The sequence below is a fragment of the Camellia sinensis genome, chromosome 5, assembly GCF_055761805.1.
Source record: "Camellia sinensis isolate YWXY chromosome 5, ASM5576180v1, whole genome shotgun sequence".
Lineage (NCBI taxonomy): Eukaryota > Viridiplantae > Streptophyta > Magnoliopsida > Ericales > Theaceae > Camellia > Camellia sinensis.
The window spans coordinates 143,154,376-143,226,464 of NC_138965.1; the positions used below are offsets into that span (position 1 = coordinate 143,154,376).

Consider the following 72,089-nt stretch of genomic DNA (forward strand, 5'->3'; position numbering starts at 1 on the left):
GGAGCTCCTGGTGGGGGAGGAGCCTGATGCGAAGCAGATGCTCCATTTTGTTGTTGCAGCCTGGTGATTAACTCAGCCTGCTGGGTCAAGATTGCAGCTTGTTGTTTGGCAAATTTCGTTTGGCGGGCAGCGTCTTGCTGCATGAGTTTCATACTTTCTTGGAGTTGACACATCATTTTCTCCATCCCTGCTATGTTCTGCTGTTCCGGCTGACTGACTGGTGGGGTGACTAAAAATTGATAAAAACTGAGGCCTCAGCCTGACTATTCACTGGTGGGGTAGATATAGGCTACTGATCTGGTAACTGCTGAACTGGTGATCTGTGCTTGACTGGCCCTTTTACCCTGCCTCTGGCGGAGGAACACTGATTTGCCCTTAAACTGAATCTCTGACCTGACAAAGTCTATCAACACAAGTCCGATGAACCTCGGGGGATATTGGAGCCTTCTGAAGCTATGGTTCCAAGACTACCTAGCAAAAGAGAAAACATGCAGCATCTCTGCCTGATTTCACCAAAACAGATATGAGCAGCCGAATAACTTTGTTCTCTACTGAATTCTGCCCAAAAGTCCACCTGTGAATTGATACCCTCAGGTAAAACTGATTCCCCAAGTGCTGATGCCCGCGGGCCTGATACCCAGACTTGCAAACTGATACATGCATTCGTATAGAGACGCACTCTAAAAGCACATAACAGACAAGTGAGAGCCAAAACACCCATATGTTGGGGTAAGGTTTCCCTGTCTTATTTTGTCAGGAGCTAGGGTTTCACTATGCACGCAGCGGTTTCAAACAACCTATAAACGGGTAAGCAACCTGTCCTAGTTTGGAATGGTCACTATGGATTCCGAATATGCACTAGGTCGAATGGTCAAAAAGGGTGCCCCGGTAAAACCGGGGTTTGTGCTCCCATACTGGCAGAGCCCGTAACCAGTCAGCCTTATGGCATGCTTTGACAAAGCAAGCCTCCAGCAAACCGTTCAGGAATAGCAGATGGCAAACACGGTGTCCTAGGCGCACCAATGCACATGCAATGCAAAGAAACACATAAGTGTAATCAAAACAAGATATCATGAGTTCGAGTTAAGTTCTCTAATTCCCCAGCAAAGTCGCTAGAAACTGTAGACGTCCCCGAATGTCCCGGGAGGAAATCCCCCCCGTTTTGTTCATTGGGCTTACTACAGTTCAGGACTCAATGTCACGGTCCTGTATCTAATCTCGCAGAGTGCAATGCAAGACCGATGAAATAATCAAAGGTCCAAATCCGGCAAATCGTTTTTGAAAACAGATTTTTTTGAAAGAAGTGCCAAACATGGACTGCTTTGCCAGATACAGAGTCACCACCTAAATATTTTATTTTGAGAAAATTTAGGAAACCCTGACTCATTGCCTAAGGCCACGTGTCCGTCATCACCAAAGTTGCCTCGGCTCGGGAACTTGGGTACGATTGGGGAAGGTCACTTCGTGAGCACCCCCGCTCGCCCGTCCAAAGATCGGCCTCTACTAACCATGATATCGAGTTTTGAAAACATTATGCGTTTTTATTTCGATTATTAGCCTAGATTTACTATGTCATGCACACAGCATACAAGTATAGACCGGGTCGCCTGAATTGGAACAAAACATTTCATGTTTGTTTATTTTGAAAATGGTTTGATGGTGCTACCCGCAAGTAGGCTAAGACGTGGATTTGCCACCCTCAGGTGGGCTTAGAAAATATGATGATTTGCCACTCTCAAGTGGGCTTAAAACTCACAATTGATGAATTGTTCCAATCCAAATAACCCAACCTTCACCCATAGGCATTCAGGCAGGTATATCATATAAGCAAATAGCCTCATGGGAAGCATGCTATCATGGCAGTCACTCACACGCATGCAAGGATGCTAAAGCATAAAACTTACCGAGTACTTCAAGCCAAAACAGAAGCTATGTTGGAAATCCATGCATGATCCTAACTATACAGAAATGCCTAATGCAACACATGCAAAATGCAATTAAGATAGGCTCGGCTATTCTAAAGATGGCATGTGAAATGCTACAACTAACAAGTATTCAACTCGGAATTGAAATACAAATGCAGTTAGTATGATGTGCCGAGCCCGGTGCATGCAAGACAGATGAATGATGCAAACGTGCAAGCATAAGTATGCTAATTGAAACATGCCCTAATCTAACCATCATAAGCTGGTAAATAAAATGGAGAAAGACGTGGGGTTGGAAGACATACATCACACACACACACACTTATTACAATATTGCCCTCGCGCAGAAGGTCCGAATAAATAATATACAGTCCGAATGAGTATAAAATCCTAATTAATTAACAAGTTAATCTAGGAAAGCAGTAAATGACACGCAAATCCATGGACCGCCTCAGCTCTGTTCCGAATGATGGATGATGCATGCTCGAGTCGCCTTTGCGCGGAAATCCCTTACAATGCCCCATTTAGCCTCTGTTTACAATTAAGCCCAGAATATTGCACGAAGCTCCAAAAGACTACCGGTTTCTGATTTGCTGCAACAGAGAGCAAGAAAGGGGCATGGCAAAGTATTTTCACATATGTATGCATACCTCGATCCTCGTGCCACCAATCACTCATCTCGATGCATGATGGCCGAGAAGTCGAATTGCATGACTCAATATGAAATGAATGCACATGTAAACATAACAAGACCGAGACTCCATCATGGTTAATCCGGAGTGTCGGCGACTGGGAATTGAGACACGTTCCGTCACTCAGAGTACGAAACGTCCCTCGTTTCCCGTGCTTGGGCTAACTCCTATCCCAAACACAATGCAATATGCATGACATGCATGAATGCAATCCTAACATGCAACCTAGCATACACAATGCTATGAAATGGCATACGCAATGCTCGATGTAACATGGCATACACAATGCTCTAACATACAACCCAGCATACATAATGCTATAGACTAAGATGGCATACACAATGCAATATGGGCTTACACCAATATGAGTTGACCTCAGCCACACTCACATCTGTGGCCATAAAATGAAAATGAGACCACCAAAATGCGTGCACACATGCAAGCAAACTGAGGACCGAACCTAAGGCACAACGTGCAACTCTAACAAGGCATGGCAAGGCATGTAACATGGCATTCAAACATGTAAATTTTAGCACTGAAATATGATGCAAAACGATCCTGAATCATGGATATATGGCATCCGATGCATGAGATGAGCCCCGAAACTTCAAAACTAGGCACATGTATTGACTTGTAGCTATACAAAGCATGCATTATTTGACCATGAAGCACAAAGACAGAGCTAAGGCAGTCCCAAAACATGAACATTTCTAGTTCAAAGCATGACCAAAAGATGCTAGCATGATGGACTAAAATAGCATGCAACTTTGACTAGCAAACATGGTTTACATGGCATGCATATGAAGCATATGAAATCTCACCAAAACAGTAAAAATTAGTTAATAAAACATGCCAAATATGTCCAAATAATCACTGAAATGCAGCCAACATGTGCAAAAATGAGGGGTTTCTTTGGAAGGGCATACAAGGGGTAATTAAGCACATGCATCAAGGACACTTAGCATGGCACAAACAACTCTGGAAATCAAATATGACAGCCCTAAAACTCACTAAATTGACCCTGAAATTGGTCTAGGGAACATGCAAAGAAAGGCCTCTTTGAAGGGCCTTGAATGAGATTGGTTTACACATGCAACATAGACCTAAAATATGGCAAAATGGGCCTTGGACAGAGCCAAGGCAGACCTCAAAACCCTCAGAATGAGGCCTAGAAAGTGACTTCGATGCATGCAAAATAGGGTCCCTTTGGAAGGCCTAAAAGATCCCCAAACAAGACAAGGAGAGAGGGGGTCACCCCCCTCTAATTTTGGCCCTCTAAAATATGTCAAAGCCACTGAAAATCCACTGGATTTCAGTGGCTAAGAGGCCAAACCATGGCCAATGCAAGTGCTCTAATGCATAGCCTTAATCATGAAGGAATGAAGCATGCATAGGGGAAGATGACCCCAAACAGAGAATAGACCTTAATCAAACATAAAGATGATATCAAAACAAGATTTTTTTCAGTTTAGGTTGAGGTCTAAAATGGCTCACAAATAAGGCTAATGTATAATGCAAAAACAGCCCTAAAAGAGAGATTGAACAAACAGGGTAGCAAAAGGCCTCAAAAACCAAAGAGTCCTTCAACAAAGTTGAAGAGGGGCTCAAAACAAGATATTTTAAAGTTTATGAAAAATCTCGAATATGCTCACAAGTAAGGCTAAAATATGATGCAAAAATAGCCCTAAAAGAGAGATAAAGGGAAAAGGGCAGTAGATGGCCTCAAACAGTAAACAGTACTTCAACAAAGTTGAAGAGGGGCTCAAAATAAGGTACTTCAAAGTTTGGCTCGAAGCCCAAAAATGCTCAAAAATAGGGCTAATATATCATGCAAAATAAGCTCCAAAAGAGAGATAAAGCACAAAGGGGGAGTAGAAGACTTCAAACAGAGAAAAGTCCTGAATCAAACATGAAGATGAGCTCAAAATAAGACTGTTTTTAGTTCATTATGATGCCCAAAAATGTAAGCAAAAGGGGCTAAGATATAGAACAAAATAGTACAAAAATGGGGAGAATATGAGCTTACCCTTGTAGCCCAACTTTCCAGTAGCTTTTGGATCAAGTTGATGAGCTTTCAACCTCTGGAAATGGCTTCCAAGGTGCTGGAATGGATGATGGAGGTGTGGTGCTAAGGGTTGTAGTGTAAATGGACCAAGAAAGTTAGGGTTTTGGAGCTTGGAATAGTAGTAATGGAGGTGGAAGGTGATGAGCCTTAAGCAAAAGTGTCTAACCCTTGCAAAATGAGGTGGGGGGTTGGTTATATAGAGGGAGAGAGGTAAGGCTTCTTGGAGAAGCCAAGAGAGGGGGTCAAAGCTTCTCAAAGAAGCTTTAACCAAAAAGGTCAAGCTTCTTGAGGAAGCTAGACCAAAATAGTCAAGCTTCCTCAAGAAGCTTGACAAAAGAGTCAAGCTTCTCCAAGAAGTTAAGCAAGGGGGGGCAAAACCAATTAAAAAGGATCAAAAAGAGGCTCAAAATCTCGGACAGTGGGTCAAGTGCCTCACAGCTGGCACAGCTGTGTTGCACTTGAGAAGAGCAAAAAGCAGAAAGCTGGCCGACCAGCTAAGGTGGCCGGCCGGCCACTCTCTATGGTCGGTCAACCAGGGGTCAAAAGGGTCAAGAAAAATTACTGGTCAGCCTACCTAGAAAGGTGGCCTCCCAGATGAGTAGAACACAACCCTGTGATGAAAAACCAGAAAATGTGGCTCAGAAGTGGGAAAAACGAGCTTTCGGTTAGAAAAATCGGCTTATGGAGAGAGAAAATGAGAAAATTGGCTTTTCAGGGGAAAAGGTGGCTGGCCACCATCCTACTCTCTTCCTAACAATGAAAATAGGGTCTCTACCAAAAATGGACCAAAACGGATGCAAAACAAAGGTTCGGGGGCCAAAACGCGTGGTTCGGGGCCCCGAAAATAGGCTGTTAGGCACCGGAAGTGGCGTATGACCATGAAGGTGGTCTCCCGGGCCACAGTGTCCCTCTAAAGGGAGGAAATAAGGTGTGTGCCAAAAACCGGAGCAAACGGAGGTAGTTAAGCGGTCCCGAACCGAGGCACGCGGCCGACGGCTCCGAAAATCGAAAACCGGGCTCCAAATGGGAAAAATGGCCTACGACCACGAAACGTAGCCCACGGCTACTGAGAGATGGTCTACAAGACCTCTCCCTCCCTTCGGGAAGAGAAAACGGAGAAAACAAGACCCGGTTCGCAAACCGAGGCAAAGCACAAAAGAGCCCCGAAGTCTGGAGGCAAGGCTCACAGCCGAGACTCTGAAATCTCAGAACGAGCACAAAATGCAACATCATCGAACGCTCAACTGGCGACGTCTGAGTCTTAAGGTCGGTCAAAAATGGGGTGTCCACAGTTAAACGTCATATCGGTTTAACCAACTTGTAAATTGCTACAAATTTCAACAAGTGGTAAACATCATATCGGTTTAACCAACTTGTAAATTCACACAGAATTTCAACAAGTGTTAAACAATAATTTCGGTTTAACCTCAACTTGTAAATTGTCCACAAATTTCAACAAGTGTTAAACAATGATTTCGGTTTAACTTCAACTTGTAAATTGTCCACAAATTTCATCAAGTGTTAAACAATAATTTCGGTTTAACTTCAACTTGTAAATTGTCTACAAATTTTAACAAGTGTTAAACAATAATTTCGGTTTAACTTCAACTTGTAAATTGTCCACAAATTTCAACAAGTGTTAAACATAATCTCTCTTCTCTTTGCCCCTTGCATGGCTTTCACATGCTCTTTTGTGGACCTTATAAAAGGTCTTCAACTTGGCTAACTGCAGTCCAACCTTGTGTGTTTTCTTTTTTTATCTTCTAGGATCTGAGATCTGGTCACTGAGCTCTTCTCTTCTTGGACTTAAGTGCTGAGATCTTGTCTGCTAGAATCTTGGATCTGCTCACTCAGGTTGAACTCTTCTCTTCTCGGACCTACTCATATAGGCCGAGATCATGTCTTCTAGGATCTGGGATCCAGGGTCTGGAATCCGGGATCTGCTCACTTAGGATAAGTTCTTCTATACTTGAATGTTATCTCCTTGGGAGCGCTCATGCCCCCTGTCTTTGCATCCCTTCTGGAAGGGTCTTCGTTCCTCCGCAGGTATCTATCCTTCCATACCTGGAGGTCATCTTCGTTGTAGTATCCGTTTCGATCTGTTGTCTTTGGTGCATCACCTTTCTGGCCGGCGTCTTTCACTCCTTGTCTCTGGTCACGAGTTTCTGTGTTACGGTCGTCCTTTTCAACGTCGAGGTTGATAGGTCTCTCACTCACAGTAGAAGCGTTGTCTCCAATCTGATCTTTCTATCCGTCATTGGCTATCTATTCTTCTTTCTTTCATTGGCCATCTATTCTTCTTTCTTTCCCACAGACGGCGCCAAATTATGTAAGTGATTTTCTGACCACACTGCCCGCTTAGTAACCAGCTGGAGAGCACCGACAGAATAAATGGCACCTGGCTGACCTGCAATTGAAAAAGAAAATTTCGGCGGTGGTTCGTTCACCCAGGGGCACTCCGACGATCAAGTCAATATATCTCTCAAAGATAAATCAAGTGTTAAACTCACAAGCTTGAGTATCAAAAGCATATTTTAAACCCATGGGGGTGCCTCTCTTTTATAGTCAACATAAATCTAGTCCCAATAGAAGCCTAACTTCTATGAACTCAGGATTACTGCTAATCTTGGACTCCCAGTAAGATTAGGATAAACTCTCTAAGAGTCTTATCTTAACACAAACTGAAGTTTTCTCTTATTCTAGGACTCTTGCCCCTCATCCGCTTATCTCGGATTCCGATATCTTCGGAGGTAACCTCGGCCTATCTGAGATGACCTCTGCATAACAACCAGGACACGTGGCACATCGGCTGACACATCGGCTGACACGTCGGCATCACCTTGGCCACGTGTTGGTACTCAGAAAATATATCCCCACACTTATACGATTGTGATTGATTTTGATAACAGGGTCCACTACATTTATGTTGGGTGCTTGGAAAATAGTAGATGTCCTATACTTTTGTGATTGATACAAGATAGTACAACGTGGTATCCTATTGACATACATAAAAGAGTCTCCAATGCAACTGCTATAGCTTTGAAGAAGAAAAAAAAAAAACAATGCTAAGGACTAAAAATTGAGATCAAGAAAAATATAATATATGATTCAGATTCAACTCTCGTATAGATTTATATTTAAAATGAATCTAAACAACACTATTTTTTTTGGTATTTTGTTGTATCTCTAACATTTACTATGGTAGAAAAGGGCATTTCAAGGTTTGAGAGAGTGTCAATTTTGACAAGAGTTTTCTCTTTATGCATCTCTCTTGATGGGGCTCATAAATATCATTTGTATGTGATTTTTGCAAAGAAAAGTGACTTGGGGTGGCTGTTGTGCAATCTACACAGTAGCTACTGTTGTGCGGGATTTTGGACTTATTTTGGGTCATGTTTTGATTATCTGAGTCATTTATTTTTTAAGGTATATCAAATGTAACATACTTACAAAAAAAATTAAATTGACTGAATGTCAATAATATTTATATCAAATCACAATTGTATTCAGTTTTATTTTTAAAATTATACTTACTATTCATTTTTTTTAGATACAAATGTAATTTGATGAAAAAACTACCGATTACAATTAATTTGATTTTTTACAAATATACTATAGTCAATGTACTCTAAAAAGAAAAAAGTTTAAATTATAAAAATAGAACCTAAAGTAAGTCTGAAATTCTACACAACAGTGACTGTTGTATCCCACGCACAGCAGCTCCTTAATTCTAGATAGAAGATAGAAAAACAACTCTCTCCATTGACGTAGGATTGTTAAAGTTTGACATTTAAGTATGGTAACCTGCCAAAAATTGATTTTGACATATCAAAATTTGATTTTGGTGTAGTTTCTGTTTAGAATTTATCAAACAAAATTAGTTTAAATAAATTTTAAAAATTGATTATTAAAAAACTAAAAAAATGTTTTAATTTTTAATAATTAATTTTCAATTTATAAGAAGCTGCACAAAATATGATGTTTTAAAAGGGATTATGTTGGAACATTTACTCCAATGTTTAGAAGCAACTTTAGTTTGTTAAGTGATGTTAACATTTGAATTTTTAAATGGGAGATAGGGTACCATTTGTTGAAAGCTTGCAACTTCTGATTGGTTCCAGTCATACATAGGAGGCAATTATCAAAGACATTACTATGGATTAGGTAACATTTGGAGCATTAGTCTGTGAAGTGCTCCATCTGACTTGGGCAATAAAGAAAATTGAATTTTTTAAAATTTTATTTTATTTTATAAAGAGTTGCTTTGAATTAATTGATTTGGTGAACTTTCTGTTTCCTTTCATTTTAATATTCTTCTTTAATTTGGTTGCATAAATGCATACATGTGAGCACCCGTCGGTGTGGATACAATTACCACTGCACCCCTTACTCCCACTCCAATAATATTGTTGGGGTAATGTTTTAAAACATTTATCTGTAATTATTGGTTAGTTTCTAAACGAATCAATAATTAACGTTAGGTCAGTGTGAAAAAATTAAGAGTAATGTTTTAAAGAATAAACATTTTTCATAATGTGTTGTCAAGATATCGAAGTCGACAAAACTTAGTCACATGATTTTATGTTATAAAATCTATTAAATCATGTCTTTTAGCCTTCCAAACATCCTTTGGCACTAATTCATTAAATCATGTCTTTTGGTTTCTCTAATGTCATTTGTAACAGAGGTGACAAATGGGAGTGTTTGGAGCCCAAGAATCCCATGTCTCCAAATATTTCTATCCATCTGTTCCAAATCACTCACAACCATTAGATATGTCTTGAGATTATCAAATCTTAGAATTCTTATATAATCCAATGATTGTGAGTAATTTGAGACAGGGGATATGAATATTTGGAGATAAGGGATTCTTGCTCGTGTTTGGACAGGTTTAATAATCCAAACCCGCCCATTTAATAAATCAGTTAAAATGGGTTGGGTTGAATTGGATGTGAATTGGACAAATCAATCCAACTAACTCATTTATTTTATTGGACTCATTTTTTCAAAGAATGCAAAATAAAATAAAAAATAATAATTTTTAAACAATTCATACACATATTTAGTCATGCATTTCAAATATATATATGCATAATCAATGATGTTCAAGAGTCATGCCTCTTTTTTTTTGTGTGTGAGAATCCTGTCCTATTAGACACCATTTTTTTAATGCAAGAAAATATACAGCTTACTGAGAGGGTAATTTTTGGGAAAAATTGGGCCGAGCTTCGGGTTGGGTTTTGAGGCCCAAAACGCAGAGGACTAGGTAAAAAGGCCGTATTGAATACTCCGGCCAAGAGGGCAAGGTTACTCCGGCCTTGGGGAGACAAAGTTACTTCGGCCCAAGGAGGAGTAAAGCTGCTCCGGTCCAGAGACAACTCGGAGTTACGCCGGTCTCAGAGATTAGTCCGGTCGCAATATGTTCTGGGAAGACCGGCTTCGAAGTTAGTCCGGTCGTGACATACTCTGACTAGGTCAGTCAGAACTTGCTACTTGAAAGTTTGATCTAAGCACACCAAGGTTGAACAAGGGCAGCCGAAGTAATGAGTTAGAGGAGAAGACCGAGCTAAGGATAGTTCGGCCTTCTATGTGGCTCAGCATAGCCAGTGTTATTTCGGTCATGTTGTAGTTCGGCCATGAAGAAAACCATCCCACTTGGTTTAAGCAGTGGGGGAGGGTGTAAAAGGATAAGCATTATCCTTAGGAGAATGAATCCTAGGAGGACTCTGCATGGAGAAGTACAAGTCCTACTAGGATTGTGCCACGGGAAACTTATAAAAGCTCACAAACATCACCTTGGAGGAGGTAATTGAACACAATCTTTCTGAGAATCTAGAGCTTTGTCTATTCATCAAGTTTTCTGACTTAGGCATCGGAGAGGTTTCCGGCACACACCCGCCGGCTAGCTCACGTTTGTGTTTTCAGGTGACAAAGCGACGTCGTACGGAGGAGCGTGGACTTGGTCAACAGGATTATACGAGGAGAATTATTTCCTCCCCGTACACTTACTAAAAAATAGATATAGTTTAAAAATTAAGGTTTAGTTTATCTCAAATTGTTATCTCATTTTGAAAAACCGTTAGAGATTGGTAGGTCCATTTTGGAACTTATTTCAGTGATTCAAATCATGTATTTGTTTTAGAACTTATTGAGTAGAATATTCATGTAAAAAAAAATGATTGGATTCGACGGTAGCTATATATTTGAATCATATTTATTTTTTAAAAAATGGATGATAATATAATTTCAAGAACAATTATTTATTTTTTGTAATACAAATTTGATTTAAATATATAGCTATCGATATCCGACCATCTTGATTTTTTGCATGAATATTTCACTCAATGAGTCTTAAAAACTAAATGATTGAGACCACCAAAATTGCCCTCAAAATTTGCATACAAAGCCCAAATATTCTCTCAAGTTTATATGGTTAATTTAAAAGAAACCAAACCCCAAAAATTATTAATGATGTGCGAGAATCATGTCTTTTGTTTTGTTTTTTATTTGTTTGGGTAAGAATCATGTCCTATATATTTTATAAAGTAAAATAAGAAATAAATTAAATTAAATATAGATCAAAACAATTTTTTTGTTTATTGTTTTTTATGGATAAATTACACTTTGCCCCTTTATGTTTGGCTACTTTCTCACATTGGCCCTTGAAATTTACTTTTTCCCACTTTGGCCCTTCATATTTCAAAATTTTCCTACTTAAGTCCTAAAGTTAGTTTTTGATCAAAATTTAACAAAAAATGCCACAATAACTACCACATGATATAAAAAATATATTATTATATTAGAGTTTAAATTTATCTGAGAAGTATAAGTTATATATAATAAAATATTTTAATGTCACGTGACTATCAATTTGTCATTTTCGTGTCTAATTTTTAATAAAAATTAACTTTAGAAGTAAAGTGTGAAAAACTTGACACATGAAGTGCTAAAATGAAAAAACAAACAAACTTTGATGGTCAAAATGGAAAAGTGGCCAAACATAAAGGAGACATAGTGTAATTTATTCATTTTTTAAAAGTAATTAATAATCATTAAATGATATCAGGTTGTGGCTTTATTATTTATTATTTTTTTAGACAAATCATTATTGATATAAATTTGTTTTATGCAAATATAATAAATATTAGGCGCGTTAGCTAAATTGTTAAATTCTCACATATGATTGCAGTTTTTTTTATCAATAGTAATTTTCATTAAAGTAAGATTAATTAGTCAAACGGCACTTATAAGGAGATCAATAAAATACTTACAATGGAAAAATCTTCAAATGAAGCATCAGGGAGAAGTTATACATTTATCAAGATATAAAATTTATAGCGATCCCGGGTTTACCCTTGTTGTACAGTGATCCGGACATGTGTCCGCGAATGTTAGTAGTTGTTTATTTTCTAGTTTGCATCCTCTTTACTTTGTATATTGGGTTATGGGATGTGTTGGGCAGGTTTGTTACAGGTTGGTTGTGCTTGGGAGCCTAGTGTTGCTGCCCAGATTTTTGGTCCTTCGCTCGAGCGAGGAGTTTGTCGCTCGAGCGAGAGTAGTGTTGCCCCGGTTCTGGACCTGAGAGTTGTAGTTTCTGGCTCGAGCGAGCTTTTCGTGGCTCGAGCGGTCTGGGTTTTTCTTCGCTCGATCGAGAACTTCTTGGCTCGAGCGAGAGTTTTCTGTGTCTGGTCGCTCGAGCGACCAATCCTTCGCTCGAGCGAGCGTGTTTTATATCAGCGGACAGCAGCGTCTAAAACATCACTTTTTCAGTCCTTTTCTTTGATTAAACCCTAAATCCGACACCCTCTCACTCTAAACTTGCACTCTCTCTAAGATTTCATCTCCCTAGGGTGTGAATCTAGCCTAGGGCCTTTGTTAAAAAGATAGAGGGTGTTGAGAGCTTCAATTTAATCTGAAAAAGTTTGGATTTGGAGCAAGTTGATCTTGGAGTCTTCATCTCCTTTTTGGCTTAAACTTCGAGGTAGGGATAACCTACTCCTCTCTATGGGTTTTGTCTTTAAATTTTGGTATTTTGAGATGTTGGGCTTGGTTTGGTAATTTTGTAAAAGTTTGGGGCTTTTGTGCAATTTTACAAAAGTTGGGGTTTTACTCATAATAAACCTAGATGCATGTTTGGCATAGAAAAATGGAATGATTGTTGAATCATTGATGAAAATGGGACCTAAGGGTTGAAATGGTAATTATGGAAAATGGCCTAATTACACTGTTTAATTAATTGGGATAATTAATTGGTGAGAAATGAGGAAATGAAATGTTGATTGAATATCCATTTGTGCATTTATTTTCTGTTTAGAAATAACTGCTTTGGGCTATCGGTGGAGGATAGTCGTGATTGTTGTAGACAATGTATGTTGATTAGGCAAACTGAAACTAATCAATGAAATGTGTCATGGAACTTGACGGTTAATTGAATACATTAATTGTATGTATTGTGTGATTGTATATAGAACCAATGTGTTTATATACGTTATGTGTAGAGGAGGAGATAGGGGATGTACTCCGCGGTTTAGGGGAAGATAGGGGATGTACCTCTAAACCGGATAGGTATTTGGAGGAGATAGGGGATGTACTCCGTAGACAGAGCTCATATGCTTGTCTAGAGAAGTGAAGATAGAGCTCATATGCTTATCTTTGTGAAGTGTGGATACAGCTTGTATGCTTATCTGTGGATATTGTTGATATACATATCTGTTGTAGAATGTGGATACAGCTTGTATGCTTATCTGTGGATACTGTTGATATACATATCTGTTGAGATTGTGGATATAGCTTTTATGCTTATCTGAATGTGAGATATAGTTTTTATACATATCTGTGGAAATGATGATTGAGCTAGCATGCTTATCTGTTGAAAAAGGGAAAATGAAAAGTAAATGGGACTTGTAAGTCGTTGACATAAATATGTAATTTATGTGATTGTATCAGTGTTGACCAACTATCAATTGCTAATGTTTTAGTCATTGTCCATGGTTGGTTTAGTGTATTTCTACTGGGCTGTGGCTCACCCTATATGGGAACATCATTTTCAGGTGCAGGAAGCATGCCACCTCCAAGGACATAGCTGGGAGGCTAGTGGCGGGCATAGTTTTGTCGTTTTACTTTTGATGTATTACATGTAATTTCAAGCCAAGGGCTTAATGTGTAAACGAGTTAGACCTCTTTGTTGTAACCAAGTGTTAACTTGGAAAGCTGTAAGCCCGTAGGGCATTTTGTTATGAGATTAACATGTAATACTTATGTAATGGAATTCTAATGAATGATAGAAGGTGGTTAGTTTATCTATCAACGCTTGTCTTATTTGTTGGGTTTAATGTTATTATTTTGAGGGCGTTACAAAATTCGTGCTGCGAAATAAAAATCGATCATAAAAATTCTACAATAAAATAAATTTAAAATAAATACATAAGTTACATCCATTTCTGTGGATAAGTCACAAATATATGATTGCAGTTTCCTCAAGTTCGAAACTTCCATTCTAGTTGGAGACCCATCAAGACTTCATAAACAGACCCAATAAGACTTCAGATGCGGGACCCGATTATTAGATTACTCATATTTAACATTGTTTTGCGGATTCGGACTTGTACGGATTGACGGGTTTGAATTGATGTGGTTATTCCGGTCAATTTTTAAGGTAAACTATCAATAGGTTTTAATAATTGAATTTAATTTCTGTTAAGTTTTATTGAAAATAAAACCTAATAAAATCATAGTTAAAAATAATTTTTTGTGATGTTTTTTTACATATGTCGTTAAAAATTAACGGTTAATGACTCTTTTTATCACAGTTTTTATAAATTGTCTTTAAAACTTACAATTAGTGACGTTTGTCTATGACAAGTTTTTCAAATTATCGTTGAAAGTTAAAAATTAGTGATTTTTTTTTTGTGATGATTTTTTTAAGGGCAAATTACATATACACCCCTCCAGGTTTGGTTAAATTACAGATACCCCTGAGGTTTCGGAAATTACATCCCGCCCCCTGAGGTTTGTATTTTCATAACAATTTACCCCCTGAGGTTTATATTTCATAACAAATTACCCCCTAATTTCTTATGCAAATATAGCATTCAGGGGGGAATTCGTAATTTCTCAAACCTCAGGGGGTATCTGTAATTTTGCCAAACCTGGAGGGGTGTATATGTAATTTGCCCTTTTTTTAAACTGTCGGTAAAACTTATAATTAGTGACATTTTTGTGACAATTTTTAAACTGTCGCAGAAAATTAACAATTAGTAACCTTTTTTTAAATATGTTTGATGAAAAATGTAATTAATTATCATAAGATTTATCAGACAATAAATCTATTTATTAGAATTTATACATAAGTCCCCCTAACCTTTACACAATACAAATTGGTACGTGTGTCACACATAACATTTTTGAGAGTATATATGTAAAACCAATCATCTTTTTGCCTTGTTAGGATTGTTGTACTTTAATTAAAATTTGATTTTAATCTTTTTTATTTTTACTTAAATTTCATTTTAGTCCATCTATTATGTCAATTTTATTAACACTAAATCAACGAAAATTTGGGATTATAACCTGATTTATAATGTAAAAGATTGGTAGTCATAATTTAAAACATACGACTAAAATAAGATTTTGATGACAGCGAGATTGCTAAGCGTAACTAACCCAAGAAAAGAAAACAAAATTAAAAATTGTTGTTTTTAACCTATTGGGAGAGGGTTGCAATTCAACCATCCATTTGACCAAACAGGGGCTGATGAAAGGCAGCCAGAGTTGAACAGTAGTTAAAGACTAGCATATATATACCATTCTATTCACACTTATTTATTTATTGTTCATCGTTTTCTCATAGAGCAATACTATAATTCCAGAAGTAAACATTCAGAAAATACCCAAAATTCAAAATCAATGGTCTAGAGATTTACTGAAGATATGGACCCACAACAACAACATCAAATATGAACCATAGATATTATATTCTGTTTATTTTCTGGTTTTATATTCTGGGACCATAGAGTTTTTGTTTCTCATAATATAAATTTTTTCCTCCTGAAAAGTTAAAATATTGCTTCATTATATATATATATATATATATAAATAATAATGAAAATGTGTATTTAGTGATTACTCATTGACCAAAAAGAGGGGGGAAATCTGCATTATTGATGCATATTTCATCACTACAATGTTGTTGAATACTCGAGAATCATTATCATCATTCATTATAATAGTCTTGATAGTATATTTTAATTATTAGAGGAATTGCAAAAACCTAAAAATAACTCAAAATAATTGAATTTTTATAAATGTAAGTGAGAGTTATGTCTCATGTCACAATTTTTACTTGTGCCATATAAAAATCCACTTGCATTCCACCTTCATAAAAATTACAATTATTTTAAATTGTTTTCTGATTTGCAATCCCCCTTTAATTATTGAAGTAATGCATATATATATATATATATATATAGCCACCATAAATGGAACCACACCCTTGTACAAGGGGCATATAGATTTGCTACAAAGATTGTACACATGCTTTCATTTTCCTCACTTCAGGATATATATATATATATATATATATATATATAAGATAATGGAATATAATACTCTAATACTGTGTTTGGTTGGAGGATTTAGTGAGGAATTTAGAAAGAGAAAGAGAAAAAGTGTGTGAAACTAGGTGAAATGTAAGTATATTTTATTCACATTTCACCAAACTTTTCCCTTTCCCTTTCCCTTTCCAAATCTCTCCTCAAATCTCTTAACCAAACACAGCATAAGTGGTTCCCAACATGGTTATCAGAATCCTGATCCGGATCTTACGATCCTACGATCTTACGATCCATTTAAGTACAATCGATCCGGATCGTGTAAAAATCTCCTTATAGGTAGGATCTTTCGATCCTGTTAGTGGGATCTTATAGGATCATGGAATCCCGATCCGAATCCGATCCTATCCGATCCAATTTACAAGCCTTATTTTGTATTGTATGACATATTTTATTGCAAATGTTATGTTTATTGTCTAAATATCAATTTATGTGGTCAAAATAAATGATAAAAATTAAGTCGTATTGAATCAAATAGACTAAGAAAAACAAACTAGGAAACAAACATTTAAATATTACGGTAATTTAAGAAAATTAAATAGTCGGAAAAACAAACTTAGCTTTAGCGGAGTCTAACGAGGGTAAGATGATTGCAACTTTATCCCAATTTTTGGAGAGATTATTTTTGTGACTTGAATCCGCTTCACCAGGGATGCTAACGACAAATCTTATCATTCGATTAAGCTACTCTTTTGAGTTCTTAATCTATTTTCATATCCAACTTTATTAAATATTTTTTCTTCACTTTTTATGCATTATTGTAGATTGTGAATTATTTTGTTATAGAATTCTTCTTCTTCTTCACCTTCTTTTTTGCTAAAATACAAAATTTTTACCATCGAGTTTTCTATTGTATATTATTATATGTACATTTTACATGGAGTATTATATTTTTCACAATATTTTCACTTCTTTTTAATAAAATATAGGCTCATTTTGTGTATACTTTATAAGAAATATTTATTTAAAATAAATTATTATGTAATTTGTCTTTTTCGGTAGGATCTTACGATTCTCGATCCGATTCTACGATCCGATCCTATAAACACCTCCAACGATCCAACGTAGGATCCCGATTTTCACAACCTTGGTTCCCAACTTCTTGAAGAAGACAAAGAAAACCCCATTGTTTAATGGTCAATTTTGATTAATCTTTCTGTACTCTCCACTAACTCTTATTATTTTCAATGGTTTATTCTCTTGTTTGTCCAAATCTCAACCATAATTATCATAGATGGCATTCGAAATTACTACTGTTACATTGAGACGAACACTTATGATTGTTGATCAAACACATGGTCAGTTTACAGTATTTTGTTTGTTCGGATATTAACTAGTGAATAAAAATTTGTTGTTTGCACATCAAGTATCGAATTGGATTTTAATTCAGTAGTTTATGTCCAAACTTTTAATTTCTTGAAATGAATAACTACCAAAATTTTGGGAATTAATATCTTACACACTACAAAAATTTATCAATTACCAAAATTTATTAACAAATATTAGGCTAGTTTGCAAGATAAATAAGGGACATTTACACACAAGTTCTAATTTATTAATTTATAATTCATTAAGTCTTAATTAAGATTTTTTAAACCTTCAAGTCTCATTAAATTTTTAATAGTCGGAATTACTTTTCAAACAATGATTATCCATCATTTATGATTATCTATGAAGGAACATAATAATTTGACATTTATTTTGATTTTAAAAACGTTCAAATATCAACTTTCAAATTGAAAAAACTAAAAAAATTTATGTGCAAAAAAAAAAAAAAAACTAATCAGCTTGCTATTTTTGGTTTTCCAAAAATATTTTTCAGAATTTTTTACTTTCTTATTTTTCGTGTTTTTTTTTGTTTTTATTAATTTTTTTTTAATATTTTAAGCATTTTTTTAAAATTTTTTTAGATACATCTAACATAAATACACACACAAAAATATAGTTTTTGTGAAAAAAATCTTTTAAAAATTTACTAAATATCAAAAAATAAAAAAAAAGCAAAAAGAATTCAATATATTTTTCGTATTTTTATGTATTTATTAATTTTTAAAATATTTTTTCACAATTTCTTTTTTTTTTACTTTTTAGATACATTTAAGTAAGGTACATCTAAAAAAGTAAAAAAAAAATGCTTAAAATTTTAAAAATATTCACTAAAAACAAAAAAATACGAAAAACAAAAAACTTAATCCAAAAAACTCAAACCAAACACACAAAATGTTTTTTTTTTGAAAAAAATTGAAAAAACTAAATTATTTTTTGTGCAAAACTAAAAATTTTGTGTCTATAAAGGAGTATGATGATGGAACATTGATGTACAAAACTGAAAAAAAAAATAAAAAAATAAAAAACTTTAAAAATGAAAAAACTGATAATGTTCACAGTTTTAAAACTGGAAAAAACTAATAATATTCTCGATTTTATTGGATAGTTGAATCAAACTAATAAGTAGAAGGGTAAAATCGTTTAATCTCATGCTCTGTTTTTTTTATCAGTTAGTGAAACAATTATCTGGAATATTATTATGTAAAATTGAAAATATTCTTAGTTTTAAAAATTAGGAAAAACTGATAATATTCTCAGTTTTAAATAAGACTTATTGGTTTAAAAAATCTTAAATAGGAAATGAGCTACCATAACATTTATAAATAGGACGTTTAGATAATTAACTCTAAATAATTTTTGCTATTAGAATTTTTAAATTTTACGTCAGCATGACAAATGTAAAGTGGTGGAAGTAAAAACAATCGTGGCAAACATTTTTAGTACCAGCATGAACATCGTTGCCCTGTATTTGAGACGAGATTGTCACGTGTATTCAAAACGACACTTATAAGCTTTAGTGATAACAAAATGCCCTGACTAATAGTGCCAAAAATATACATACAGCTTATTGCAACAAGAAGTGTACCACAGCAAAAAAGTGTTTGTAACTCATTAACTTTTAGCGACTGTAAATTGTCATTTCAAAAAGGGTAATTTAATTTATACACCATTAATTCTCTCAGTACATATTATTATTTAGTATACACATAAAATAATTTTTCGAGTTTAAAAATATCTTAATTCACACTTTAACTTTCCATTACTACCTATGGGAACACACCACTTGTCTGTTTCAATATATATCACTACACACACTAAAAACTCTCCATATTCGCCACTACACACACCAAAAACTCTCTATCTTCAAAACAGAGACTATTTTCATCGGTGTTAATTTTCATCGTTGCTGTTGAATTCCATCGCCAATAGAGGCTTTTATTTGGCCTCCATCTTCACCAGATTTGATCTCTATCGTCGGTATTGAAATCTCATCATGTCTTGTCTCGTCGTTTTAGATCGTTGATGAAGGGTTTCATTCGGCTTCTATCTTTGTTAGTGTTGATCTTCATCATCGGTGTTGAACTCTTGTCGTCGTTTCAGATTGTCATTCTCACCCTTGATTACAACATAATCAGTTTCAACATTGCTACATTGGGTGAGTATAGAATTCTGTAAAAAAATTAACAAAAAAAGAAAATCTTGTTCATGAATTCAGAGTTGAACAACATAATTGTTTAAAAAATAAAATTTTAATTTATTTTAATTTATATCTTATTCAAAAATTTATATCAGAATAAAGAATAAAATTTTAATTTATTTTAACCGAGCTAATTTAAAATGTTCAGTTTTTTATGTATGAACATTTAATATTTAGCCAATCTTAACAATTTGAACAAAATTGTTTTATTTAAATATAAATAATCGAACATTGTGCAAAAGTTCAAGTATGATTGTTTGAACTCATGATGAACAAATTTATTTTCCCAACATACGAACGAGATAAACAAAAAACCAAAAACTTATGTCATAAACTAATATTTTCAATGTTCAATTCAACCTTTCAATGTTTATATCGGAATCAACCATCTCAGTGTTATCTATGGTGTGCAAATTTTCAAAATTAATTGATTTCAATATTCTTAAACTTTAAATTTTCCAAGGCAATAATATTTTTAGTTTGGAAAATAAGTATAATGGAGACGTGAATGAAATGAGTTAATTGACAATGAATGATATCATGAGTACGGTGTGTTAATGATGGAGATGATGAAAAAAATACAGTGTTTATATGTTTAAACCCTAAACTCTATAGGTAATGATGGTGTGTGAATAGTATTTTATATTTTTAAATATGAAATTTTTGAATAAGTAGAATACACTCCTGTGTTGTCCTTAATGGTCTTTTCATTTGAAGATATTATTGAAATATAAAGAGTGGTGCTATTAGAACCCCATAAATTATTTTGGACTCCTCATTTCTTTGGGCCCCTACTTATAAATTTTGAAACCCTCAAAATTTCTTTTTTTCCCCCAAATAATATCAAAATTATCCTTGTGAAAACATTCCACCCATTAAATGCATACACTCCACACCCCTACACCCCAAAAAAACCCCTCTTCCGAAAAATCCTAACAAAACCCACCAAGAAAAAGAAGAAGAAGAAGAACCAATGTGATTACTGTCTTTGTTGCCTCATCCGCCATTGTCACAGTTGGTATGCTTTCTATCTCTCTCTCTCTCTCTCTCTCTCTCTCTCTCTCTCTCTCTCTCTCTCTCTCCTTTCTTTATATATATATATACATATACATACACATAATTTCTTAATTTTCTCGTAATAATTTCTTCTTTTACAGGAAAAAAATTATAATAAATAGTTTGGTTGGTTTTGTTGGTTGATAATGTAGGTGTTTGGGAAGTGGCTATTTTTTTGATTTTTTGGCTATTTTAATTTTTGTGTTTGGGAAGTTGGGTTAAATTTTTGAATTGGTTGTTGTATTGAAAAATGTATTTGAAATGGGAGCTTCTATCTACACACACCAAATCCCCTCTATACACACACTTAATGATATTTATTTCAATTACAATTTTATCCCTAAGTGTAATTACTATTTTAGACATCTACCCAATTCAAAACGTCTCAATGCACACATCCATCCAAACTTCACATTGAAGCTCCAAGTTCGGCTTCTTCCATTGAGCTAGAAGTGAAAGCACTCATTCACTCATTCGTAAGTTCTTCCATTAAGCTCCAAGTTCGTAGCTTCTCAATGCACTCATTCATCATACATTAAGCTAGAAGGGAAAGCATCAACCTTCCTCATTCGTAGTTTCTTCCTCATTCATCATTGTTATGGAGGATTTGTCTTTTGAAAATCAGCAAATAAATGTTTATGAGAAGCATAACGAAGGAAATGTGAGTTTCTCTTCTTCTTTTTTTCCAGCGTCGTTCGGATAACCAGAGTCGAATAATATTATTTTGTTTGGAAATCTACTACCGAAATAAGTATTTATTTTCGGAAGTTGTTGTCCGAAAAAAGTATTTAATTTCGGAAGTTGTTATCCGAAAAAGTATTTAATTTCGGAAGTTGTTGTCCGAAATAAGTTAACTTTTACAACATTCAACTTCCGAAATTTTAAAATGAATTCGGACAACTACTTCCGAATGAAGTAAATTTTTTTTTCCCATTTTATATTCCAAATTTGCAAACTGCATACCAAATTTACAACTTGGAATTGCAAATTAATCTTTATAATGCCATTAAAAATTTGTAATGTTATACAAAACATGTAGGAATATGTGTCAACTCAAGGAAGTCAGGTTTGTGCGGAATTTGTATTGGATTACACTACTCAATTCATAATTGAACAGGTTCACTCTACGAAATTATAATGATTATGTTTCTGTCACGACCCAAACCCGGCCCTATGGGTTTAGTACCGTAACCAGCCAGTAATTCGAGATTACCGAAGGCCTGCAGAACAGTAACACAGTAAAACAGAGTACAGGGCCTGGCGGAAGCCAATACAGTAAATAAATAATGTCCATTGAGCTGTGACAGTCTGTATGCCAAAAAGATTTTTCATGCATTCACATGTACAAACAGTACAGTCTATACGAAATTTACAGTTATACAGTACAGGGACCTAATCCCTTGATAACAGTACAGTTAGTAGCTGACAGTCTATACAGTAATCCAAACAGTATGGAGACCGACGGGGGAAAAACAAAACACCCCAAAGCCATAGCATGGCAACTCGGAACCTCGCAGTGAGGCACAAAGGCTGGCTTGACAAAACTGGAGTCTAACCCGCGCTCCTAGCTCCGGTCTGGTGGCTGAGCACCTACATATATATATGAGCAGTGAGCTAAAGCCCAGTGAATAACATAATGCGTAAAGAGGTTTAGAATGAAATGTCCTTACAGTAACGAAAGCAGTTCATTAAACAATACTTCAGTCTTTCAGTCAGAACAGTTATTCAGTCATATGTGGTACATCCATTAGCATAGCAGTAAACAGTAGGTCTTAAAGACCGAACAGTAATGATGGCCATCAATCAGTAAACAGTAGTGGTTCCACGAGGGAACCGACAGAGATCTCTGTAACAGTAGCAGTAACAGTATACAACGGTTGCTAAGGATGCCACAATACATTTCAGAATATAGGACATACATTCAATAATTAACAATAATTACTTCAGAAAACAGTTTCGTTAAACAGTCAGAAAACATTCTCAGTTGAACATATCTTTACACAATTGTTACTCACAGAGTTTTGGGCTACAGTATGCTAGAGCGTGTCTCCCCAGTCGCCAACCCTACACAGTTCACAAGTCGAACACACACTAAGCTACACAGTTGGGAAATATCATAATTTAATCCCTAATTTGCCTTGGTGTGCTCTACATTTATATCCTCAACAAGATGTCTTAAACTAGGTCTAAGAATGCCTAGAATGGGATGAGGATGCAAAGATGTACTCAAAAAGCAGTTTCAGAATATTCAAAAAAACAGAGTCCCGCTCGAGTGCGGGTTTACCCGCTCAAGTGGACATGCAACAATGGTACACGCTCGAGCGTAAACTTTCCCGCTCGAGCGTACTGTAAAAGTACTTGATGGGTGAAATCTCCGCTCGACGGACGCTCGACGCCCGCTCGAGCCTGAGACACATGAATCCGCTCGAGCGCCCAATCCTCCGCTCGAGCGGACTGTAAAATAGTGCAGAGATACTGGATGCTTGGATTCCACGCTCGAGCGCCACTTTCCCCCACTCGAGCGGAAGTGCAAAATCTGGGAATTCCAGATTGCACTCCCAAGCCAAAAACCAAGTTCAAAAGCATTCAAAACCGATCCTCTTGGGCTGAATTTCCAGAAAACACTTGTAAACATATAGAATGACATGGTTCAAAGCTCAATTTTAAGAAATCAAAGCCCAAGGGTGTTTAATTCAAACTCAATTTAAACCACTTTTCAAGAACAATCCTCAAACACGGTATGCATGATTTCAAACCATTTCAAAGCTTCAATTTGATGCTCTAATGAGCCAATTGTTCCAAAAATAAGTTGAAAACATGGACTTAAGCCTAATGATGGACGTGCATGTACGATTTTGCCATGAACTCAACTCCAAATTCAACCAAGAACGCATGCATGTATGACATGAACTCTAATTCAACGAAGTGAACCAATTCATGACTTAGTTCTACAATGAAGCATGAATCATGCAAGAACAACTCAAAGACACAATTAAGAAGATGAATGATCTACCTTAGATGTAGAATTAGAAGTGAGGGAGCTCAAATATGCAAATACACTTCAATTTCCTTCAAGTCTCTCAAGCCAATTCACAAACATGAACTCAATTCTCTCTTAAAGATCTCATCTCTCTCTCTACTCGGTGGAACTCAAGGAAAAGGCTGATCAAATGTTGCTCCTAAGTGAAATCAAGTCTCAAGAAGGTCCAAGTAGTGGGCCACTAGAGTGGCATTTGTGTAATTACGGCAACTATTGCAATTTAACTCATTTTAATCTAATTTAATCATACCTAATCAGTTTTCAGATAATTACACCATAAAATCACATAAATTATGATGATCATAAAACATCAATCAATTCCCGGTTCGGTCGCCGATAAGGCCTTCAATTAGCAGTTTAAACATAAAACGTGAACAGATCAAATAAACAATCAAACAGATAGAATACAAATTAACACGCATACTCAGTCAATTCGGTTCCAATTTTCAGTCTGTCAGTTCGGTACTTTAATCCGTTCAATTATCAGTCATAATCGGTTCAGTTATCAGTCATTATCAATTCAGTTTAACGGTAAACAGGGTTTATCGGTAGGCAGTGGTGAGGGTTATTACAGTTTCGAATTGCTCAACAAATGTAAATGTTTAATAATATTTATTTGACTTTGTAGGTATTCAAAAGTAATGATGAATTGCTCAACTGGGTACGTGAAGTTGGAAAGAGAAATGGTTTGGTCATTGTAATCAAAACATCAGACTATGGTGGAGGGAAAAAAAGTCCCACGATGTATCTTGCTTGTGAGAGGAGTGGCCAATGTAGAGCGACAAAGAAGTTAAAACATGATGGCAACAATACATCAAGAATAACTGGTACGAAGAAGTGTGGTTGTCCTTTTGATATAAGGGCTCACAGGTTTACCACACATGATGAATGGACATTGACCGTAGTATGCGGATTGCATAACCATCCACCTGCGGAGCACCTTGAGGGACATTCATATGCGGAGAGGCTATCAAAGGATGAGAAAGCATTGTTAATGGATATGTCAAAGAGCATGGTTCGGCCAAAAGAAATCCTAGTAACCTTGAAACAGCGAAATGCCCTCAATGTAAGCACACTTAAAACTATTTACAATGTATGCCATCGAAACAGGGTGGTACAGAGAGCTGGAAGATCACAGATGCAACACTTATTGGGTGAATTGGCCAAGTATAATTACATTGAGCGCCATCGGTCTGAAGAGTTCACGATGACTGTGACAGACTTGTTTTGGGCACATCCTACCAGTTTGGACTTATTTCGGTCTTTCCCATGTATATTAATTATGGATTGCACATATAAAACCAACATATATCGTCTTCTTCTTCTTGAAATTGTGGGAGTGACATCAACTAAAATGACTTTCTCTGTAGCTTTCACATACTTACAGTATGAGAGGGTCGATAACTATGCGTGAGTATTAGCTACATTGCGTGATGTCATGGATGGTTTTGTTGTGCCAACAATTATTGTTACTGACAGAGAGCTAGCCTTGATGAATGCCATACAAAAGATATTCCTGAGTGGCAGACATTTATTATATCGTTGGCATATCAGTAAGAATGTATTGACCAAATGTAAGAAAATGTTTGAGACACGGCAGAAATGGGAGAAGTTCAACCATGAGTGGAACTCTTTAGTGTATTCATCTTCTGAAATTCAATACGATGAGCGTCTTAAATCATTACTTAAGGAATTCAGTAGTTATCCTGATGCAGTCAAATACGTCATGGATACTTGGTTGGTTCCTTACAAGGAGAAATTTGTGGCGGCATGGACAGACACGTGTATACATTGTGGCAATGTTACAACGAACCGGTAAGATTACTTTTGTTCAATATGTTATTAATAAGTGCCATGCACACTTGATTTTAATTTGACTTACATTGAATTGAACAGGGCTGAGAGTGCACATGCAAAACTTAAAAGACAATTGGGTTCATGTCAAGTCTCATTTCAGGCATCATTTGAGAAAATACACAGTCTGCTTGAGTTGCAACACACTGATATCAAGGCTTCATTTGAGAAAAGTCTAATTGTTGTGCAACATCAATTTAAACCTTCTTAGTTCAGGGAGCTACGGGGTAATGTGTCTATCTCTGCATTGGAGTATGTGCTTGTACAGAGTAAGAGAGCCAATTCCATTCCTATTGATGTTGAAGCTTGTGGATGCGTCCTTCGCCACACTCATGGTTTACCTTGTGCCCATGAGATTGCTGACTACATCAGACAAGATCGTCCTATACTTGCTACCATACACTCACAGTGGAGGCAACTTCATATCTCCATATGCAAGAAAGAAGAGGAAACGGAAGTGAGTTGTCATGGAGAAGTAGAGTTGTTCGTGAACAAGTTTAATGAAAGTAATAGAACCATGCGGTTGGAGCTTTTGAAGAAGTTGAAAGAGATTGTATATCCAGGAAACACTTTTCTTGTTGAGCCGAAGATGAAGCCCAAAATACGTCCTCGGGATCATAAGAAGATCAATGTTTCTACCTGTCGTGACCTGTGTGCATTTGAGTTGGTGCAATCTGGACATGATTCCTTCTCACCTAGGGACACTCAAATCACTACATTAGCTTCTACTCTGGAAACCAAGAAGAAGCGACCTGTTAAGGGAAAGGAAAAGGTGAATGCAAAAGGGAAGGTATACATTACTAGAACAATGAAACCTGGTGCATATGTTGATGCTTTCCCTTCTGGGTTGAAACCATACATTACGTTTGTCAAGGATGTAGCTGCAGATGGGAATTGTGGTTTCAAGGCTATAGCTGCTTCAATTGGTCATACAAAAGATGATTGGGCTCAGGTTAGGCGTGACCTGTTGGGTAAGCTGCACACACACAAAGATGAATACATTACACTTTATGGGTTCTACGAAAGGTTTGAAGAATTGACAAGCATATTGTCATACTTTGAAGACGGTCCTGGATACTTACATTGGATGACTATGCCAGACATGGGGCATCTTGTTGCATCATGCTATAATCTTGTGTTATACCATTTGTCATTATAGCAATGTCTCACATTTTTACCTCTTAGAACAGTACCAGTACCTCAACTTGATAGACGTGAGATTGCCATTGGGTTTGTCAACGGAAATCATTTCATCCAGGTATAACAGAAACTTATAAATTTGTGCATGTAGAAGAAGTTATGAGGTATGACCACTAACTCAATTGATATTTGGTGCAGGTTTTGTTGCAGCCAAGCCATCCAGTTCCTCCTATAGCCACTAATTGGCGAAAATACCGTCACCCTTGCGCTGTCAACTGGGATGATGCATATGTGCGTCGCATTCAACATTTCAAGGACATTATTCATGATAATGTAGCTACTCGAGAGACATTTGATGTTGTTGATGTCGCATGACACATGTATGCATTTGACAATGTTAGAATTATGGAAGAAATTAATGGATGTGTTTTTGATGTTGATGTGTTCTGTGACATGGATTGAATGTTATCGACCATTGTTACCATTCCATTGTAATAAAGGTTTGAAGAATTATTACCATTCCATTGTAATAAGAAAATATCATTTACAAAATCAACGACCATTGGTACCATTTCATTTTAATAATAAAATGTCATTTTCAATGGTATCAACCATTGTTGCCATTCCATTCTAATAAGAAAATATTAACCATTGTTACCATTACAACAATATCATCTTACAAAAAACACCACAAAAAATTCATCAACTAACAAATAACATGTCACGAATCAGCTATATGCCTACGCCTAGGCCTACAATTGTATGTCAATGTCGGAGATGGAAAGCGACCTCTAGTATAACTAGGTCCAGCTTCGTCAATGTGTTGACCTTGAAGGACATGTGTCATACTCTCGATAGCCTGGTAAAGTCGATGAGAATGTCGAATCTCCTCCTTATAACCAGCGTCAATAATAGGATGTGAAATCTGCAGTGCATGTGCAATACGCTGCATTTGAAAAGAATATCATATTTTAGGGAAAATATCAGAAAATAAAAAGTAAGTTACAAATGCATAAAAGAGGATATTATATTACATCGGCATGTTGGCTGAAATCCTGATGGTCATGGACACGCGGTTCATTAGTGTGCTCAACATATAGGTGCGTGATATTCTTATACCAATCCATGTAACCCGGTACACATTCCTAAGGGTGACGAACTGGTGTGCTCTTCCATTGCTCAGATAACACGTGGTTATCCCAAGCCTTCCAGATCCTATCCCAGTATCTATGCATGACTGTATATCGTGCAGATATGTTGCCTCGAGCACCACGACTGGGAGCTAGATGTGAATCTGGGATGGTTTGAACCCTGCCAAACTACCTCAAAACTCTATCTAGATGATAGGGTTCGACAACGTCTAAGAACTTTAAGCATCCATGGTAGAACGTAACCAGGTTACATGGATGCCGGTCTCTGCAGCTGTGGTATGGATCTCAAATAACCTGTAAATGTAAAGTGTTTTTTAATTAAAGTATATAAAGGGTAAGATAAATGGAAAGTGTTAAAATTATCTCAGGACGAGTAAACTTACATCAGTAGCTACCAAACTGTCAAGCTCGGCTCAAAAAGATTTCAAATGATCAATGGAGGAACCCGTCTCTCTCCTAGATGCCCAATGGTACACGTGTGGCATGTCTTCATTGTAGCCCATGTTCTGGTGAGGTCGGAATGCTCAGAAGTGCTCATAAATCCACGCCTCTAAAAGAGTCATATAACCACCCATCTGCTTAACCCCGGATCGGCTAGCATACCCCAACTGTCTGTATAAAAATGCTAATGCAGCAGCACTCCAGGCGTAAGTATGAATGGATCCCAAATCCATTAATAAGCCAAGGTAAACAACAGGAACCCTGCCGCCACTCTTGTCACTGAAGAGTGTACATCCCAACAGAAACAACAAATAAGCTCTAGCAGTGCACTGTATTGCCTCCTCGGGGTCTGAATCTGTGACACCAGCAAACTGACTTCGCAACCACTCAAGCCTGACTGAATTGCCACCAGCAGTAGAAAACTCTTCATGTGCTACACGTTCAGTAATCTCCAAGCCATAAACCAATAGTGTAACTCCATGATGATCTGTCATATCTGGTACGCTGACTGATTTTCTTACAATAGGAAGGCCAAGAATAGTGCCAAATTATCCAGGGTTAAGATCATCTCACCAACTGTCATGTGAAATGTGTTCGTCTTAGGTTGCCATCTCTCAACAAAACTGGAGATTAGAAGCTTGTTAACGAATCGATAAGTGCATCAAGCTAACTGTGACAGCCCAGACTGCTTAATAATGGCTTTGAATCTGGTGTTGTTGTCTACTGACCACCATGGCCATGCAAGGATCTTCGAAAAGTGATTATGACACTTTAGGGGCCCTTGTTCCTATAACACAAATAATATCTCATTAGAAACTACCATACAACACACACAGAAAAAAAAAAAAAAAAACTTCATATACAAATGAATTTCACTTTTACTCAGGAATGTTTACCTCCCCGTGCCAAACAGCTGCAGCGACATGACTATTGAAACTCCGCAGAATTGATGGATCAGTCGGTCCACCTGGAAAAGCATGAGTAAGGTCCTCTTCCTGGACAGGAAGAGAATCAGGTAAAGAGGCATCCTCCACAGCAATGTCAGGCATATCATAACCTTGAACTCGTCTTTGGCTTTGGCTCTGACTTTGACTGGCACTGGGGATATCATATTCTACCGAAACTGGATCACGACCTCGACCACGACCTTGACCTCGTCCTCGCCCACGCCCTCGTCCCCGTTCATGGTCTAAATCCAATTCACGACCTCGTCTATTTGAAGCAGTAGGTGGGACACGTTGTTGACATTCAGAATCCATATTATCTGCAAAAAATAATATGTTTAATGACTATACAATTGAAACAAGGGAGCTTCTATTTGTACACACTCACTCCCCTCTTTACACATCTTTTTCAATAAATAATTGGTTCAGAAGTAGAATTCCAAAAATAAATAATTGGTTCGGAAGTAGCATTTCAAAAATAAACAACTTGTTCGGAAGTAGAGTTTAGGATTTTTATTTTTTATTTTTTTGACATTCAACTTCCGAATGTGTTTAATGTCTATAATAGTAATTTCACTTAAAAATAAAATTATAATAAAAATATTTTTTATTAAGTGTGTGTAAAGACCACAAAAAATGGGGATGTGGAAACAGAAGCTCCCTTCAAACAAGAATATACAAAAGAAGGGGGGGAAAAAAAAAAACCTGTACCTATTTGGAAGTTCACAACCGAAACTACATATTCTGTTCGGAAGTTGAAAACCGAAACACAAACTTAATTTCGGAAGTTGAGTGTTGTCCAAATTCAAAATTTTCGGAAGTTGACTATCGAAACAATGAAAATTTTTCAGAAATCTACTATTGAAATTAATGATTATTTTCATATTTCTACATCCGAACAAATTGTTATCTTTCGGAAAACCAGTTCCGAACGACTTGTTCGTTTTGAAAATGGTTTAATACAAAACTCTACATTACAAATGAAAAAATAATCATTAATTTCAACAGAACATGGGGTATGCTAGCTGTTGGGAGCTATTTGGCAAATGAAAAAATTAAAGATTGGTGAAAAAAGTTACCCCAACTGTGTGAAGCAGGGAGCTATTTGCACCGTTGGGAGAGCAATGTGAGAGATGCAACGCAGCTTCAATGGGTGTATTTGCACCGTTGGGAGAGCAATGTGAGAGATGCAGCTTCAATGGGTGTGCACCGTCGGGAGAGCTGGGTTTGAGGGTCTGGGGTGTGTGTGTGTGTGTGTGAGGGTAGATGTGGAATCAAATGTGTGTGCAGTGAGTAAAAGAATTAGGAATTAATTTTTTTGGCGTGTGTAGTGAGAAGGATGTGCAAAGAGGGGATTTGGTGTGTGTAAATAGAAGCTCCCGTTTGAAATGATGTTTGAGATTGAAATGATAAATTTGCCCTTAACCTTATTTTTTCCAAAATTGATCTACAGGGGCAAAATGGTCATTTAACTGCTTGTGGGGATGACAGTGGTAGCCTCATCCTACACTGTGTTGGTGACAGTGTAGGTTGACAGCCACTGTTTTTTTTTATTTAATTTTTAAAATCAATGGGTTAATGCGCCTAAAAGGCTTTTTTTATATTTGAGGTTAAAATAGCCTGAAGCCACGGTTCCCAAACATCGCCAATATAAAATTGTGAGTTCAGCAGAGAACTACGTAGCAATATTATCAAAGCTACATAATGAAGGAATAACTTTTCAACCTGATAATGGATTTGGACTACTTCCAATAACTTCTACAAGTGTTAAAAATTTTAACCATTCAATGTGTTAAGAAAATTTCATGTTCGGGCATGTATTTCCAAACTTGGAAAAAATGAAAACTTCTGCAAGAGTTAACAATTTTGACCGTTTAATGTGTTAAGAAATTTTTATGTTCGAACCTACATTTCTGAACATTACTTATTTGTTCGGATTTGTTCGGGAATGCCTTCCTGAACAAATAAGTAAAGTTCGGGCCTATATTCCCGAACTTGAAAAAATGAAAACTTTTGCAAGCGTTAACAATTTTGATTGTTCAATGTGTTTAGAAATTTTCATGTTCGGACCTGCATTCCCGAACATTACGTATTGGTTTGGAAATGCCTTCTCGAACAAATAAACAATGTTCGGCCCTGTGTTCTCGAATTTCGGTTATATGTTTAGGAGTTTAGTTTCGAAAAAATGACGAACATATTTTATTATTTTTGCCATACAAGGCCAATCTCCTCTGAGTTAAAAAAACATCAAAGTTATGAACCTCCTCTAAATTTTTATTTTTGTACTCTTCTTATCTTATAGAGTTGTGGTTACCAGAAAAACTTTCACTTATTGTCATTATCAAAGAAGTGTAGGTAGTCAAATGGTTGCCACTGTTACTGCCGGAATATTGCCGTCAAAGGATTTTTTAGATTTTGAGGGTGGGTACGTTTTGAAGATGGGATTTGGGAAAGATGGATGGGTGGTGATAGAGGTGGGTGCTCTCATAAAGCCTAATTCATGATGTAGTGGGTTTGTAAGTTTAATTGTGAGATGTGATGTCCCAAAATTAAGGGGTACTTATGTGTAGGTCCTAATAAGTGGATTTATTGTCTAATAGGTTCTATGAGAAAAAATTGTCATAAAAAAAGTCACTAATTGTAAGTTTTAGCGACAATTTATAAAAATCATGACAAAATTAATTATCAATTTTTAGCGACATATATAAAAAATTGTTATAAAAAAATTATTTTTAATGACAATTTTACCAAGACTTATTTTTAATAGGACTTGATGGAAATTAAGTCCAACTATTAGGACCTATTGATAGTTTACCCTAAAATTTAATGATGTCTTTTATAGTAATTTTATTTAAGATGTTTATTGTAATAAAAAAAAAGTTAAAAATTGAGAGGTCCAAAATAATTTATAGGGTGCTCATAGTAGCACTCAATATAAATTTAATCTGTTAATGATATTGTCACGACTCAAACCCGGCCCTATGAGTTTAGCACCGTAACCAGCCAGTAATCCAAGATTACCGAAGGCCTGCAGAACAGTAGTACAGTAAAACAGAGTACAGGGCCTGGCAGAAGCCAATACAGTAAATAAACAATGCCCAATGAGCTGTGACAGTCTGTATGCAAAAAGACTTCCATACATATATACATAAACAGTACAGAACAGTATGCACAATATTTACAATCATTCAAACTAGGGACTCAATCCCTGCATAACAGTACAGTAAACATTCAGTTTATACAGAACAGTAAGACGGTACAGAAGGGGGAATTGCAAAACGCCCCTAAGCCTTGACATAATAGGCTCGGAACCTCGCAGTGAGGCACAGTAGTTGGCTTGACAAAACTGGAGTAACCCTGACGTCTCTAGCCGCGGTCTGGTGCCTGAACACCTACATATATATATGAGCAATGAGCTAAAGCCCAGTGAATAACATAATGCGTAAAGAGGTTAAGAATGAATGTCCTTACAGTATGAAAATAGTTCATTTAAGCAGTATTTCAGTTGTTCAGTCAGTACAGTCGTATGTGGTACACCCATTAGTATAACAGTACAGTAAACAGTAGGTCTTAAAAAACCGGGCAGTAATGATGGCCATCAGTCAGTAAACAGTAGTAGTTCCAACGAGGGAACTGACAGAGATTTCTGTCATAGTAACAGTAAACAGTAGGTGCTAAGGATGCCACAATACAGTTCAGAATATAGGACATACATTCATTCAGTTAACAGTAATCAGTTCAGAAAACAGTACAGTTCAGTTGTTCAGAAGATAATCATTTCGAACATATCTTTACACAATCGTTACTCACAGAGTTCTGGGCTACAGTATGCTAGAGTGTGTCTCCCCAGTCGCCAACCCTACACAGTTAACAGATTGAACACACTAAGCTACACAGCTGGGAAAGATAATAACTTAACCCCTAATGCCTCGGTGTGTTCTACATCTATATCCTCAATAAGATGTCTTAAACTAGGCCTAGGAATGCCTAGAATGGGATGAGGATGCAAAGATGTACTCAAAAAGCAGTTTCAGAATTTACAGAAAAACAGAGTCCCGCTCGAGCGCAGGTTTCCCCGCTCGAGCGGTCATGCAACAAGGTACACGCTCGAGCATATAATACTCCGCTCGAGCGTACTGTAAAAGTACTGGATGGGTGAAATCTCCGCTCGACGCCGCTCGAGCTTGAGACACATGACTCCGCTCGGGCGCCCAATCCACCGCTCGAGCGGACTGTAAAACAGTGCAGAGAAATGCTGGATGCTCGGATTCCACGCTCGAGCGCTACTTTTCCCGCTTGAGCGAAAGTGCAAAATCTGGAAATTCCAGATTGCACCGCCAAGCTCAAAACCAAGTTCAAATGCATCAAAACCGATCCTCTTGGGCTGAATTTCCAGAAAACACTTGTAAACATATAGAATGACATGGTTCAAAGCTCAATTTTGAGAAATCAAGGCCCAAGGGTGTTTAATTCAAACTCAATTTCATGAACATGGAGGACATGCAAACATGCATGAATTTAAATCATTTTGAAGCTCCAATTTGATGCTCTAAGGAGCCAATTCTTTTCAAAACATGATGAAATCATGGACTTAAACATAATTATGAACATGCATGTAACCTTTTGCCATGAAAACAACTCAAACATCTACATTACAAATATGCATGCATGAAATGAGCTTCAAATCAACAACAATGAACCAATTCTAGACTTAAATCACTAGAGGCTCAAGAATCTTGCATGAATAAGCTTAAACACAACAAAGAGGGGTTGAATTCCTTACCTAGAGCTTTAGTTACAAGGTGAGGAAGCTTAATTTGCAACCTATGTTCCAATTCCTTCAATTACCAAGCAATTTACAAGCAAAATTGAGATGAAATCCACTCCTCTAGTCTCTCTCTCTCTCTATGGTCGGCAAGGCAAGGAAGAAGGCTGAGGAAAACGTTTTGATTCAAGTGTAATGAACTCAAAGGTGTATAGGTAGTGGCCCACTCAAGGGCAAGGTTGTAAATAAGTCCAATTCATGTAATTTGGTACCATTTGATCTAATTTAATCATATCTAATCAGTTTTCAGATAATTATACCATAAATTCACATTAATTATGAGGATCATAAAACATCAATCAATTCCGGATTCGGCCGCCGATAAGGCCTTCAATTAGCAGTTTAAACACTAAAATACGAACAGATCAAATAAACAATCAACAGATAGAATGCAATTCAAACGTACATACTCAGTCAATTCAGTTCCAGTTTTCAGTCAGTCAGTTCAGTACTTTAATCAGTTCAATTATCAGTCATAATCAGTTCAGTTATCAGTCATAATCAGTTCAGTTATCAGTCATAATCATTTCAGTTATCAGTCATCAAGGTTTATCGGTAAGCAGTGGTGAGGGTTATTACAGATATATACTGAAAGAATTAGTGGTGTGTAAATAGAATCACCCTTTCAAAAAATGTGCAAAACTCAAAAACTTCAAAGACGTAATAGAACCATCACCAAAAAAAAAATGTGCAACAAACAACAATCAAAACAATTAGCGACGGTTTATTGTCCAGCCAAATAATCATATAATTTTTTTATATGATACTATTAAATTAAATTAATATATATGAGTATACATATGTTAAACTTGAAGGAATTCCACCACATCTACAAACCTTTTCTCGCATGTTCAGCTGGTTGGTTCGACTGTGGGTTTACATCAATCTAATTTGATAGAGATAGGCATATAATTTTGTAACTTTTTATTGATTTCTATATATATATATATTTATTCATCTCTTGGAAAAAAAACATTTAGCCACTTATTTTATATGAGGGTATAAATGTGTATTAGTATCTTATACATTGTTTGATTCACAAATAAGGGATGAAGTAGGATTAAATGGAGTTTGGGGTTGTTTCTGCGCCGGTGCACAATAGCAACTGTTGCACATTTTATTAAGCTTATTTTAGGGCCCAATTCGATAATCAGAACCGTTCACATTTTAAAAAATATCAAATAGAATATACCTGTAAAAAATTATGCCGATCGAATATAGTTGACCCTTTCATCAAATCACATCCTCAGTAGGATTTTGAAAATGACTTAATACAAATAATCCCAATCAAATTAGAATCAAGTAGAAGTGTTATTCTTAATCCAAGGAGATGAGATTAGATACCAAAGAAAGACAAGTCCCTACGCATTGTCAAAACAACATTGCGATAACATAAGCTCTAAAAAAGCTGTCTTGGAATTGATTTGATAATTATTTTTTAGTAATTTCTCTTTTTATTTTTAATGAACTTTTTTTTTTATAAAAAATTTCAAATAACTCTTCCACTTAAAATTATAATTTTTTAAAAAATGTTCAAAAAGTTAAATACAAAAAAAAGCAAAATAATTAGTTTTTAGTAAAAAAAATTCAATAGATATTTGGGGAAAATATATCGCAACTAGTAATTGAAAAGAAACCATTTTTGGGCACAAATCAATTTTTTTTACAAGAAATGTCAGAAAAATTAGGCTCTATTTGGTTTAATTTTTCAAAAACTGTTTTTAAATAAGTTTTCATTTGTATTTAGGAATTTTTTTTCTTTCATATTTTAATTAATTTTTTTATATTTTTAGATGGATTTAATCTAGATGCATATAAAAAGTATGTGTGTTTTTATAATTAGATTTTTATAAAAAGAGTTGACCAAAAATAAACGAAAATCAAAAGGAAAAAAACTATGTATGTTTTTGTTTGAATTTTCATTTCTATTTAGTAAATGTTTTTTCTTCTACATTTTAGTCAATTTTATTTTTATGTTTTTTAGATACATCTAATCTTGATGTATCTAAAATGTAAAAAAATAAAATAAAAATATAATATAAAAAAAGTTCATTAAAAAGAAACGAAAACTTGTTTTAAAATGTTTTAAAAAAAATAGAAATCCCTAAATATATATATATATATATATAATATTTTGTCTAAACATCAAGAAGGTGAATGTAATTTATCTAAAAAAAAAAGTAAATTACAAATAAATTACTGAGATTTACTTAAAATATAAATTACTCTTTATAGTTTTAAAAATTACAAATACTCCATTATAAAAACAAATTATTTAACAAAATCAATAGAAATTTTTTTTTCTAACTACTCTCCTTTGCAACAATAAAATTATCTAAATTGTTAATTGAAATATATTTCAGGCATTATCAAAATTGTTAATTAATTTAATAATTTTTTAATAAAATGAGTCATTTATTATGCTATCAAAAATTAAAAAAGGTGAGATATAATTTCTAAGAGGTTGTTTGGGATGATCTAAATAAGTGTACTTTTTGATTTTTTATGAAAAAACATAAAATATGAATTAAATTTGAAGTGATATAATAAAGAACTAATGTGACTTAAATAAAATGATGAGATTTAAATAGAATAATAACTTTTTAATTTTTTTTTTTAATTTTTTTGAATTATGCTAAACTAAGCCTAAAAGTTATAAGCGGCGATTTGTATTCATAGGTTATGTTGGTAATTTATCCGCACACAAAAAAATAAAATAAAATAATGGATAACGTAATGCGTGACGTCAGCATCAACTTGCCCAGTATATATATTGGTAATGCTATATGGCCCAATATATATATAGGGAAAGAGTGAAGTTGCAGAGTTGAGAAGTGGAGGAGGAAGAAGAGATTGGAAGTGATCGATTACACAAACAATGGCTGATTTTGAGATGTCCAGTGTTAGACTCGGAATCCACGGACTTGAGGTAACAAAACCCTAATTAACCTTTATTTTTTTATCTTTTATTTTTACCAAATTCCCACCAATGATCGGTATTTGTTTCTATTTAAACACGATTATGGAGCTGGAATTTGAAATTCAGATGATTATCAATATACATGTTGGTTCAATTCTTTACACTCCAATCGCATTTGCTTCGAGAAATTTGTTTATGTGTGTGTAATAGAATATATATATACACACATTAGATTGAATGTCAGTCTCAGTAGTGCATCAAATCAGGCTTTTATTTGAATAGACTGAAAAATCAGAGTCTTGTTGTTTTATTTTAATTATTTTTCTGGCTGGTGTATTTTTATTTTAGTTAAGCTAATTTGTACTTTTGAAATAATACTTGAAAAGCTTTGATTTTGCTTGCAACAGCCAAAATCAAAAAATTTATCCATTGTCAAAAGTTTTCCTGGCAACAGACAGGATTGCCATGATTAATGAAACATAGATATGAATACAACAGGATAGAGAAACAACATGGGAAGGATACCAATATGACAAATTTATAAAAAAAACAAATTTATAAAAAAAAGTATGATACAACAACAAATATGTATTGTAACAGCTACGATAAACTGCTAAGAACCTACCAGAACTTTCAATCCAGTAGTTTTCACCTCCTGAGCATTGCATCTGCACTTTGCTAAGTCAAAAAGTGACGTGTGTAGTGAGCTTTCTAGCAGAAAGGTAGACTTGAAACTGACTTATAGCTTGCTTTGCTATGAAGGGAGCTTCCTGAATCAGACAAACTCGGCTGGACTGATTGGTATACCAATAATCAAGTCTATAATCAAGTCTTCAGTTGACTGGTTGAATACATTGCATCAACCTAGGTGACTCGTGTAGAGTGAATATGCCACTGATGCATAAGGCAGTGTGGCACCTACTTAATCATAAAGAGTTTGTAGCTAAGCGTCACATACACGAAGACCTAAACATTGCGTTAGACTAGGTGGTCAAAATAGAAAAAAGATGAGCTGCTAATGTGAAGCTACCTTGTTTTCATTCTAGAAAAAAGTAGCTTCCATGCCCTTCCTGCCTGCTGAAATTGATGTGAATGATCCTGATAGCTCTTCAAATCCTATTCAGTCTGATTATATATGTCACTGAAACAAAGTGATTCTGTTTTGTCTTTGTTTTATTTTTGGATTCTGAGGATGAGCCGCCGTGGTCCAATGGTAGCCCATCAGCATTCCTCACATATTGGTCTACTGTTGATTGAGAACCAGGGCTTTGAATCTGTTCAAGTTGGATTGGATTTGAAAACTACACTAAACCTATATATATCTTGTATGCATGTATGTGTATAAATATAAAAGTAATTTTGTCATAACATATTTATTACTAATTATGTATTTAAGTATCAGTTAAATATTCTTAATTTCAGTTTTATAATGTATTCATGTAAAAAAAGATTAAGGTTATGTTATGAGGACACAAATTTCGGCAAAATTTGAAATGCTTTAATTTTACTGTTTGTCAATTTTTCTGGTCTAATACGCAAAGTATTTGAAGAAACTAGTCTTACATTTATTCTAACAATTACATTACACAAGAAATGTCACATCTGAATACTTATCTTGAACATATATGATACTTTGATTCTAAAATTAAAGACAAATAAACTTTAATTGGGATATTTTTGGAAGTATTGGATAAGCATTTGTGAGTATCCAAAGAGTATTGGTATCCAATACAATTTCGATATGGAAGAATCCATGCTTCATAGGCTATGATAACAGCGCTGCTGAAAATGTTTAGGTTGATTTTTTTTTTTTTTGCTAGTATTTTAAAAACAAAATGGTTTGTCACCAGATTTTTGTCGTTGTTTTATGTAATTGCCTAGTTGGATGCTTGTGATTAGTTCCATGTTTGGAATAAATTATATTATGAAGAAAGTTATATACAACTTTCCATGTTTGCGATGATCAAAGTTGGTGACCTTTAGCTGTATTTAGAACTTAAGTTATATGTCTTTTAATAGGAATGGGGGAAGGGGAGTCAAACCCTTTACCAACTAGTTAGGTAGGCTAGGTGTGAGTGTTAGAAATGTTTTGTCAATGTATTTTTGTTTCTCATTCGTTTTCTGAATTTGGAATCTTTTTTTTCTTCTTCTTTTGCTCAGGTCTCAAAATTGGGTTATGGCTGTATGGGGCTTAGTGGAGCCTACGGCTGTGTTTGGAGAAGCTCTCCAAACACATTTCCACCCCCACTTTTGAGTGTGGTATTTGTTTTGTGTTTTCAAATTATAATTCCACACCTACTTTTGAAAACTCTTTTCCATTTTTGAAAACTCCTTTCTAGGCGGGAAAATTTGGCTAACCTGGACATCCAGCCGGTTGACTGGAACAGTGTTCGGTTTTTTTTTTTTTTTTTTTTTTTTTTTTCACACCTTTTATATTTATATTTTAAATAAAAAATATTTCCAGAATTTTTTTTTGAAATTTTTTTTATGAGCTTTGAATAGGATTTGAGTTATGTGTTTGGTTATGAGTTGTAAGTTTTTAAATTAAATATCATATGTCACATCATTCATTTCAAACTCAATTCAAAACTCTTTTCAAAACTCATAACCAAACAAATTTTCCACACTCAAATCATAATTTCAAAACTCACAAACTCAAAATACAACTCTATTTTCAAATCATATTTAGAAAATCTTACCAAACGTTACCTACAATTCTCCGGCCTTTGATGAGGATGGCATTGCAATAATTAAGTATGCATTTAGTAAAGGAATTAGTTTCTTTGATACGTCAGATATTTATGGTGTTGACCACTCTAATGAAATATAAGTGGGAAAGGTAATGCTTTCATTACCAATTTACCATGGTACCTAAGCATTTGGGCTTGCTATGGGAATTTGGTTATAGCATTTATTACATTTAATGTACCCTGTTTATAGAGAAATATAAAGAATTGAACTTAGTAAGTCTTAAGCAATTGAAAGATTTTGTTGAAACTATTTTTTGGGAGAATCCTTGAAGAGAAAAACATGAGTTCTTGTTGTTGGTGGTGTTGTCTTGTTGGGTGTTGGGGAGGGTTGAGCCGGATTTATTTTCATTATTGATTTTTGTTGATTCTTTAGTTGGCTGAGATGTAATTTTCTTGGTGTGGATTGTTTTTGTTAGTGTCGTCTTGATGCTCTTTTTCTAATAAAGTTACTCTTATTTATAAAATGAAATAAAAAAAGAAAAGGAAAACATGAGTTCTTCTCCACTCTACATTGGGATAAAGGACCATTAGGATTATGCTCATTTAAAAACTTGTTGAAAAGATGTCATATATCCCAGATCAATTTTTCTTAGGGAAATGGTGTCTTAGTTGAAACAACTCAAAAAAAGTGTATTTTTATGGAGGTGCAAGTGGGAGTTGTGTTCTATGCCACAACTTTCACTGATACCAGACTAAGACCAACTTGTATCTTATGAAAGTTGTAATTATTTTGAGTTGGTCCCACTAAAACACAATTTTCCATTTTTCCAATCACACTTTTTACTTATTTTTTATTTTTCATTTTTTTGATCGAGGAGGTAGGTCCATAGGGGAGGAAGTAGCCAGTAATAAGGAAAACCAACATTATAAGTTCTATTACAGGGTTAGGAATTTTGAAGTGGAGATTGCACTTAAGAAGATGAAATCGAATAAGGCTTTAGGACCCAATGATATCCCTATTGAAGCTTGGAAATGTTTGGATAAGAAGGGAGTTGCTTGGTTGATTAGTTTATTTAGTAAGATTTTGTTGACTAGGAAAATGTCAGAGGAGTAGAGGAAGAGTATTTTAGTGCCAATCTATAAGAGTGAAGGAGATGTTCAAAATTATAACAACTATAGAGGAATCAAGTTAATGTATCATATAATGAAAGTGTGGGAGAAAATAATAGAACGTCAATTGCGAGATATAATAGAGGTGTCAGGGAATCAATTTGGGTTTATGCTTGATAGGTCAACAATGGAAGCAATCTATCTTTTAAGGAGAGTAATAGAAAAGTATTGAGGAAAGAATAGAGACATTCATATGGTTTTTAGCGATCTTGAGAAAGTATATAATAGAGTGCATTAGGATATAAAGGTTACATTGATGTGATTAAGGGCCTGTATGACGGTGTGGTGACCACTATTAGATCGCCTGCTGGAGGGACAAATGAATTTTCAATTACTGTAGGGTTACACTAAGGATCAACCTTAAGTCTTTATCTTTCTACTTTAGTTATGGATGAGTTGACGGGAAATATTTAGGATGATGTGCCGTGGTGTATTTTTTTACAGATGATATCACGTTAATGGATGAGAATAGAGGAGTTAACACTAAGAGACTTGGAGAGAAGCACTTGAATTTAAAGGTTTTAGGATAAGCATAACTAAGATAGACTGCATGGAGTGTAATTTTAGTAACAATAACAATAACAGTAGAAGTAGAGAAGAAGTGAAGATTGAGAACTAAGAACTACCTAAGAGTGAACATTTTCGTTATTTAGAATCGATTATCACAATGGCTGGGGAGATTGGAGCGGATGTGGTTTATAGAATTAAGGCGGGGATGGTTTAAGTGGAGGAGTGCATCTGGGGTATTGTGCGATAAATGAATACCCATTAGACTAAGAGGAAAGTTCTATAGAACAGCTATTAGACCCGCGATATTGTATGGGATGAAATGTTGGGCAACTAAAAAACGACATGTAGATAAGATAAGTGTTGATGAGATGAGGATGCTAAGGTGGATGTGTGGCAAGATTAGGAAAGACGGAATTAGGAATGAGCATATTTGAGAATGGGTAGGAGTAGCACCGATAAAAGTTAAGTTGAGAGAGAATAGATTGAGATGATTTGGTCATATACAACAGAGACCAACAGGGGTAGTAATGAAGAGATGCGATGAAGTGACGGTAGATGGAAGTGTTAGAGGACGGGTTAGACCTAGATTGACGTGGGTAGCGAAGTAAATAGAGATATGAATTTCCTTAATTTGACTAACGAAATGGCCTTTGATAGAGTCGAGTAGAGAAGAAAGATTCATGTAGCCGACTTCATTTGATGGGACTTAAGACTTGGCTTGGTTTGGTTTACTTTCTCTATCTTTTTTTATTATGTTTTTTTACTATTTTTTATGTTGCACAAAGCGTTTTTTGGACCATATCCAACAACCTATGAAGTAAGGATATTGATATGGGATATAGATTCAATACGATACGGATACGGCGATACAATAAAATCTAATAAAATAGGATGCGGGAATAGCAAGGATATGTTGAATTTTTCTTTTCCTTTTTCTTTTTTTCTTTTCTATTTTTGGTATTATATTATACATAAGCTCAAAGAATATTGAGAAACCATTATTTAGATATTAATTATTAAAGTAAGAGACAGTTTACTTTTTTGTTTTAGCCGATACACTAATTTGATAATATTTGAAAAGGTAGAGTACTACTTTAATCTCACTATTTTCTTCTTGGGTAAGAAATTAGAAAATATTGAAAAATTATTCGTGTATCTATTTTTTGACAATTATACTCTAATAATATGCAAAATTATTACAATTTCAGTTTCATAGTAGTTTGGATATGTGACCTAGATTATCCAGAAAGTATGCAATACTTCTCAAAATTGGCATCAAATATTAGATACGTTTTAGGAAGTATTGGATACGTAACCGTGAGTATCTGAGGAGCTTTGGTATCCAATATGGGTACAATATAGATACAATTTCCTTTTAGAAGTATTTGTGCTATGAGTCCAAGAAAGGAAAGGGAAAAAAGTTTGTTTTGAAAGGTTTTGGAGCTATACTTCTTTGATTATTAATGTTGTTGTCATTTTTCTTGCATCATTGAATGGGATGCATTTTCAACTAATCTGAAATATAACACTTGATTATGAATGTTTTGTATTCACACCTTTAGAGTGGAGACTCCACTAACTTTTTGAAAGGTTTTGGTAGTATACTTGATTTGATTGTTGTTGTTTTTCTTGCATCATTGAATAGGATGTGTTATAGATTGATCTGATAGATAAGACTTGAACTAATAACACCTACAGAGTGGAGGCTACATTTGGGAGATAGTGTTCTCTTTTCATAGTTTGTTTAACAAGAAATGAAATATTCGAGGAGGATATTAATATTTTTTGTTTTGGTGGTTTACTTGGGTATGACTATAACTATAAATGTTGTTCTTATCAATCAGAAAAGGGAAAACAAATAAATATGTAGAATATGATACATACAAATACAGTCGGAATTTAATTGGAAAATTTTGTTTCAGTTTCATAATCTATTTTCTGAATTTTTTTTGAATAAAATAGAAGCTAGTCTGACAAAAATAAGCACCAAAAAGGTATTTTCAAAATTTTAAAGAATATTTCTGCCTCTTCAAAAGATAAAACCGTGTGAAAATGACGGGTATTTTTCATTTTTTATGCCAAATTAGTTTTTAGCTTATTTATTTATTTTTTTTCAGAGAATTTATTCTAAAAATCAAACCAAAGAGAGTCTTGTTGGCTGTTTTCCAAAGAAAATATGAATATGCTTTTTTGACAATTTTGTGTGATATTTCAGTTGTTGATCCTAATATTTTCAGGCATTAAAGGATTTGCCTCGAGAAAAAGTTCCGTTTGCTCCAAAATTTGGAATTGTCAAAAATGGAACCTACTCAAGTTGTGGTGAAGGGTATTGTTGAATATGTGCGCTCCTGTTGTGAGGCTAGTTTGAAGTGCCTGGATGTGGACTACATTGATCTCTACTACGTACATTGGATTTACACATCAGGACCTATAGAGGAGACTGTAAGTTTCTTGTTTATATTTGCCATTTACCAATGCACCTCAAGTCTAGTTCCTAGTTTTAAGATGGCTTCTTTTTTTTTTTCAGTGGTGTTTTTTTTTCTTTTTGTTTTTATTGAACTTTTTTCAACTTTGAGTTGTTTTTTTATGTACTTTTTAAATCCATCTAGGCTAGGGTGGTCATGGGCTTGATGGCCCAACCAGCCCAACCCATTCTATGGCTTGAGATAGATATTTGGCCCATGAGTTGAGCTGAGATTTTGAGCTCGTTTACTTTTTGGGATGGGTTTGGCATGAGTAATTCTAGCCTTGCCACGCCATTATAATATATTTAAAGTCCAGTAAAGAACCCCCCCAAAAAACCAACTTTTTAGGCAATTTGTTTTTGAAAAGTACTAAACAATGCATTGGTTTTTCGTCTATAGTGTACTTTTTTCAAAACATTTCTTTTTCCTTTTTATTTTTTTGTAAGGATTGTCTCGTTTAGATGAACCTAAAAAGTAAAAATCTTAAATCATTACTGAATTCGATATAAAGTAGAAAAAAATCCCCAAAAAACCAATGCCTAAAGGGATGCCATTGTCTTTTTTTCTTTTTGACAAGATAGACACCTGTCCTATTGATTTTCTTTTCTTTTGTTCATTCTCATAAAAAGAATGGTAACTCTTGTGGAACGTGTTGATTGCGAAATTGTTAGGTAAGTCCGTTAGCTTTCTGTTTATGTGTGATCGTTTATAGCAGATGTGGGGAGCTATGGGAGATGTGAAGGTTGTGGATCTAGGATCGGATTTCTTTTTGGTAAGGTTTTCCAATAGAGATGATTATGATCATGTCCTTTTTGATGGTCCTTGGGTTATTGCGGGGCATTATTTGTCTATTCGGAAATGGCGTCCAGAATTTCGTCCCTCGGAGGCGTCTCACTAAACAAGTTCTCTTCAAGGGTTATCACTGCACAAGGTTTCAAAAAGTGGTTGCGGTGGTGCGGTTGTAGTTGCGGGGTGTAAAGGTCGTAGTGTAATAGTTGCGGTAACTGAAATCGTGAATTTTTTTATTTTTCACACAATTTGAAAAAAAACTTACCCGATACGCATACATATTTTTGTTTTCCAAAATCACATTTATTGGGGTTTAAAATTGATTTTGATTAATGTTTGTTAGTTTTTAAGTATGATTCAATATATTTCATATTTTGAAATCACTATAAAGGAGTTTTTTACATTTAATTTCAACAACTAATATGTCATAAATCCATATTGTACCTCTTATTTTTATTTATTTTTTAAGAATAATTGATTTTAAATGTCTACAATATTATTTTTGACCAATTCCTGAACTAACTAAACAAAAAATATTTACAATTATTAAATGAAATGATTATAAAAATAAAAATTGAGACTTAAACAAAAATTATTGTTGAGCTACTAAATATTGCATAATGTGTATAACGTATATTTTGTAAGTTTTTATTTTTTATTTTTTAAAAATGCTGTTCATAATATTGTAAATGTGTGTAATGGTGTGTAACAAGCCATTACGGCCGTTACGTAATACCGGAACGGCCGTTACACGTATGAATTTCAGTCATATGGCAAAAGCAGGTGTAATGTGTAGTGCCTACTGCCGCAATTGTTGCGTAACGGCTACAACCGTTATGTAACACCACTTTTTGAAACCTTGACTGCAATGGTCTTTACCAGCTTCCTACTTCGCAGTCTATGTCTTCTCCTCAAACCTTGCATTCGTTCTTTTTGAAAGCATTCTCATTTTCTCAAGCAGAGAAAGCCTTTGAGAAGTAGTTCAGAGCAAGAAAGTCGTATGTAGTGAGGTACGGCCACACTGTTTATACCTATAGGACTTGTACGCCTGCGGAGAACTCGATGTGAGATCAGCAGCAAAAGATATTCTATGGTTACGGAATAGGTGTTTTACGCGTTAGTCGACTTGCACTTATTATATACATCCATGTTAGGAATGGCATTACCAATAGAATCATTTAAAGAAATAGCACTACCTATTGTAAAGGAAACGTCTTCTATTTTGGCATTTTCATGATATAACCTGTAGTAAACTTACCATATTCAAACCAATTTTGCACTATTACTGAGTCGTCAGACTTATCCACCAAGGGATTCGTGGAATTTCTGTGGATTGCGTTGGGGGAAATCTACCAAAGCTAGGTAGATAGATAGACTCCTTTCCCCCTGCTAATGGAGACTAAGAAACTCGAAACGAACGTGATCTCACACGAGAGAGCTTATAACTCTTGTTTTCCGCTAATAAAATTGGGAATTCCTTACCCATTACACAGGTTCAACAATTTCGTTTGATTCCAGACAAGAAAGGGTAGGAACACTTCAAATAGACTATAGTGGACATACGGATATACTTCCCAATCAATTGCGCAAGAGGAGAGTGGACGAAGTGCTGTGGTGCATATTCCAATTTTGGATCGCTCTGCCATTCCTACTTCATGGGATGGTAAGCCTATCCAGGGTCAGCTTGGTGATAAAAGTGGCAGTGTGTCCTAATCTAATCAATAAGGGTCTAAACGAGGACAAAGGCGGTCTGGAGATTAAGTCAGGCTTGTGCTGCGACATCCGCAAAGGGGTCAAGGCATGCACCTCTAAGAGCACTCAATATGAAAGATAGATAGAAAGTTCTTGATTAGGGATTCGACTCGCCCTGGGCCCCCCTACGTGTACGGTTAGCTCTCTCTAAAAGCAAGTGATTTTCTGGATAATCCCTAAGGTGCCTTTCTCCTATAGGCATCCCAAAGTCGGGGGCCTTTTTGTTTTTGTTAGGATGGACCTAGGATCGCCTTTCTTGTACTGGAAGTTGAGCAAAGGGGCCCATCCCTTCTATGGGATTAGCTAGGGATTAACTTATCATTTGAATATCCTATGGTTCTTTATATCTATTTTTTCCGATCAATCTGAAATAATCAAAAGAGAACTCTGACTCTTATGGTTTTAATTCTTAGATTGCTACCCTACCTACCTATTGTGCCTGTTTGGCAGAAATTATTTACAGCTTATTTCAGCTTTCAGCTTAATTTAAGCTATTTTGATGTGTTTGGTTTAGCTTATAGCTTATAGCTTTGTGGAAGTCAGAAATCAGCTTATTCTTTGAGTGGGGCAGGAGATGCTTTAAGAATAAGCTGGAAATCAGCTTAAGCTGAAAGTTATAAGCTATAAGCTGTTTAGGCATAAGCTATAAGCGCTTTCCCACAGCTCTACCAAACAGGGCTATTATTGAGGGAGTCTGTAGTCCCCCCCACGGGCATATCTAGTTCAGAAAAGACATGAGATGGGAAAGCGTAAGGCGGAAAAAGCAGAGTAGACTACACGCTTTCTGCCATGATATGCCGAGGTCGGTGAGCTAGTGAGGTAACACAAGACCGGTGCGGACTACTGTGGGAGGAAGAGTTCTAGTTCAAGCTGCCTGAGCTAACTGCTTTTCACTTGAATTCAACTTCACTGCTCTTAGAGTGAGAAAAAGGAGTCGACATCAAAACTCTATCTATGTATTATAGGTTTTGTCTTTAGCCTTGACACAAGTTGAATGAGAGAGAGAGTGATGAAAGCAAGCCACCCTTTTGGGGTATAAATCGAGGGATGCTTAACGTCACTTCGCCAATTGGCGTTACTTGCACTTTCGTCTCTCTGAGTGTGGTCAGCACTGGGTGTTTTCGAGCAACCCATTCGCATTAGTTCATCCAAAGTTCCCAAATCTATAATTCATGTAATTCATAATTTGACTTCATAACTTGGGTGGTAACTCGTTTACTTCCAGTTTTTAATGCAAAAAGTTGAGGATTATTGTAGAGACCCTAATTTTTGTAATTACCATTAAATCCCTAACCTTGAGTTTATTTCAATAAAGCCCTTGAATTTTTGCTTAATTGCATTTTAAACCCTAGAATCGTGAAGCATCGCGGATTAATTCGAGTAAACCCTAATCGATCCCGTAGATTAATAATCACCTTTAAAACCATATTATTAATTATTAGACCCTATCATTATATATTAATCACTCTAAAATCTTAATTCCTGGTAATGCCGTTTTTGCTCGGTTTCTCGCATTTATTTGCGCTTTAATTTAACAGGACTCGAATTTATTATTTTAACTATTTTCTAATGTTAGTATATTAATAACATATATCAAGGTTTCATAAATTTAGACTTGGTCCCTATATACTTTTATTTTATTTCATTCCAACCCTTAATTGTAATATTTTATTGATTAATGTACTTGTGGCTATTATATTATGTTTATAAATACAAATATCTCATATATGTGTCTTGGAGCCCAAGTTGTTGACTATGTGATTGATGAAAGGGTCATAATGGCAACTTTGATAATTTGCACTTAGGGAACTTAGTCTCTAAGAAACCTTCTCAATCTATATTCTCTCTATATATATGCACACTTCTCCCCCTCATTATATACATTTTCAGCCATTCACTAGAGGAGTGAGAGAGAGTGATCTTGGAAAAAAAGAGAGTGAGAGAGGAGGAGAAGAAAAGGAAGAATTGTGTTAGAGTCTTGTACAACAAAGGTAAACATACAACACCTCTTCTCTCAAGTTCTCTTACCACTTGTTTTTCCCCTCCTAATACATGCTATTTGTATATATTTGTTGTAGTCTAGGCCTACACTCTTGTATAAAGGTGTATTAATCAAGAAATGGTGTGTTTCTCTTTTTTTCTTAAATTTCCAGCAGCAAATCTTTTTCCTCTCTTGAATTTATTTTCCTATCAAAACCCCATAAACTCAGAATCTGTTTTTATGGTCTAATATTTGGTATGTCTAGAGTATGTGGTAATTTTTGTAGGTCCTAAGGATGTGTTTTTATAGCCTAAACAATTTTTCTAAGTTTGTTACTCACAGAACCAGAAAAACAGTCAATTTTCTCTATTTTTATAAAATTCCAGAAAAATAATCTTGAGCCCAATTTTATGTCAAAATCTTAATCTTGGTGTTATATTTTAACTAAAATTTGTTTGAACTCAAGAGAGTGAGGGGTTTGAGAGAAAAATCGATTTGCGTAACGATCAACGAATCTGGACAGATCTTGGTAATTCTGAATTATCTTAAAATATAAAATACCTATCCTACTTTCGTAAATTGAGTTTGAAACTAGATTTATGTGAGTCCAGGTACTTAGGGCCAACAAAAGTATTTTTTTCATAATTATTTTCAAACTGGTTCAAATTTGGAAATCTGGAAATTTATGTTAATATACTCTTATTTGGTTTGCAACTCTTATATTCTATGTTTCTTAAATGTTTTAGTCTTGATATGTAATCTATGATAAATTGTAAATTTGCTTTACCATGAATAAATTACTTGTTGTTTAGTTTAGATTCGTAATTATACTGACCATGCTTTGCTATAACTGAGAACATAATGCACTTAATAGAGGGGAAATCAAATGGGATGGTAATGGGTTACAATCATTGTATTAAATTTTATGAGATAATGAACGATGGATTCAAGAGTATGATATAGTGGAATGTATTCCATTTTTGTGAATTCTTGCGCAAGTGTGTTTCCGAGCCCTAACATGGCTCGGGAGATATTCTAGCTGCTTTACGGAAATGGGAGGCATAAGGGTGGCAGTGAGGGTCTCACACAGGGAGAGTATCCCTGGAAGCCCGTTTCCTTGGGGCAGACCGTGATGTCACCACTTGGGTATGTAACCTAGGTGCGTGGGCATCATTGGTAATTGTGCGGTAAGCGACGCACTGGTGGTTATGTGGTAAGCGACGCATTGGTATTGTATTAACCAAGGGCGAGTCAGAATTGCCCGTGGCCAGAGTTAGTGGTTGGGTAGGAACGGCATTCCGCGGGGAGTTGCCTAGAACTAACTAAAATTGACTATTATTCATGAGAACTGAAATTTAATTATAATCTCTGCTTGATTATTGCTTTCGCCGTATGTTATGATCGTGCCGTTATGTTACTTGTGTATTTGGAATGGGAAAAAGGGTTGGGGTGTGTGTGTTTATTGGGCATTCCAAGCTCATGGGGTTTTATGCCAGGTAAAGGCGAGTTTTACACCAAGAACAGAATCCCTAAAAGCTTTGTGGAACCATGGCTGCCTTAGAAATTAGATTGTATATTTCCTGTATTTTGGATAATCTTTTTGTATCAAGGAACTGATCTATATTTAAAGACTTGAAGAATTTTATTTGTAACTATTATTAATATTTTATTTTAGTGTAATTATTTGTATTTTGTGCTTAAAAATTATGTGTATCCTCTAGTTAAACCCCGGTGCATTGTTGTATTATATTATCAAAATTTGGAGCGTCACAATTATGATAAAGAATTGCTATCAGCTATATTCATTCGATTGTATCTGGTAGGTATGTAGGAAAAAGAGTTATCTCTTAGTTACTGTCCGTCTCTTTGAGTTTCTACTACTGAGTAGCACTTCTGCTATTCAATCATAGAATCGATTCCGATCAAGATGAAAAAGCCTTGAAAGGTAACGAAATTCAAATTGCTCTTACGCAATTAGTAGGACACGAGGGAACAACCTTAGAGTGATTCAGTCGATACAGAGGCTTGACTACTTCGATGGAAAGTTCTGAAAAAATAGATTAGATGTGATTACCAATCGGCTTACTACTGGTTGGCTTGACTTTGAGGTGAGGTACTTATACTTCTTTTACATTTTCTGCTGGGTTTCCATTTCTTCCTCCTTTTTTGAATTATAGAGATTGTATACGCCTGTATAAAAAAAAAAGGTCGGGATAGATTCAGTGAAGCATTAGTACGCTCACGAACAGGCATAGCAATAAGCTCTGTCTTTGGTCCTTCCACGCTGCTATCAACGAGTTATGAATTGCTAAATCAGCATCGATTGGAACTGCTGAATAAACTGCTAAATCGACTGCTTCTACCAAATCACCTGCAATGGATTGTGAATCCACCATGCACGGGTTCAATTCCCGTCGTTTTCCCATAACTAATTCGCTACAGTAGGGGGTACCCAGGTTTTGATTTCTCTACTTCATAATTGATAGGCAGATGCGAAGCAAAGGATGAGGAAAAGGGCAGGCATAAGCAGGAGATGCCACCACTGATTGCCTATATTAGATAGGAGATAGGATAGCGGACCCTTTCTCTTCCAAAAATAAATAACAAGAATCTTGGTTGAAAAATGGGACGCTACTCCGATAGCTTCCTACTCGTAGCTAGGAGAGGAATGAAAACTACAAGGTAATGAGCTCAGAGGAAAGAGGCAGCAGGTTTGAGTCTTCTATTGTTGAAAGAATGAAAGAATAGGGAGCTAACCTTTGAGAAGAATCAAAAATAAAAATGGGAAGTGTTCAATTGGAACATGAAAAGGTGACTAAATGGGTCCTATCGGGATGAAGTGGAAGAAAGGAGGAGATTCTTGAACGAGGAAAAGGATCCAATGACTTAAAAAGAATTGAACAAGGACTTAGGTGACTTAGGAAAGAGGCAGCAGGTATGAGGTGAAAATCTCATGTACAGTTCTGTAGAATGGCAGTAAGGGTGACTTAGGTGACTTAGGCTGGTGGGAAAGGTGGTAGAGAATATAATTCAAGACAGCCCTGGTGCTTTGAAATATAAATCAAATATCAAGTCATCAAGGGAAATGGAAAGAGAGGGATTCGAACCCTCGATACAAATAACTCATACAATGGATTAGCAATCCGTCGCGTTAGTCCACTCAGCCACCTCTCCCAATAAAAAAAAAAAGATAATTACTATGTTACATTACACATAAAGTAAGGATTAAAAAAAGTCCTTTCTCTCTATTTATCTTTATTATATAGATATGGTACAATTTTTTATCAGCAATTCCATTTAGATAAAAGAAGGGCTAGAAAGATCCAATATAAGTATAAAGAAAAATCAAAATAAAGAAGACTTCTTTTCTTTGATTTTGTTCGAAAAGGCCTTTTTTTTATCCCATGGCCGTGCTAGGTCAGTATCTAGCCAGGCCTTTTTTTGTTCCAACGAATGATAGTATCTGATTGAAAAAAAATACTTGCTATTAAAGCAACAAGAAAGTGTCTTTTCTTATTATTCCTTTCTTCCTTTTTTATTTGCTTTTTTTTAACTACTCTACTGGAATAAAAAAAAGAAACTATGAATTCTTACACAACGCATTTTTTTGTTATGATTTCGGTGTTTTTATCGAGCTGTGTCTATCAAACTTCCTCCAGTAAAAGAAAAGAGAAAACTTATTTTTTAGCTATTTAAATGAATCCTCCAGTATGGCATGGGTTACTTCAGCGCCGTATTAGTTGCCACTCATTTCCAATTAGTTGGAATCTTTTCCTTAATCTAAGTGACATTGGAAATATTTTCTGATTGGTGCTGAATTTTCTTTTTGAATAGCAGATGGGAGAACTTAAGAAATTGGTGGAAGAGGGTAAAATAAAATACATTGGTTTATCAGAAGCAAGCCCAAACACAATAAGGAGGGCACATTCTGTTCATCCTATCACTGCTCTACAAATGGAGTATTCCCTTTGGACTCGAGACATTGAGGAAGAAATAATCCCGCTTTGCAGGTGCTTCATATTGCTTCCAAAATTCTGCAAGAATCTTCATCTTGAGGTTTTTTTTTTTTTTTTTCTTCTCAAGTACAAAAGAGGTTTATCAAGAGTACGTGAATAAGAAAGGCCAAGAATCTTCATCTTGAGTTTACTTACATTTTATTTAAAAATTTGGAGGCTCTTGTTCAAATGTTGCTCTTTGTTAAAATAAATAATTCATCCACAAAAAGATGTTTGAAAGGGCGGCTTTACTTAATAGTAAGGCTTTCCGTTAGTGCTCTTGGCTGCCCAAGTTCGAGTTACGGAAACCATCTCTCCAGAAGTAGGGGTAAGGCTGTGGACATCTTGCCCTCCTAGGACCTCGCTTTAGCCTCATGTACCGGGTTGCCATTTTTTATTCACAAAAATATGTTTATCAGGAGAAGACACCCTACTGTCTGTTTGATCTTCAATTTCCTATAATAATTTATTTTATTTTTTTATAGTGATTTCTTCTTTATTTAAATTTGCATCTTAAACTTCTAGCCATTTACTGTTTTCAGTTACACTTCCAATTTGTTTTGATATTTCCTTTCATCATATTTTTTTCTAAACCATGTTTTGGTTATCAGGGAACTTAGAATTGCGATAGTTCCATATTCCCCTACTGCTCATGGGTTTTTTGCTGGCAAGGCAGTTGTGGAGAGTGTCCCCACAGATAGCTTCTTGGTGATGAACTGGATCTATATCTTTTATTTTACTTCAATTTGATTAATGTTAGATAAAAATCATCTCTGTGAACTAATGCTTGTGTTTTGGCCGAAAATTTATTTTAGAAAATGTTTTCCACATTATCTGGCATTTGATACAATGGAAAATCAAAGGCAACTGAAAACGTTTTATGTGGCCAATAGAGAACAAGTTTACTTAGGCGGAAAACATTTTCTACTTTTGAAAGGTGGAAAACGTTTTCCAAAATAAGGTCTTACCAACGCTGCCACACTAGCATCGCCAACACCCTACCACAGCCACCAACACCCTACCACAACCACCAACACCATCACTAATACAATAAACAACTAGTACATTAGTTTCAAGGTTTCAAACAAAGATAGGAAAACATCTTCTACAAAAAAAATTATTGGAAAATGTTTTCCATAGGAAAATAATCTTTGCTGAAACAGAGTGTTAATTCATTCAGACATTTCCTCTTTTGGTTAGTCAAACAACTAGATGAATGGATGACTGACTTTTTCTTTCTATCAGCTAGCACTTCCTAGGTTTACAGGGCAGAATTTAGATCACAACAAGATCTTTTATCTTCGAATAGAAGAGTTGTCTAAGAAGCATAGCTGCACCCCTGTTCAACTTGCACTTGCATGGGTTCTTCATCAAGGGGATGATACGGTGCCTATTCCCAGTGAGTGACTAATCAAAATTTTGATTTCTTGGTAGGGAATAATACGTGAAAACTTATGGAAAAAGTGCCGGAAGGTGAAATGAATCCTTGAACAAACCTCAAAAACTTTTAATTCCCTGGTAACTAGTTCGATAAGTAGGAGGTTGTAGTCTTTCTTACAATCCAACCTAAACCCCTTGCCGAAGTATATTTTTTGGCTTTTGAATTAAATTAAATGTAACTTCTATTGAATGATTAGTTTTTATTAGTTTTTCTGAAAATTCTTTAGTTTTTTAATCATATTTGGATGTTCACTGAATGCTTTAATAATATTTTGTTATTGTTTCAAGTGGATGTTTATGCAATCAAATCAGTTGTTAATCAATTTAAGAGAGAGATCCTTGTTGATTTTTGGTGTTTATTTTCACCAAACTAGTGTTCAGTATTTTTTAAAAAACAAGTTTTGAAAACAAACCAAAACTTCCAAATGTGCTCCTTAATGTTGTATTTCAAATGGTCAAGTTGTATTTAACCTTGCATTGTACATTTGCAGGAACAACTAAGATTAAAAACCTTGATGAGAATATTGGTGCCTTGAGAGTGAAGCTCACAGAAGATGCTTTAAGAGATATTTGATGCAGTGCCCATCCTCGAGATTGCAGGGCCTAGAATATATAAAAGTTTTACTCGTGTCTCGTATATTTTTGCGGACACACCACTGCCAAAGAATTCCAAGTGATTGGCTTTATATTTTTTTTGTGATGGAATTAATGTTAATAGTGTTTTTGTCAATTTTGTATTTCCCCTTGTAGCTTGTTGTGGCTTTGGTGTGTTGTCTTAACAACATTGTGGCCACTGCAGCTGAAACCAGCGCATGTTTGGATGTGTTCCGATGGTGTCAAGTTCGGGATATTTGAGTTCTTTCACAGATTGCTTATGGTTGGTCGAACTGCTTCGTGGTACATCATCATGCGATTAGGCCTCACAACCCGCTAATTTTGGAGATTTGATCTTTACTTAATGGTTTTGATTATGTAAATATATGTATGGTAAGTCGGCAGGTAGTCAAGCAGGCTCATGTTTTTGCTAAAACTATCCTTCGTGGCAGTTAACAAGTAATATTTGGTTATGTCTATTATGAAAGTTGGGTTGGCTTAAGATTGTGATGTTAGTGTATCTTTTGGCTAAGCATTTTCATAGTATAAGCTGAATGAGATATGAATACCAAGTTTAATGCCCAAAATGTAGCCCCATAATTAAGAAAAATAGGGAAAACTCTCTTTTAAATCTTTTTGTCGCGTGATATGATACTAGTAGGTTAATATAGTTAGATTACTACAGTAGGTTTTACGCCATTGTATTGACTTGAATTGTAGATCTCACTTCATTGGCAATTAAGGACTCTGATCATCAGTTATAGTTCAATTTCATCAAAACTTTGGCGGTAGTGGAAGAAAGGGCTTTTGTTTGTGTCAGTGGTGATGACCGTGGCAATGTTATTGGTAGTGGTGGTGGTGGTGGATTTTGGGCCAATATTTCCTTAGTCTACAAAAATGTCAAGTTTTAACCGTTCAACTAGTGACTCTCCTTGTAGCATTTCTTATTAACCACCCAACTCTCTGCACCACGCTCTATTTGGCTTTGTGCTCCTTGACCTGGTGGAAGAGCTTAACTCAACCATCAAGTGACTCTCCTTATAGCTTTTCTTATTAACCACGCTATAAGGTGTGTTTGGGAAGTTGGGTAGGTAGAATTTTTTTGGTTAAAGTAGTTAATAAAGATAAAATAAGTTAAAATAATTAATAAAATAAAATGTCACTTCTAAATTATAATTATTTAATTTTTTTTCTTACAATCATCAAATCAATTTTCAAAAAAAGCCAACTATCATTTTAAATATAACTTTTTAAACTAGATTAAAATAACCAAATAATTAAAAAGTCAATTAAAATAGCAAATATATATTTTGACAATAGAATAGATGTTCATAACAATATATATCATCACAATTTAAAAAGTAATAGCCAATAGTAGCAGTAATATAGTCACACATCAGTCTTTTATACATAAATAATAAAAAGAGAAGTCATCGGAAATTCAAATACAACAAACATGACATAAATAATAAAAAGAGAAGTCATCGGAAATCCAAATACAACAAACACGCCAACATGACAACAAATAGAAGGAAAAAAAATTAAATAAATAAATAAAACTCCAAGTCTCCAACAGCACAGAGGCACACAAGCATCACCAACCACTTCCTTTGTTTCCTCCAACTTTCATTCCTGTTAAATAAATAAAAAAACATAAAAATAAAACTAAGTTGTAAGAAATGTGTAAAAAAATTAAAAATGAAAAACAAATTTCTTAAAGATGTATGTAAAAAAGTATATCAATTATCATATGAGTGAGTCAATTATTATATACCGATTATCTCACTTGAGATAGGACATGTGTTGACGTGAAACTATGAGGTGGAGATGCTATCTAAGATATAGCACTACCGTTTTATTTTTTACACATCGTCAATATTAATTTGAATCGTAACTAAAGTATATTATAACAGGATTATCCCATTTTTTAAGCACAATTTTTGAGATAACTGAATAATATCTTCTCAGAAATCTTTTCATTTGTCTAACTCACTAAACTAGCAAGGAAGTAAATGCTTGGATTCATCATTTGGCAGATAAGAAAACAAGCTCTATAAAAACAAGTCCATATATGAATTAGTTTAATAAAAATAAAAAAATAAAAAAATCCTAAAACTCTTGTTTTGTTTCTCACCAATTTTGGTGAAAAGAAATAGTTGTATAAAAAAAAAATCAAAATACTTAAACTGTCTATCTAGATACAAAACATTGATAATAAAAAGTCATGTGTTTTCTCTTTTTAAACCCGCTTTCTAGACCAATAATGTGTTAACAAGATAATTGGTTGATAATTAAAGAATAAATGAGAGAGTTAAAAAGTGAATCTAATTTTTGGCCTTCAATAGTAATATTTAAATACCATTTGACGGGACTTAAGGCTTGATTTAGTTTGGCTTGGTTTAATAGTAATATTTAAATAAAAAACACATGTATTCTCTTTTATTTTGGTTTATCCAAACACAATGATGAGAAATCATAATTATTTAAATTTTTTTTTACTTTTCTCACCTAAGTACTAGAAGAGAAATCATAACCACCTTGTTTGGTTCCAATTTTTTGAATTTTTTTTAATGATTTTTTTTAATATTTTAAGCAATTTTTTTTACTTTTTAGATATACTTAATATGAATACAAATAAAAAGTATAATATTTGTGAAAAAGACTTTAAAAAATTCACTAAATACCAAAAATACAAAAAGAAAAAAAAGAAAAAGAAAATTCAATACATGTTTTTAATATTTTAAACAATTTTTTTTTAAAAAAAAACTTTTTAGATGTACCTAAAAAGTAAATATTTGCAAAAAAAACTATTAAAAAAATAATATGAATACAAATAAAGTTAAAAAGTTAAAAAAAAAAAAAATGCTTATAGTATTAAAAAATTCCCTTAAAAAAAAATTCAATTTAAAAAAAATAAATTTAAAAAATTAAAACCAAACAATGTGAATTTTATTATTTCTCTACTCACCTAACTAATTTACCAAACATACATTGTTAAGAAACACACACATATACATACTATATATTTAATTATACATGGTACAAATAAATTTTACTATAGCCTATCCAGTTGAAAAGCCTTATTAATTAAGTTAAACCAGAACGTATAGAAAAGTGATCTATAAGAAAGGAAACCTTTTATTTACTATATATTTTGTGGCAACAACTATACTCACCTGTAACTTGTTTTCTTTGTTAGTAGGGCCAGTCATCAACGGATGCGACATCCCAATTTTTGGGGACAGGGATGGACCTTAATCTCTCTGGGATGCTAACATTGTTAGGGATGACCAAACCCCGAAGCAGAGGCATTCCCCCTTCATCCACTTGTAACTCCTTCACGTGACACTGGACAAGAAATAGGATTTCGAGTTGAGGGAACCCTCCTGCAGTGCAAGCAAATTTATTTACTCTGCAGAAAAGCAAGTCAAGAATTGTCAGCTTTGGAAGTTTCTCTAATGACGGCATAGGATCTTCCTCCATTTTCTCTCCAGACAGGGAGAGGTATTTGAGATTCGGTAAGAATTCGTGCATCTCTGTCGGTAGCTTTCCTATTTCTCCATGTAACTTCAATTGAATGAGGTGCTGGCAGTGAGAAAGTGGTTGCAGTGTAGGATTCCAAACAGTGTCCGCAATCTCTAGAAATAATGTTCGGAGGTTTCTTAATCTACCAATAGAGTCTAGAGTGAACCCCTTGCTTTCTCCATCAAATGCTACGCAAAGCTCGTGAAGATTGATTAAATCCCATGATGGATTAAATTCCATCCGGTCATCAACCACAATGCAGTTTAGAGTTTGAAGGTTTGTTAGGTTTTCCACTCGGAAAGGCCACTCGAAGCATCCAATTAAATGTCTCAACTGCTTTGCATTGCATATCTCATCTGGTAACATAATTGGGATATACGATGTGGTAAATTCCAGGGTTTGTAGGGCTTGCAAGTTACCTATGGATGGTGGAATCTTGTTTATTTTGCGGTCACTTATCCTAAAGTACCTCAAGTGAATCAACTTCTCTATTGCATCAAGTGAGCTTACATGCTCTGTTTCTTCTTGGGAATGATTGAATATAATTTCCTCAACATTTAACACTCTCAACAATCTCAATTTTTTGTATAGAAATTGTAACTCTCCTATTTCGGCAGATTGATTTTTCGAGTTGAAGAACAAAAGGGTTCGTAAATGCAAATTTGATGACTGGTCCAAGGAAGCAAACCTTTTTAATCCACAGCTATGAGAAGCTAGTCTTCGATGTTTGCAGGGAGAGGGTGCAGAATGAACATTTCCGTCATAGATATGAAGGAAATTTAACTCCTTCGACTTTCCAATTGCAAAATCTCGAAGAAGATCATGCACTCGGCATTTTCCAATTCTCATCCAGTTTCTTTGAGCTACTTGAATCAAATTTCTATCAATCAGCTCATTTAGATAATCTGCAGCTGTCTCCTCTAAAGTTTGTCCTTCTGCTTGTTGTATGAAACCTTCTGCCACCCATAACCGTATAAGTCTGTCTGCATCAATTTCAAAATCTTCAGGAAACAACCCCAAGTAAAGAAAGCACGACTTCAAGTGATGAGGCAAATCGTTGAAACTTAAAGCCAATATTTGTGTAACATGAGTCGAGTCATGGCTTTCAAAGTCGTCACCGCTTACATGCCGCCAGAAGCGGCCCTGCAACTTGGGCCACTTATCGGGATGTTTTCTTGACAATAGCCCACCCAAGACCACTATGGCCAGGGGTAAGCCCTGGCATTTTCTGACCATATCTCTTGCCAATTCCTCCAAGCTTGGAGGGCAATGACTTGATTTATCATTGACCCCATCATTGTCCGGAAACATTTTCTTACAAAACAATTCCCAACTTTCTTTTTCTTGTAGAAATGGAAGCTCATGGACAAATTTTCTCTCACCAGAACTCTCGGCAACAAGTTTGATACGAGTGGTGATAATTACTCTACTTCCTTTCTTGTTGTCTGGGAGGGCTCTCCTCAAGCTTGCCCAAGCATCTGTATCCCATACATCGTCAATCACCACCAGGTATCGACTTTCTTTCAAGAACTCGTGTAAATGGCACTCCAAATCTTCTGTTTCCATCTTTTCCAACATCTCCAATTCATCTTTGCTGGTTGGCATCTTGAAAGATTTTATTGTTGTTCGAAGAAGATTCTGAATGTTGTAATCCTTGGATACAGAAACCCAACCTCTACGTTTAAATTTATCTCCAACACTGCTAGAGTTGTAAAGTTTTCGAGCTAAGGTCGTCTTACCCAAACCGCCCATGCCCACAATCGAAATCACACGTTGATGGGGAGTTTCTTCGAGAAGTTCAGACATCAGTAACTCAACATCCTTGGTGAAGCCCACAACATGTTGGTCGTCTTCATAAGGTGTTGTCCTTCGTAGTTGCTTGAATCTCTCATTCATGCCACTTGATCCCTCCCCAGCAGCTTCGATATTTCTAATCTTGAAAATTTCATGATTTCGATCGATTTCATCGAGTCTATTCTTCCATTCTTGAATCTCCTTACCTATCCCATACTTGTTTGCTTGTTTGTAGATGCAAAAGTACTTTCTGAGGCAAGCTTTGAACCCTGTCCTTTTGGGAATCCCTCCTTCTTCAACTTTGAGAATAAACTTGTCAATAATATCCTCAGCTTCATAAGCAGCATCTCTAATATCGGATACCCATTTGCGTATCCTGCTGTCTTGATCTTGTTTTTCTTCTGCATCTTTCAAGAAACACAACATGTATTCCAATTTGTTTCTCAGATAGTTGACTTCATCTCTCACTCCTTGCAAAAAAATTACTTGATCAATGAGAAGACCACCAAGTCTCCGCACTACGGAAGAGACAACAGCATCAACCATCCTTGGCGGTTATGTTCTTTTGTACACTCTGTATACGTATTGAATTTGGGTGGTTTGATCTCAAGAAGGTGGAAAATGTAAGGGCTTAATTACTTTGAACAACAAAGAACTTCTTTGATTGAAAAAGAAGAGGGATTTAATTTAAGTTTTAAGCTAATACCTTATGGATGGTTTCTTCTTGGAAACAATGGCAATGGACTTTCCAGGGACTTGTTGAAGGGCATCTTTGCCATTGCCGATGAGATCCAATCCCAGCGTCGGTATCCTTGACCGCACAAAGTCTCCTCAAATGACAGGATGTGTTGTGGTGTCACCCATGTGAAGGAAGAGAAGTTATGGGTTATTGTGATTAGTGAAAAGGTGGGTACATAATTTTTTTTTGTTAAATAATTAGAAAATATATAGAAGTGTGATGGTTTGTGATTAGTGATTAGAAAATATGTAGGGGTACGATGATTTGTGATTGGTGAGAAATATTGCAATGTAATGTTCTTGAAAGAGAGAAGTTTAGGGTAGCAAAAGTTAATGGAATAATTATTTTAAGAAAATGATATATCTCTAATTTTTAAATTTAATAATGTATAAGTAAGATGATTAATTGATAATGAAAAAAATATGAACATAAGATAAATAAAATATAAAAGCAATTAATTGATTAATCATTAAACTTAAAAAATGAATTTAATTTTTGAATTCAAATAGTATAGTGTGTTTAGTTTTAATTTTTTAGATTTAATTTTCTAGAAATTAAGTTTTTTTTTTTTTTTTTTTTGTGTTTTTTTGTATTTAGTGAATATTTTAAAAAATTTAAGTAATTTTTAAAAATTTTTTAGATGCATCTTATTTAGATGTATCTAAAAAGTAAAATATTTGTAAAAAAATATTTTAAAAAATTAATAAATATACAAGAATATGAAAAATGAATTGAATTTTCGTAATTTTTTTTTTTATATTTTTGATATTTAGCGATTTTTTTAAAAAAAATTTACAAATATTATATTTTTTTAAATGTATTTATGTTATATTTATCTAAAAATAAAAAAATATTTAAAATATTAAAAAAATATAATTAAAAAAAATACTTGACAGCGCAAGTCTCCTCGAAATGGGACGGAGGCAGTATTATAATACTTTCAAGTTGAAGGTCATTGCCATTGTCGAGAATTAAGGCCCGTTTGTTTTGGGAGATAGAATGGAGGGGATTGATAGTGAAGGGATTAGTAGTGAGGAATTGTTAAATTATTTTTATATAAAATAATAAAACAAATAAAAAAATATAAAAAATTAAAAATTATATTTTAAAAACAATTTCCCATATATAAAAAATAAAAAAATAAAAAAATTTCTAATCCACTCACTATTTTTCTAATATCATCTCTACCTCTTCTTTACCAATCTCCTCTCCAAGGGTATTAGTAATACCAAGGGACTAATAGTCCCAAGGTCTTCTTCCAAAACAAACAAGACTATTATTAATACCTTAGTATTAACAATTCCAATATCCTCTCTATCACCCAAAACAAACTGGGAGTATTAAGATCCAAATTGGTATCCTTGACTGCGCAAGTCTCCATATATGTGTTGGGTGGCCACCCATGTGAAGAGAGAGAAGATATTGGTTATGATTGATAAGAAACACACTGGATTCTAACCAATGTTTTAGTTTTTATTTTTTTAATATTTTTTTGTTTTTAGTAAAATTTTTTAAAATTTTAAATATTTTTTTTACTCTTCTAGATGTACTTTGTATCTACAAAATAAAATATTTATAAAAAATATTTTAAAAAATAATAAATATTTAAAAATACGAAAAATATATTGAATCCTTATATTGTTTTATATTTTTTAATATTTAATGAATTTTTTAAAGATTTTTTTCCACAAATATTATAGTTTTGAAGTATATTTATGTTAGATGTATTTTAAAATTAAAAAAATTGCTTTGAAAAATAAAAAAAATAAATGAAAATAAAAAAAATATGAAAAATAAATTTACTTCCATAACATGATCTAGTAATGTATATATTGATACTTAAAATTAGTTTCTCCCATCAAACTTTACTTGTTATTTTGACTCAACATGATGTTCATTGATCATTGATAAGTATCAATGTGCTCCTGTTTTAGAACCATAATTTTTCAAACCATTGAAGCTACTTTTTCAACTCACATGCTGTAACCATTCAAGCTAGTTTTTCAACTCACTGCAAAAATAAAAGTTTTCTAAAAAAATACATCTACAAAAAATAGGAAAAACCAAAAAAGTATATATTAAGTAACACAAGAATTGACTCCACACACTAAATGAAAAACAGATTTGGGACAACAACAACTAACAATAAACATAGACAGCTCAAAGAAGAAATACCCAACTAATGGTAGCAAGTAAAAAGGTAAAATCTAACAACATGACTAATGTTATTCTTCAAAGCACAACTGAAAGAAAAATAGAATCCAACAATCTAACACACAACAATTAATGTGGAAAACTCCAAAATATTTTGAGGGCTTTCTGACCAAATAAAACAGTGCTTAGTCAACTATTTCTTTTTACATGTGTATTCATTGATTTTATTTATTTTGATTGTATTTTGTTTTATAGAGATTAAATCTTTGTAATCACACCGGTGATAGCTCCTATAACTTGTATTTATAAGCAAAACATATAAAATTGCATCTAATACTATTGTGATTTCCCATTTGAATTACTTGCTCTTACTAATTTTTATGGATACATACCCAATATAAACATAAACACACACAGTCATCCACCGACAGAAACTAATTAGTACTGAAACTCATCAAGTGAAAAAAAGAAAAGAAAAAACAAAGCACACATTCAAGCATATATATATAATTATGCATATACTCCATTATTTTAATATTATAATAATATTCATACAAGAGCTCCACCAGTCATCAGTTCCATTGGCATATACAGTTTTATGTATAGGAAAATGTTATACAAACTACTCAGTAGAGAGAGAACTAAAATATATACATGTATATTTTTTATATTTATATTTATACAGCAAAGATACACTTTATACAAATTATTGTATTATTGAGTGGAAACAAAGTTGAGAAGTTGGAAAGCCTTGCAAATCCACATCCACAAAAACAATGAAAGGAAACGACATGAAATGAAAAATAATAATAATAAAAATCAACAAAAAAATATAAGCCAACAAAATCCATAAAAACCACAACCACGCTACTCCAAAAGTCAAACAAGAATGAAGAATTAAAAATCAAGAACAAAACCTAATTTTTTAGGTTCTCAATGAAAACCCTAATTTTCCAATTGAAATCTCCAATGATTTTTTCTTTCTTTTTGTGGTTATTTTTCGTTTTGAGTCTCCAAACCTGACTCTTCGCTGAGTCTCTCTACCGTGAGTTCGTCTCTTCCTTCCATCTTTCTACGTCATTCTCCTTTCGGCGTTCTTCTTTCCTTCCGTCGTCTTCTCTCTCTCTTGGTTAAAAAAAAAATTAAAATGTATATCAAATGTAAATAATAAAATTCGTGGAGTTAAAATTTTTCGAGTTGCCCCACCTACAGAATTTTTTAGAGTCGCCATTGCATCTCAATGGGGGTGTTTGTTTCAGCTTTTCAAAGCCAACTTATGACTTTTAACTTTGAAAAAGTTATTTTGGACTGTTTGGTTAAACTTATTTCCAACAGCTTCTGATTTTAACAGCTTATTTTAACTCAAAAAAACTGATTCTGAGAAGCTGCTCACCCCTTGCTTCTGATTATCAGCTTCTGCTATGGACATGTTAATTTATGGTTATACTCTTAAATTTTTTTATTTTTTATTTTTTTAAAAATAGAAAAAGATTCAAATGGACTATAGATTATTATTATTATTTTTTATGAGAAATGTAGACAAATAAAAAATAAAAATTAATTGAAAAAGCTATTTCACAGTTTATTTAACAAACATTACTCAGCAACTTAAATCTATAATCCAACAGCTACACCAAACAGATTAACAACTTCTGATTAAAGTCATAATCTATAATCTGTTAAGCTATAATTTATAAGCTGTTTTAACAGCTACACCAAACGGGGCCAATGTATCAATTCAATAATTGTAGTATTATTATTTAATTATGTTTGTCTTTAAAAAAAAAATAGATGGCTTACTTTTAAAATTATATATATCTTTTATTTTTTTAGAAACAAGTGCGAAAAAATAAAAACATCATGATTATTGGATCAAACGAATTTTTTCATGGATAATGTGCATCGGTGGTATTATTTGCACAAATTAATAGGGGTGGGCAACGGTTTATCCGATTCGCAAAAACCGCCCAACTTGTCCAATCCGCATACAAATGGGCGGTTTCGCAAATACAATGCGGGTGGATGCAATTTGAAATATGATATCTTTGCAGGTTTGCGGGCGGGTTTAACTCGCACCCGCAAGAAACCGCCCGCACTTTATTTATTTATTTATTTTTATCTTAACTATTGATTTCATTTCTATATCCCACCTAAATATTTTTGTCCAAAACAAAACACCTTTTATTTTTTGAACTTACTCTAGCATTACATTTGCTAATAGTATTATATCAAGTGAAACTGAACAAATACTGATCATATTATTATTGTTACATAACTAAACTTGTCCCGGATGAAGTGTGATTTGGAATTTTAAATTCCTTAATTAATATGGAGTTACAGTTTAGGATTTTGAAATATATACTTGTGTTAGTTTATGATTTGATTTAAGATTTTGAATGATTTGTTTGTGTTACGAATTGATTTTGTTGTATTTTTAATTTTATAAGTTTTAATTCATTAATTATTAATATTGGAGCATTTTAGAAAATAGGGAGAAAATGGCCCAAAATAAATATTTACAAAATGGAAAAAAAAAAAAGACTCAAAAATAATTTTTTGAAGAAAAAAATCCAATCCGCAAACCGTCCGCAACCGCCCACACATCCGCGAACCCTACCCGCACAAACCGCAAATCGCATTGCGGGTGGTTGCGGGTTGTCTTTTCCCCAAACCGCATAGATGCGGGCGAGTCCAAACCGATCCGCAAACCATCCAAATCCGAACCGCGAATGCCCCTACCAATTAATGTACTAACTAGTGTACCAACACTAGTTATGACATTATTATTGACCTCACTTATTATACAAATTACAAATACTAAAAACCTCTTAAATTATGTCACATCATCAATTGGTACATTAGTTAGTACACTAATTGGTGCATATAGGATCATTCTAATACGCATTAAAGGCTCTACAAAATGAACTGTTGAGATTATCGAAACGAGACTCGTAGTAAATCCACGAACTTTTCAAATTCTTTCATATTGAGATGTGAACATGAGAGAAGTCAAACCCTTTAAATTTCTCATTTACAAATCTAAAAAAAAACACATTTTCATGTTTTTTTATTTATTAATTACACATTTCCTCTCAATTAGCATTAAATATTTTATTTTTTTTAATTTTAAAATTGTACATTTAAATCTCTCAATCAATAAAAAATTATACAAATACCTCCTTCAAAAGAAAATGAAAGTAAAATAAAGAAAAGAGCGAGAACACACCCACCCTCCATTATTCAAATGTCATGATTTAATTTTACAGGAGACTTAATTTAAAAAAAAAAATACAAGTTATAATCAAATATCAATATAATTAAAGAAATTTTTTTTTATTATAACCAAAATAGTATCATAATCAATATTACAATAAATCATAATTAAAACTCCAATGATTTATAATCAAAATCACAAAAGTTGTAACTTGTGTACCATAGAAATTTTCAAATGATAATTGCTTAGAATATACATATTTTTAATTTGCTTGTATCAATACAAAATATGCTTTACATATATAATTACTAAAATTTATTTACAAAGATTAAAAAAATGAAGAAATCGTTACAAAATTTTAAAAAGATAAAAAAATATTTATTTTTTACTTTATAATTTATTAAAAATCAATTTACAATAAGAAAAAATAAATAAAAAAATTATAATACCAAATAAAAATCAAATCAACTACCCAAACTAATACTTAAGCCATACTTCATCTTTTATTTTTAGTTACAAAATTAAAATTAGATAAGGGTGCTTTAATATTGTTAATTCTCTCTCTCTCTCATCCCTACAGTTCACAACCCACTATCTCACTGCTGCACATTCACCTCTAAGCCTAATTTTAGAATTTTAACTTTTAACTTATTTTGAGTCACATTATTTTATTTACCTTTTTTTATACATTTTTTAAAAAAAATATCAAAAAAAAAATCAAAAATTCAGCTTTTAACCATTTTTTTCTAAATAACTCTAAAAAAGAGATGACAGAGATGGATGAAGGTAATTTTTTTTTTCCTTTATAGAATTTGTATAATTTAAATTTTTAATTGACCCTTTCCTTTCTTGGGCAGGTTGAATGTTTTCATTAGCATAGTAGATCATAACATATAGATGAATATCAAGATATCTAAATAATAGAAAATAGATTTGTTTCAAGCAACCAACAATGCTAGGCTTCACAAAAGAATTTCACGAAAACCATCCTGAAGTTGTGTTGATTAACCTACTAGTTGATACCTTTCATTGAGGCAATCTAAAATTTTCGTTATGCCGCAACTTATCGTCAGCCAACATTGACAATAAAGAATCAAGAAAATAGGAGAAACAAGTACTGAGGGGAAAGAAGTTCGAAATTTCTTTTGGGAAATGCAAGCGATAAATCCGTAACATAGAAAAATGCGAAAAAGCAAAAACACCTCACTAGTATATATCTACAACATCAATTTTTAATTGCCCAAAAACTTTATCAGCAAACCTCTAAATTTCATTGTCGGACCAAATATAGAACACGCGTCAGCCATTCATTGGTATTGATCTTCCGGCTTGAGCGTATTTTCCATGGAGCTCTTTATCAACCAAATTATAGTTTTTCTAGGAGAAACCTTCTCCAGTCCAAACGGCTTCAACAACACCCCCAGTTCTATCCACCCCAAAAAAAACAACCCCAGTTCATCGTACCTTTTGTCTTGCAACAATCTCGCACTAAATTCTAGCAAACCCTCCAATTCGAACACCTGCACCGTATTTCCTAAGCACGATTTTTGAGATATTTGAATGATTGAATCATATCTCTTCACATCACAAATGTTTTTATTTTCCTTACTTTTGCATCATCTAACATAATCTAACAATTCTACTTTGGAACATAATTTAAAATTGCTTTGGTTGTAATTGAAGGATAAATTACACCATTAACTTCAGAAGCTTAAGTGAAATATCACATTAATGTTCGTAGTTTTAATTTGAATAATTTAACTTTCATATTAGAAAATATTTGAGACATTCAAAAAGTATTTATAATTTTACTCACATTGTGACAAAATAAGTGTCAACTTTTAATTTATTACACACTTAATAGTGAGCCTAATTTCCATGCCACATCATTGTGGGCAAATTTGTAACTCTCTAACATTAGTCTTCTATATTTTAAATTTTTTTATAATATGAACCCTTCTTCAATTACCGTTTCAATAACTGAAAAAAATCATCAAAGTAAAATTTTTAAAAAATTAAAATAACTATTAGTGTAATTTACAAAGGGTCCTGCTCAAGTGTGCAACCCCCTTAAGGTTGCACACCATATGCAACCCAATTGTTAGCCGTTAGATTACAATAATTGATCAAGACCATTGAATTGTTTAATCGTGAAAAAGTTGAAACCGGGGCAACCGGTTAATGCTTGTATTTGCATGATTGCATCCCACTCACTCTCTGTATTTCGTCTCTATCTCTCTCTGTTCTCCTCTCTGTGTAAGGTTGAGTCAGTGTAACTGTTGATTTCCATTAACAGGGAGAAGCCCCTGTTGGGTTCGTTCCATTGATGAAGCTCTGTAGGGAATAGTATAACGGGCGATTTCCAACAACAACGTAACTACAAGGCTGTGTTGGTTCCATTGCTGAAGTGAAGCCCTTCTCTCGAACTAGATATGAGGTATGGAGCTGTCTCCCTCTCTCTGTCTCCCTCTCTGTCTCTCTGGCCCGTTCACTTCAGCTATTTTCCCTTAACTAAACCCCCATCCTAACTTCAACCGCTCTATGCTTCGCTCCAACGGAAACCCCTCCATTGGCAGCTAACCTTTCTCTTTCTCTTTCTCAAGCGAGTGTTTGTGTTTGCACAAATAGGTAAACCGTGTGAAAATGTCATGTTTGTGTTTGTGTTAACAATTTTCGATCATCAAGTAATTGTTTGTAGTAATGTCATGTGCAATATGGCCCCAGCGGAAGTTAAAAGGGAAGGTGATGATTATGACATTCCAAATGAAACAGATGACATTCGTTTGATAAATGAAAGTCGGGCAGAACCTGATCATGGTTACGAAGCTGGTCCGAGCAATGAAGAAGCAACCAACATGAACGTTGAAGATGGCGGAGCCGATGTGAAAAAAGAAATGGTTGACGATGCTCATCGCAATGACATGGTTGGTGATGTTGAACGTGCTATTCTGGAACAGAAATTTGATTCGGTCGAAGATGGAGAAGATTTCTACAATGCGTATGCTAAAGCCAAGGGATTTAGTATACGAAAATCCAGATTTAACACAAATAAAGAGGGAAAGGTCGTTAGTAGGCTGTGGTTGTGTTCAAGGGAAGGTTAGAGATTACCAAAATACTTGGACCGTGTTGCTGAGAAGAGTAGAGCTCCCAAGGCACTAACAAGAGTAGGGGTACGATGCAGATGCTGGTGAAGGGAGAAAGTATGTTGTGACTCACTTCGTCGCAGACTACAACCATGAATTGGCGGAACAACACTGTGTGATGTATCTGAGGTCACATCGCAGTTTAAACAGCGCTGACAAAGCTCAAGCAATGGCTATGCGCAATGTCGGTGTGAAGACGAGCCAAATCATGGATTATATGGTAAATCAGTCCGGGTCTTATGAGAATGTTGGTTTCATCCGTACGGATCTGCACAACCATATTCAAGCCAAACATAGAGCAGAAGTTGAGGATGGTGATGCGCAGGGTGCGTTGGTTTACCTATACGCAAAACTTGCTGTTGATGCACGTTTTTTTTACAAGTATGATGTGTGTAACGATAACAAGTTACAAAATCTGTTCTGGGCAGATTCGAAATCGCGGGCCGACTACGCAAAGTTTGGTGATGTGTTGATATTTGACTCAATTTACAGAACCAATGCATACAAGAAACTTTTTGTCATGCTGGCTGGTGTGACTAGCCACTTTAGGACCATGATATTTGCATGTGTTTTGCTAGCTAATGAGACAATTGAGACATACACATGGGTTTTGGAAACATTTATGGAGGCGATGGGCAATAAAGCACCTGTGTCCGTACTGACAGATGGAGATAAGGCGATGCGAGAGGCAATCAGAAGAGTATTTCCAGACGCAAGACATCGATTATGTAATTGGCATCTTGGGAAAAATGCTGTTTCAAATGTTCACATAAGTGGCTTTGCACATGCTTTCAAGTAGTGCATGGACATGGAAACGAATGAGACAAAGTTTGAGCATGGCTGGACGACAATGGTCGAAAAATTTGGACTTCAAACCAACAGTTGGGTGTTGGAGACATATGAGAAGCGTCATATGTGGGCTGAGGCATATATGCGTGGACATTTCTTTGTTGGGATGAAGAGCACTCAGCGCTCGGAGTGTATGAATGCTTATTTCAATCCCTTCCTCCAACACAAATTGAGGCTATATGAATTTGTTAGGCACTATGATCGGGCTCTTGCAAGGATAAGGTATAACGAGGCTGGAGATGATGCTGAAACAAATAACACTTTTCCGGTATTGATTACTCCATTGCGAGATATAGAGAGACATGGAGCTGAGTTATTCACCCGAAATATATTTAGAATGTTCCGTGATGAAATCTTAGAAGAGGGAAGTTGAATATCAAGGACGTGTTCCCTTTGCCGGATGGTCAGAAATGCTACTATATTCATAAGTACAAAGTGAAGGACAAATCATGGATAGTAACACACAGTCTAGTGGATCCTCCAATGAGATGTTCTTGCAGAAGTTTGAGTCGTTGGGGCTACCTTGCTGCCACATGATATGTGTTATGAAAGCTGAAAATTTAACGCAAATTCCCCCAACTTGTGTGCTGCATAGATGGACAAGGGCTGCAAGCAAGGATGGCCAGCAATGGCCTTAACCCTCAATTGATAGCACTACAACACACACGGCCCGGTCTGGGATATTGTGTTCTTCCTACAACGAAATGTGTTTCTATGCCTCGCAATCAATGGAAGGTTTCAAAGAGGCTAGGGATGCATGTCTTCCGATGATGAGCCGGATGAAGGAGTTATATGAGAGGAATTTGAATGGTGGGAATGGAGACAAAAGGAAACATTCATTCCGTCGACAATTTGGAGTAAAAGATCCTGATGTTGTGAAGACAAAAGGGAACCCAGGACGGGCCTCGTCCAACTGTCGAAGACCAAGAAAATGTGGGAATTGCAAATGCATTGGGCACACAAAGCGAACGTGTCCTAAGGTTCGGTTTAGTCGAACAGTGGGTACTAACTCAGATGCAGATACACCCCACATAACTGACCATGAGTACAATGCGGAGTCATTGCCCGTTCGCTGCAAAACTGGGTTGGTGGATCCAAGTACACCGCACATTAAGCAACGACGAATATTTTTCGATGTTTTTCCTGATTCCAAGCAGCCTGTGGGCCAATACGGTAGTGTTGAAGCAGCAGTGTGGAAAAATGATTCGAATACAATTAATGAGGTGAATCAGGTAATTGTATAATTTGTATGATTTACTTATTCCCTTAATTTATTAGGTAGACAGTACTAGCTATTGAAAACACATGGAAATAATGTATGTAGTTTTCATTTTGCACGGATTGCCGTACGTAACGTGTAAATAATTGGTTATGTACAATGCCAGGAAATGGCACAACGTTACTTATGTATAAGGCCACGAGTTGTAAATTTCCCATATTTTTTAGAGTGATGTTGTCATTTGTGTTTGCAGTGACTTGTCATTTTCAAAACTAATTGAAGGTGAGGTGAGATATATATGGGTTGTTTGTGTATTGTTTTGGGTGGGAAATTGGCTTATGTCTGTATTCCAAGATTCCTATTGCGGGTTGCTTGTTTCTGTTCCATATTTGGTTGGATCTAACTGAAGGGTTTTTTGCGGTGTGGTTTATCAACTAACGATGTGTTTCACTTCGTATTGATTTGTTATGACTTGTGTCGGTAAATTAGTATTATATTTCGAGTAAAATATGAAGTTTGTCCAAGTGGGTTTGCAAAATTACATACTAGCACATGCATTTTGTATATAATCCAAGTGGCAGTTAATTTTGGGTGTTACTTGGAGAAAGTAACCCAACGAACTCGTTACTTTATCTCCATGCCGATTGGTATATGAATTACGAGTTATGAACAGGAGTTGTGAAATTATTTAATGTTTACTATGGAAGTATGGGTTTATTGTTAGTAAAATTATGGTGGGCCTATATCGACAGCAACGAAGCAGTAATTTAAAGTTGACAAGTTCAAGAAGAAAATCAAGCAATTGTGGTATTGGTTCAAATGCCTGAAATGGATGAAGACTTCTTTCGATGAACTGATGGTAACAAAGTAGAAAGTAA

The 72,089-nt window shown here is 34.8% G+C and overlaps 4 protein-coding genes across 5 annotated transcripts; 3 read left to right on the top strand and 1 right to left on the bottom strand.

Moving 5' to 3' along the window:
* Window positions 1-24,655: 24,655 nt before the first annotated feature.
* On the top strand, window positions 24,656-25,327 carry LOC145791744 (uncharacterized). The gene has a single exon (XM_082872172.1). The coding sequence runs from the start codon at window positions 24,656-24,658 to the stop codon at window positions 25,325-25,327; it is 672 nt and encodes a 223-aa protein (XP_082728298.1).
* A 24-nt stretch (window positions 25,328-25,351) lies between these two features.
* Window positions 25,352-27,282, top strand: LOC114304908 (uncharacterized). The gene is made up of 4 exons (XM_082872173.1): window positions 25,352-25,728; window positions 25,984-26,793; window positions 26,953-27,025; window positions 27,106-27,282. Exons 1-4 carry the CDS (start codon window positions 25,352-25,354, stop codon window positions 27,280-27,282), a joined length of 1,437 nt encoding a protein of 478 aa, XP_082728299.1.
* Window positions 27,283-37,058: 9,776 nt separating this feature from the next.
* On the top strand, window positions 37,059-55,076 carry LOC114309778 (perakine reductase). 2 transcript variants are annotated; one of them, XR_014330256.1, is made up of 7 exons: window positions 37,059-37,197; window positions 43,796-44,000; window positions 52,380-52,555; window positions 53,152-53,248; window positions 53,786-53,939; window positions 54,472-54,653; window positions 54,780-55,076. XR_014330256.1 is itself a non-coding variant. In XM_082869935.1 (6 exons), exons 2-6 carry the CDS (start codon window positions 43,857-43,859, stop codon window positions 54,552-54,554), a joined length of 651 nt encoding a protein of 216 aa, XP_082726061.1. In that variant the 5' UTR covers window positions 37,059-37,197; window positions 43,796-43,856; the 3' UTR covers window positions 54,555-55,076. The 2 variants fall into 2 exon arrangements, 1 of the variants encoding a protein (XP_082726061.1); XM_082869935.1 differs by having other exon boundaries at window positions 52,383-52,555; window positions 54,472-55,076.
* An 860-nt stretch (window positions 55,077-55,936) lies between these two features.
* On the bottom strand, window positions 55,937-60,439 carry LOC114283379 (putative disease resistance RPP13-like protein 3). The gene is made up of 2 exons (XM_028226181.2): window positions 57,751-60,439; window positions 55,937-56,206 (listed from the first exon to the last, which is right to left on the bottom strand). The coding sequence occupies exon 1, from the start codon at window positions 60,437-60,439 to the stop codon at window positions 57,770-57,772; it is 2,670 nt and encodes an 889-aa protein (XP_028081982.2). The 3' UTR covers window positions 55,937-56,206; window positions 57,751-57,769.
* Window positions 60,440-72,089: the final 11,650 nt, after the last annotated feature.

Bases quoted from the DNA above. Each gene is read 5' to 3' on its own strand.
- LOC145791744 (XM_082872172.1), top strand. From the start codon at position 24,656: ATGTATCTTGCTTGTGAGAGGAGTGGCCAATGTAGAGCGACAAAGAAG.
- LOC114309778 (XM_082869935.1), top strand. From the start codon at position 43,857: ATGGAACCTACTCAAGTTGTGGTGAAGGGTATTGTTGAATATGTGCGC. The intron at 52,556-53,151 runs GTGCTTCATATT...TTTGGTTATCAG, and splicing joins GAAATAATCCCGCTTTGCAG to GGAACTTAGAATTGCGATAG. The intron at 53,940-54,471 runs GTGAGTGACTAA...GTACATTTGCAG, and splicing joins TGATACGGTGCCTATTCCCA to GAACAACTAAGATTAAAAAC.
- LOC114304908 (XM_082872173.1), top strand. From the start codon at position 25,352: ATGGATGGTTTTGTTGTGCCAACAATTATTGTTACTGACAGAGAGCTA. The intron at 25,729-25,983 runs GTAAGATTACTT...TTCTTAGTTCAG, and splicing joins GGCAATGTTACAACGAACCG to GGAGCTACGGGGTAATGTGT. The intron at 27,026-27,105 runs GTATAACAGAAA...TATTTGGTGCAG, and splicing joins ACGGAAATCATTTCATCCAG to GTTTTGTTGCAGCCAAGCCA.
- LOC114283379 (XM_028226181.2), bottom strand. From the start codon at position 60,439: ATGGTTGATGCTGTTGTCTCTTCCGTAGTGCGGAGACTTGGTGGTCTT.